A 59,107-nucleotide genomic window follows, 5' to 3' on the forward strand; every position below is an offset into this window, starting at 1 on the left:
ATCACAGGTTTGAGCCGAATTGAGTTGAAATTCTTTTATAAATTTAAATACGGGTTGATTTTTGACCCGACTTACTCGGGTTCAACTCATGGTGAGCCAGATTGGTTCACTAACCTGCAAATGAAGAGTCACACAAGTGTTTTTTGTTAAGTTAGGCTTTGCATTTGGGTCATGTTAGGTTATTTTTTTTAGCCAACACATAGATAATTTATACTTTTGTGATTTTAGTTTGTATTTGGATTGTATTAAAATTTATTTAGATTTTAATTAGAATTAGAATTTAGTTTTGACTGAAAACAAAAATAATATATTTTTTGAATTAAGTGAACCCGTGAGTCAACTCGTTTAACCCATCAGCCAGTCGTAGGTCAGGTCGAGTTCGAATTTTTTTAGCTCGCTAATAAGTGAACCAGATTGGTTGACTCATTAAGTGATCAACTCGTGATGGATCGGGCCGGATTATCCATTTTGACAGCTATAGTAATAACATAAAAAGAAGTATCAAAATTTTGCTTTGTCTAGAGAGTTAAACGGAGAAAAAAATAAGTTATATATTGTAGTGTTGAAATATTTTAAGTAACAAATATAATCCTTATCAATATTTTAAATTTAGGCTTGATTAAATACTTAAAAAAAACTATAATACAATAAAAAGCAAAGGCATTTTAGTTTATATATAAGTTAATTTTGAAAGGTTAAAGTGTAAGAGATAACGAGACAACGAGTGAGAAAGACGTTTCTGATAGGAACAACTCTATTGGGCCAAGAAAAAAAAAATCTCCATTTTCTATATTTAACAACCCACAAGTGTGTTATTACATCTTTAAAATGTTTGTTTTGAAAAAAGAAATCCTCAACGCGGAGCATGCCAAGTGGCTCTTTTCTCATCCATTTGTTTTTCAAAATGAGTGAATTTCTTGTATCCATAGCGTGAAACGACAACATGAAAGTCGTAAAAGATATTAATTTCTTTTGTTTTTTAGACAAAGAACTTTCGTGGCCCCCAAAAACCATGCCAGTAAGACCTTAAAGTCTTGAACGAATAAAGTTCATTAATGTGTTAAGAAAATAACAGGAACTTGACTTTTGTGAAGGATCAAATTAGCACACGCAAATGCCTCTTCCTGAGACTAATTAATAGTAATTAGATATTGTATTTATGAAATCCACGTTATGAGGACCGTAATTATACAAATAAGCCGCAGTGAAAGGACCACACAACATTAAACAATTTGAGGTTCACACATTCAACTATGTTATATATAATATTCCCAAATTAATTAACACCCACGAGTTGTGAAAGCAATGAAGGAGTGTGAAGAGAGACACATTCCTGTTGAATTGTGCGAAGCACAGATGTGCATGCCTTTTAGAGACAGGCTCGTACTATATATAATTAAGAGGGGAAAATCATATTCATCATGCCACTTAATAAAAAAAAACACTTAACATATTATATATTCAAGGACAGTTGTGTTTACAATAATTTAGGCTCATTAAAGAAAAACACATTTATATGAAAAAAAAATGTATAAAGAAAGTTTACATTTTTAAGGGTAAGACAAGAAGGAAGACGTAAGATAGATGTTTTTGGATTGAAGTGTGGAAGATTCATTCCTATTTTGTGTTTGGAAGAAGTTGATTCCTTTCCTTGTTCTAGAAAAGGAAAAGGATAAACAATATTTTATGATGTGATTCATTAGAAAAAAAAAAAAAAAAAAAAGAAAAGAAAAGAGCGTGGCATTGGGATTCCAAAGGGACAACATTTGGAAGGCACCAGATATGTCCCACGCGGCGTTATCGGAGTGCAAACCACCTTCTATGGGGTACCTATTTATTACGATAATCTATAATTATCATAAATAAATAAATAAAAAAAATTGGATTATGACATCAATTTATTTGCTTCCCACATTATGTACCATCACATCATTTAACTGCTGCCACTTAATTCATGCCTTGCAATTTGGGGACTAAAATGCCATCTCAAATTTTTCGATCATTTCGCGCCTATTTTTAATTATCACTTAAATCATTTAGTCTAATTAAGTTCGTATTAAAGTTGTGCGGTCGAATAACTATTAAAAATACTGAATTACATCAAAATATTTTTTTATCTACTTTGTTTGATGTGATACAGATTCTCTTTTGGACTCTCTTATATTGGGTTCGCTTAATTTTAGCAAGTTAAAAAAAGTAATATATATTAAAAATATCAAAATCAATATATTTTGAAATTATAGACGATAAAAAATTAATAAAAAAATAAGGATTTTTTCTAATATATAATTGCTTAATATATTATTAAATACTATCTTCTATTGTTTTTTTTAGCAATAAAAAATATACAAATAAAGAAATATTTAGGGTGTTACAATTTTTTACACATAAAAAAAATACAAATAAAGAAATATTTAGGGTGTATCTCATTTTGAATAACATGAATTATGTATTTGAGGTTATCTTACATGATATTTGAGTCAAGTCAAATCATTGTAAGTTTATTAGATCGCTAAACAAGTATTTACTCCCAACGTGTAATTGAAAAAAAAAAAGATCATTTATTTAATTATAAAAACAAATAGTTAATGTGATCCTCGCGATAGAGAGAGAAACAGGAATGCATTATACTAACTATTTTATTTTTGCTTTTTGTTGCTTTTTTATTCTTTAAGTTTATATGAAACTGTTATGTTGTTTTGTATAAATTAAGCATGTAAATTATTAGCTTGTAATAAAACTCTTAAGTGGAATTTTTGCACAGAATTAATAGTTTAACATCGGACGATCAATATGGGGCCACCGACCTCTTTTCTTATTCTACATCATAGGTTGGAAAAAACTAAATATATCTATCAAAATGTACTATGAATGAAAATTGACTCTTCAGGAAAAGTCCTTTCAAATTATTATTTTTGGCAATTTTTTGAACTCTTAAATTGCAAACTCTCCTAGGAAAGAAAAAAGAAATAACTTTTCAAAAAAGAAGTACTCACTCTGGTCACTCGGACACAGCCTACATTCTCAATTTAACAAATAAACTTTAGAGAGAAAAAAAAAACAGGGAAGAACCAAGCTTTTGAGTCTAAAATACACAATTGTGTAAAACTCTAACTAAAATATAGAAGATTTTTTTTTTCTAAAATATTGATGTTCTGTAAAAGCATATATAATTTCATATCATATGAAAAAGAATGCGATAGATATATACCAATAAATAATGAAAAAATAGGTGAGTTTCTTAGCCATCTAATTATGATGAGTTTGAATTTTATATCGAGAGAACTAAGAACATTGATTAATATAGATTTATAAACTTATTATTATAAGATTTTTGGTTAATAGTGTATCTAATGTCTTGTCTAAATTATTCACTCTTTGTTTATACCAAGTCCCTTTCTAAAAAAAAAAAGAAGAATAACAAATTAGAAATGCCTTCACATTAAATTTAGTATTTCTTCACCAAAAGAAAAAAAAAATAGTGTACTTATATTAATTTTAATTTTTGTTGAAGATCCGTAAATTCATTGTCTTAAGATTTTGAGTTATGTGTGAATTGAACTTATGTTTCATTTTTGTATCTTCCTATTACTATTCTCTAAAAAAAAACTCGTCACTAGTATGCGAAAGTCTGACGAGACGCAAATGTGTCCCGTTGGCGATGCAAATAGGAGTTATCAGCAAGAAATTGTTGAAATCCAAGTATGAATTTAAGGATAAAAACTTATAAATTCATTGTCTTAATGATCTTTCAAGCCGTTTAGTAGGTATAAATATTTTTAGAGTTAATAGCGTTATTTCAAGAAGTTTCAAAAAGACTGGTATTTTTTAATTTAATTTTTCTGGAATCCAATTTCGTTTATTTTTTTCTATAATTTTTATTCTAATGTAAAGGTCTTACAAGACTAATACTCTCAATGATATTTTATTTAATTGTTGGATTCATATATTATATATATTTCGAAAACAAAAAAATATTTTTTATTCATATAAAGGTCTTGTTCTTTTATATCATGTTAACCTACTTTAATAGAAAAGTCTTACAAAATTAGATCATTAATTTTATGACCAAATTATGGTCCTGCAACAAAAATGCTTTACCAATCTTTGTTCTCGTACATTCATTTCTTAAGATTATTGATTGTAAATGGTTTATTCAAAGTACTATATTTTTATATATAATAATCTCGGAATAAAATTTAGACTGTTCTTTTCAAAAGCACACCGCCCGAAAAGAAAAGAATTATAAAAAAAAAAAGTGCGTTAAATAGGCATAAATACTCGTCAAGTCATATTTTGTTTGTTTCATTGGAAATTCTTTAGTTTGAACAAGAACAAATGTAAATTATTCTTTAGTTATGTTTGGCTTTAGAAATTTCAACGAATGTGTTTGTGTAATGTGAATGTGAAATCGTGGCTTGTAAATGATTCAGAAGGCTGAAAGTAAAAAAGGTTGTGTGACATTTTTGGCGCAAATTGAAACAAAGGTTCCGTTATCCAACTCCAAATATGAAAGCACTTTAAAGAAAGTGGAAACGGGAAATTAGAGATGAAAAGAACGCAACAATAGTTGAAGCTTCGTTCTCATTTTTGTATCATCAACTTTATTCCCATTCCATCCACGGTGTGGGTAGGCTGTGACCAAAAAGGAAAAAAATAGAAAAAGAAAAAAAAAATGTAAAAGTGAATGGAATATTAGTAAAACATTCTTTGCTCCTTAGGTTGGAAAATGACAGGTTCATAAATAGGTTGAATTAGCAACGTATTCGATTTTTGAGCAGTGAGTGGTTGACAAAGACGATACATGCCACTGTACCTGTTCTTCAAACTTCAAAGTACCATCATCCACAAAATTAAGTACAACATCATCATTAATGATATTATTGGATTCCTAGATTGCAAAATTATCATTAAAAATGTTTTAACATGCCTAAATTATGTAATTCTATTTAATTGAGTAGATATTAGAGCATGTGGATTTTATTTATTGTTTTGAATATTTTCAGGAAATGTCCCTTTTATGCATTATTACAATTGTGATTGATAGGCAATCGGGCAGGCCCAGTAGGCTTGGTCCTGTATTACATGCAACAACCGCTACAGCTGTTATTATCATTCTTGCAAAAAAAATAAAATAAAAAATAAAACTTATGATTATCAGATATATCTTTTTAGTAGGTCCATAAAAAAAATTTCCACTCATCCATAAACAATTCAAGACAACACTATAGTTATAACAACACGTAAGAGTGACGTTAAATATTTTGTTAATGTGTGCATGCTTTATGAAAAGAGGATACTTTACGAATATATAGAACTATTTTTTTCAAAACTATATATAAGTGTTTTTTAATAAAGATTAATGATTTATTTGGTTAGTAAGAAATTATATTCCAGATATTTATGCCTTCTTCTGGGTTTTGTTTCCATACCAAGCAATTCACGAATCACGGGCCGGGCAGACAACATTCAAAACTTCACGTGACATTCACGTGTGCTTCTATAACTCCCAAATACTGGGACTCCTATCTATATTTATACTTTTAACATCATCAAGCTTTTGAAACTTTTAAACAATTCACACCCGCAAAAAAAAAAAAAAAAACCAGAAAAATTAACCTCGTTTTTTTAATACTATGTGTCTCCAAAATTAAACTAACGGTTATGTCAATCCTTCATTTAATTATTTTATATGTAGCGTTTGTTTGAGAGTAAAGTAATAAAAGTGTGATATTTTGGTTTTTATATTTGAAATGGTTATTAAACGTTTGTGATGATCCTCTCCGTTTACTTTTCTAGGAAAATGGTGGAGAAGGACAATTATTTTGGGCCACTGAACTGCACAGCGTACGAATATATGAGAACCGCAAAGAAACTGCAATAGCATGATATGATGAGGTTTTTTCTAGCTACACTGTGCCTCCGTGCATCATATCTATCATTAAAAAAAAAAAAAAAGCCTTACCATGATTTGTGTTCACAAAGCAAGTGCTAACTGGGATTTGTTTTTGTTTGCATCAAAGATATTATAACATAATATTTAAGTTTTTAATTAATAATATTAATCTGACTAAAAAGTGTCGTACATGTGACGTACGTACCAACATTGTAGATTTGTTTATTTGAGGAAGGCGTGGAATTTTATTATTTTTTTGAAGGGTGTTAAAATGTTTTAGGAATTTACATTATGGGATTTGAAAAGTGTAGTAATGTATAATGGATGGAATTTGGAAAAGGAATATACGGAGAACTAGAAAAGGAAAAAGGATAGCGGAGTAAGTGTCAATCAGATTCAACAAGGAAGAATATGTCTCGAGACGAGATGAGAAATGAGAGAGACGAGAGAGATGAAAGAGATAGGAGATGTGATGGGGAAATTGATATGATATGGTTAATATTATCATGTCATGTGTGGGTAGCATGGCACTCTCATTCTCATCTTTATTTATGAGACAGAGTGAGTATAAAGAGAAGCAATGACACCAATTCTGATTCCCCCTCACTTTTGGCTTCTAAGTGATTGCTGACTCCTTATTTTCCCCTCTTCTTTCCTTTTTCTGCCTAATATTATTATTCTCTCTTCTCTCTTCTCTTTTCTGTGTTCATGGAACCTCAACACCAACAATCCCCAACCAAGTCTCGCTTCAGACGCATCTGCGTTTACTGTGGTAGCAGCCCTGGCAGAAGCCCCAGCTACCAACTCGCTGCGGTTCAACTCGGAAAACAACTGGCAAGTATATATTATAATTAATATCATTATCTTTTGTGTTTTGTTTGTATGAGAAAGGTGTGAATGAAATGTATGATATGTATACTGTGTAGGTGGAGAGGAAGATTGATTTGGTGTATGGAGGAGGAAGCATAGGGTTGATGGGTCTAATCTCACAAGTTGTATACGATGGTGGACGCCACGTGTTAGGGTAACTCACCGTTCCCTTCTTCTCTCTCTTTCTTCTTCATCTTTTTTTTTTTTTTTATATATATCCGATTCCTCATCAATCTTCTCCCTCTGCTACTGCTACAGGATCATTCCAAACACACTTAATGCAAGAGAGGTACACTTCTATCCACAACTTGCATATTTTTTTTTTTCTTTTCACAATTCATTCATTCATTCAAGAACTGATAGCAGTGGTTAAACGATGTGTTCAGATCACCGGCGAGAGTGTAGGAGAAGTGAGAGCTGTATCGGGCATGCACCAACGCAAAGCAGAGATGGCCCGACAAGCCGATGCATTCATTGCACTCCCAGGTTTCTCTTCTTCTTTTTCTTCTTTCACCCTCTTTCTCTTTTTTTCAAAATTCTCTTTTCTTCCACTTATGTGGAAATATAGCCAGATATTATTATTATTATTTAATTGTTTTTCAAACAGTAACATTCTTAACTAACGTACTGTCACCTCACCTCTCAAATTATTATTTCACCCCTTTCAATGATTTTTATTATACCAATAATTTTATGAACTAAAGAATTTTTTTTTTAATGTTTGCTTGTGAATATATATAAATAACAAATACGCCCGTCTTAATAATTTGTCATCGTTTCCCAAGATAACTGTTTCTGTAACTGTCAACCGTATGGGTTGTATGTATGATCGAATTGTTTTGGCGGTGATTCCTATGAAATTCCTAGTATTGGCAGTAATAATAATTCCTTGCAAATTTATGTTCCGACAGGTGGATATGGCACCCTCGAAGAACTACTGGAAATTATCACCTGGGCTCAGTTAGGTATCCATGATAAACCGGTAAGATTTCCAAAATTAACCAAAAAAACAAAAACAAGTTCTTTTCCACTCTTTCATCTAAGATAATAGTATGTATTAAAGCAGTATTTTTTTAATTTTTTTAATTTTTTTTGGGTGTTGACGTCACTTAATACATCAGGAAATTTATTTAGCGAAATGACTGGGTTATTAATTAGTAATAAATAGGCATTATTTGGGGAAGTCAAAGAAAAAGACAGAATGATGGTGTTTACCGTTCAAACAAGAGAAGTAATTGATTGATGATTATTTTTGGAAGCTGAATGGTGACTCATGATGAATTAAGATTGATTAAGTAACAATTTAATTTAATAATGAAAAAAAAAAGGGGGGAAGAAAAGTGATGGGAGTGAATTGGTTACAGGTGGGGTTGTTGAACGTGGATGGGTACTACAACTCGCTGCTGGCATTCATGGACAAAGCTGTGGACGAAGGTTTCGTAACACCTGCTGCCCGTCACATTATTGTTTCTGCCCAGACTGCCCAAGACCTCATGTGCAAACTTGAGGTACATAATAATATTTATTTAATAATATGTTATATGTAGAGAGAGCCTATGATATATGCACACGTGGGAGAACGTGGTGGGTGGAATCCGATTTATCTGAACCGTTGATTTCCCACTTTGAACAGGAATATGTCCCCGAGCACTGTGGCGTGGCCCCCAAGCTAAGTTGGGAGATGGAGCAACAGTTAGTTAACACTGCAAAGTCAGATATTTCCCGTTGACTAAAAAACAGAACAACAACGACAACAACAACACTAATGCATCAGCAAGGAGGAGCCTAGGTTAATCTTAAAATTTAGTGTATAAGTATAACCTCAGATGAAATGTTCCACAGAATAGGTTTTTAGTTCACCTGTGGATTTGTAATTTATTTGCCTTATAAGCTTATATATTCACTCTGCAATTTTCTTTCTTCATTGTTAGAGCACTGTGTATTTTGATTTCTTAGCTACCAACTAATTGTGCATTAGAATTTGACTTCGATGCTCCAAGAACATATATGAATACAGAGTTATATATATATGCATATCGTGTCGGTGATTGATTTGTAATATTGGTGTAAGTTTCGTATATAAATATAATTAAGCAGTTGTTGAATACAGGTCTTAAGAGAAAGATTGTTGTGGATGGAGAACAATGATGACACGTTGAAATTATAGAGAAAAGAAGTTATAAAATAAAATAAAATAAAATAAAAAAATGGTTGGAATGTTGACGTGAATCACATGATGAGGTTCCATTCCATGATGTGATGAGGGTTCGGGGACGGGACCCTATTCTTTTTTTTTCTTAGCCAACTACTCGTTCAGAAAAAAAGACACACTTTCTGAGTCTTATTCTAACCAACGCTATGGTCCCTCAGGGATGGACCCACTCATGAATGAATGAATGAATGAATGAAGAGAAATAATAATGTGAATAAAATTTATATTACTAAGACTTATCACTTCCTACCTTCTCAAAAGGGAGATCCTATTATTAGCTATAAGGGGAATGGGAAATAGGCACCAGTATATTCAAGAGGGGACAACCCTGGCTCCTTCCCCAAATATCTTTATACTTTCTTCATTTCTTTATACATCATTATTTTTGTCAACATAGTATCTGGAACATTTTGGAGACTTTAGCTTCATAATTGAAGCAGCCATTTTGGAGCATAGATGAAGTTATTGTGGATGAATAATTGAAGCGCTGAAAGGAAACCTATTCTTGGCCGTACTCAATGGACAACTTCCAAGGTGCCTCGTGTACAAAACAGAAGTTTTGAAGAAAAATCTCACAATTTTGCTATATACTAAAATTCAGGCTGTGGAGGAAAACCATGTCTTCAACTTACGTGTTTACATCAAAGAAAACTTATAAGGTTTACGTAACTTTAGAATTTGAGACGAAGAAGCAGCGCTTGGTGTTTATTCATTGGATGCTCTCTAACTACTGATCTTGTCGGTGCCATAATGTGATATCTCCCAACCTATGTGTCTCTGTTGTTGTGGACTGAGTTCTTCACAGGTGTTAAGGTGGGATGAACCTACCAAGTCGATCGTTAATATTAAATTGCTTAGATAGAAACAATCCACCATTTTTGAAACACTAAATCTGAAAGACAAAGGTATCGAGCATAATGATAGGAGAGGATGCAATAATTAATGTTGAGCAAGGAACCAGAAGGAATGCATGAGCACGTGAAGGTGGTATTTGGGAACTACAATCAATGGGAACTCTTCACGTTGCGATTCTTTCATTATTGGAGAAAAGGAAGGTGATGAGTATGGAAAGGAAATAATAAAAAAAGAAAAAAAAAAAACCTTTTGGCCTACCTTTTCCATTACTTTTTCTTTTCCCTTTTTTTGAGCATTGGATAAGCATCACCTTCGTTCATAAAATTTACAGTGCCGGTGAGAATCACGTCTTCGTAGTCTTTATTTGCGTGCAGTGATTCGTCTTTCCTCTTCCCTTCTTATTTTATGGTGGTCAAAAAGATTAAAGAGGAACCAAAAGAAAGTGATTATAATGTTCTTAATGAAGTCTTGTTTAAGCTAGCTTATGGTGACGTAATGAATTTATTTGAGGCCCCACCAAAAGAATCAGCGTTTAGCTTTTTTCGTTACTTTTCACTAATTAATGTGTATCCGTTTTGGTGTGTTCCTTTTGCTATTTTCACACAAGTTTTACCGTCAAAGAGGGTCGACATTCGGAATATGAAGAAAGCATGTTTGAATATGTACGTAGCCTCTGAATTCAGTGAAAAGAAAGAACAAAATGATTAGCGTTTTGAATGTTTGGCGACCATCACGAACTTAAGCTTGGACTTGTTGCCTAAAACAACAAACTTTCTGGCACAGCAATTCCTGTTGAACCCAAAAGTAAACATTCTCGTCTGCTTCTCCCTTTATTCATTCAAATCAGAAGCTACTAGCTTAGTTTTTTGTTTCCTTCTGTTGCCATCCATCATTTTAAAACCTCCGCCATTGTCTTCTTCATCATTTCTTTACTTTGAAAAACCACATCCATCCATCTTTTTTCCATTCTGTAAGATTGACTATTGACTATGTAAGCAGAAGCAGCGTTCGTATGTTAATTAAAGTTATTGAAAACTTTAAGAATTACGACTGTGACTTGTTAAAATGAGAGGTTTCATATTTGAGATTTTAATAATAAATAGTTTGTTTGGGATAGTATATATTAAAGAATGTTTTTTTTATTTATTTCACTTGAATATATAATTATAATGTCATAACATTCGTTTGTTTGTGTATATGAATTATTGAATCACAAATTCTTCTCATGCTTTCATCAATACTTTTTTTTTTTTCATTTAGCTACGAGGTTATCTTTATTTAACATATATTCTTAATTGAGGTGTGTATTATTGTTTATTTCAAAATGATGAAGATGGATCCTGCCTGGCAGAGACAAATGGAATTTTCGTCAAAATTCTCTAAAATGAGAATGTCAACAATCTACGATAAAAGTTCATATAATTTATTTAATTTTAAAATATTCTCTCTTATTTTAGTTAGGATTGTGATTTTGTTAATTAAAAATGCTAACATGGTAGGATCTAATTCCATTTCAGTAGCTTGATTTTCATTGATTCTTTTGGCTATATAAATATGTTAGATCTTTGGAGGAGAATTCAACGGAAAAAGGTCAATACTGATGAACATATTATTATGACATCAGCCCAATGGAAAAACATAAGGATTCTTAAGTCTCTTCTACATTGATAACTCAAAATGTTAGTATTTTATTTTATTTTTTATTTTTTTGACTTTATATACTTATACATTTTTATTCTATTATTAAAGTGAATTATCAAGTATTTATTTTTCTTCGGTGTTACAATACAATAGGACATCCTAGTCATATAATCCAAGAACCTTGTACAAACCACTCCCCATATAATTGTATAGATTTCATCACTAGTTACAGTTTATCCAATTTCAGTTTTAACATGAGGTGATGTGTACCATGGTACTGTGAAGTAAGGTAGTAGTATTATTTTCTTCTTATTAGGTTGTTGCTCTTCCCTTAATGAAGGAAAAGAGTACAATCATATATCCTTTCCTCCTAATCTTCTTTGAACAACAAGGATCACTGCATGTAGGCAAGTGATAATGTACAACGTTAGGACTAGGTAGTCGTAGATGCCAACAAAATGTACCATGTCGGGCGTTGGTTGTGTCAAACAAAGTGCTCGTACTACAGAATGAAACAAAAGATCAATAATATGATCAAAGTCTAATGATAAGAATAATGGGAGAAGTAATACTAATAATAACAATAGTAATGATAAATTTTGAAAATGTGTTCCACGAACAACTACAACTAAATAGCTCCACACCTGCTGAGCTAATAATGCCAAAGCAAACTACACCCGTACATATACACGATAAACCTATCAAACCTCATGATTTACACTCATACAATCAAGCACATCATTGCAATATTATGTCTCATGCTTTTAACAACACTTTCCATTTGTCAGGATAGGGAAATGAATAAAGCTACAAAAAACACAAACCTATGTCAACAAGTGCAACTGAGGAGCTTAGGTAAAGGATTGAACAACAGAAGACGTGGTGACTAAACTTGATAGGAGACCGACTATGACAGCACTATTGTACGTGCTTGGTTCTGTTTGCATGGTATTGTTCCTGGAATCAATGAAAGTCTCATTCTTGAAGGGTCCACCAACAAGGGCTCCAGTAGCAACATTGGGATTTGGATCAGATGATTCAAGCCACTGGAATCCATCCTTGCAGCTAGCTTTTGCATCGGCAGGAATTGAAGCACCCCTATGATGCACGAATTGCGGGAATTTATCGCCGTAACCCACCAGAAAACTCGTATCCATAGGATTCTTGCCCAACACGTAATCAGCCTAAAAGTATTACATAAATTTTATATCTGAGCATGGATCACTCCAAACAGATATTGTGTGCAAATAATAATGCATGCATACCTGAGATTTGGCAAAGTCTCGAAGATCTGATGCAGTAAAGGAATCTGAATCACAATGTAGTTTTGGTGTCTGCGATGTTCGCATATAGTCACTGTAAATAACAGCTAAGAATGCAGATGCAACAGGATGTTGCAAAGAGTCCCATTCGCTCACCCATACAAGACCATCTGTAATATAGAAGAAAAGTAACAATTTATTTGCAGAACATAAGGCATAGAAATATTAAATCTAAAAATCAAATTTCAAACGTTTACATTTCAAAAGTACTTTATCCAGGAGCAATGACTATCGTATGATAGACCAAGTCTATTCAAGCAGTTATAATTCTGTACTTATCGGTAGTAATTTTGTATGTTTTGAAAGAGGAAACTCCTTATTACAGGAAAACCCTGCCCTCTTTACCTGTATGTGTTGGGGGGAAACCTTGAGTTCGTACTAAAATCTGGCCTAAAAAACTGATTGTTTCTATCTTCATTCAGAAATCAAGGTTTTTGTTTCTTGAGAACAATAACTTTGGAGCAGAATCGTCGGAAAAGCATGTACAGAAAATGAGTCTCAAGGAGATACTAAGCCAATTCTCACCACAATAATTATGGCAAAAAATGGCGGATGAAATTCAAGACATCCATATATTTTATAGAAATGAAGGAAGGAAATTCTAGCCTGGTCAGAACTAGTGAATGATCAAGAGCTTTTCAACACTCCCTCATAGAGCTTTCTAGATAGGGATTCAAGATCTTTTAATTAAAAATGCAGTACAAGTATGAGTACCCACTTTCGAAGGGCGAGATTCAACTGGATGGCTGGTCAGCATGTAAAAGTGTTCTGAAATTCAAAAGACTAAACCAAAGGTCAAGGAGTCCACGGCCTTCATTTGCACAGAAAGGGCAACTACACACTGGTTAAGTCACCATAAATGGGACCGAACAATGCACATTAAGGAAGAAGACAAATTCTTTGGCAAAAAACATCAAAGAAGTAAACCACCCACATTGACTCCGGAGCAAGAACAGTTATTTGATTTAGAGGTGTAAGGATCCCTGAAGATAATACTGAGGTGGTAAGTGTTGTTCAGAATTTACCCATTGCATTGAGAAAGGGAAAAAGATAATATGTTAAACATCATATTTCTCAATATGCTTGCACTGACAATCTCTTCAATAAACATTGAAGTTGTATTGATATGCCACATAAATTCCTACCTCAGTCCAATAAGCCATGAAAACTAAACATTGGACTCGAGCCATGGGAGAAAAGATGAATGCATTACAAAAAAACTGAACATGGGAGATGGTTAACAAACCAAGGCAAATGGAATATAGGGTACAGAAGAATATTTATAGTGAGATATAATGCAAACGAAACGATAAACAGACATAAAGCTAAACTGGTTACACAGGGATATACGCAAACTTATGGAATTGACTACAAGAAGTTGCTCTGGTAGCAAACATGAATGCTTTTCAAATTCTTCTTGCTTTGGCAGCTCATTTTTGTTGGGACTAACATCAGTTGGATGTGAAGAATGTCTTTCTTCAAGGAACTTTAGAAGAATTTTACATGAAAATTCCTCTAGAATTTGAAACCCGGCGAAAGAAATAAGGTATGTCTCCTAAAAAAGACCTTACATGGTGTTAAGTGATTTCCAAAAGCATGGGTGATTTACGAAAACAATAGTTTCCTTAGGATACAAACACAGTTAAGGAAATCATACCTTATTCATAAAGTACTTTGTTACTGGTAAACTCACTTTATTCATAAATCATACTTTATTCATAAAGTGTGGATGATAAGATTGTGATAGGAGATGATGAAATAGAAAAATCAGTTTTACACGAAAATTTGGTGGTCCAATTTGAAATAAAGGACCAAGAAAAACTCAAATAATTTCTTGGAAAAGAGATTTCTTATTCCAAAATGGTGAGCTTCATCTCAAAGAAAATATGTACTTAATATCCTCAAAGAAACAAGATTTTGATGTAGAACCTCATAAGTTCTAATTAAATAAAATCATAAAATTAACACCAAAGAGAGTCCTCTTGCAGGAAAGACCCACTATTAGAGAATGGTAAAAATGCTTATTTATCTATCACACACAAGACCAGACATTGTTTATGTAAAATGCGGTATGTTAGTTTATGCATGATCCAAGGGACACATGCAAGTCATTCACAAAATTCTTCAATACTTACAGTCAGCCCAAAAGAGGGATCATCGTTAAGGAAAAAAGACATTGACCCTGAAGATAGATATACTAATGCAGATTTTATTAGCGACAGGAAATCCATCTTTGAGTTGTACGTTTCTTGGAGGAAGTCCAGTAATTCAGGAATGCAAAATACAGGATAGAGTATTTCATTCTAGTACAGAAGCTGAATTTTGAGCCATTGCTCAAGATGTGTGAAGGACTCTAGACGAAAATTATAATGTAAATAACCCTAAAACAAAGCTCGACATTCCTATGCAATTGTACTATGATGACAAGTCATCCATATAGATTGCCCATAATCTAGTACAACACGATAGAACCAAACATGTTAGAATTGACAGATACTTCATCAAGGATAATTTTGACAAATTTCCCTATAAAAATTCAGATGATGGACATTTCCACTAGTGTTTTCCTTATGGCAGATTCTAGAATCTTGTAGGCAAGTTGGAAAAAATCAATATTCACTTACCAACTTGAAGGGAGGTGTTATAAATAGGAAATTATTAGGATGAAAATATTCTCAATATATGCATAGCGATTTGGAGAAAATATTTTTAGAATCTTCTAGTTCATTTCAACATATTTTTATATTCTTATTTTAAAGGGATTGATTGATACAAATATCGGAGATGAGAATGTTATTGGTATGAGTGTTGTCAATAAAATACTTTCTAATTTCCTTACATGGTTCAAGTGTGTTTGCTTGCGGTAAATATTGTTTAAAAATTGTGGAATAGCTTTTACCTTATCAAAAGAAAGTTAAAAGGAGGGGAAAAGGTCATTTTCCATGTAGCCAACCATTTGGACCACTTCACTGAAGTCTTGAAAGGAAGTTACATGTGATAACCTAGGGGAAGATGATGATGTGGAAGAACAAGAAGAATCCAAAAGGCTTGAATTGATGAAACCAAATTGAAATGTTGATCAGCAACAAAAAGTTTCCCTATTTCAGCCCCGAGGACAGGACTGATATTATACTGGGAAGCATTCAAAGGTTAAGATTTAAAGTAGTTTGATATTGAGAAGTTATTTTTATAATAATTTTAGGTTATGTAATTACAGATTATGATGCAACAGTTAATATGATATAAAGTTGGTTTGTAGACTGGTAAAAGGGAACTAAGGCGTAAAATTGTTATTTCATGTGTTTCTAGTAGGAAACCCCTTGCAAGGAGGAAACGGTTGGTTAGGGGACAACCCTAGGTGTGTTAGGGAAAGCCTATGTCTGTACTCAAATCAGGCCTAAAAAACAAATTATTTCTATCTATATTCAGAATTCAGTGTGTTTATGTCTTGACTCCCAAAATCACAGGCAACAAAAATTAGCCTACATGTCCATTATTAGAAATCTGCCTATAATTCAATTTAGTAAGTTAATCAAAAACTCTCAATTTTCCTAATAATGAATCTTGGGGGAAGCGGTAGTGTTGCATCTTAAAAACCATGATGCAATCTAAGTTCTAATATTGCAAACAGACTGGTGCTGATGGTGTAAGATTGAAAACATTTGACCCTTTCTAGATCCCTCAAGTAGAAGGCTTGAGCATTGGGCACCGGGCATTTAACCAATAAAGATGTCATGATGTGAAAAATGATACGTGGCTGTGAGAGAGAAAACGTATGATTATAGCCATACGTATCCAATCATATAGCAATCAAGGAGAATATTACCATCTGTTCTGCTTTGTGTGGCTGTTGGAGAATCCGGAAGAAGGCTACACATTACAGCCTCAGCTGTTTTCCTGTAACTTTGGAGCCCAGAGCCATACGAATTTGAAATGTCCTTTGCTTTGAAAAAGCTTAATCTAGCCAACAAAACCTGCACAAACAAGGTTGAATTATTAAAGAAAATATATGCGAATAGAAAAAAGTCAGCTTTGTACAGTTATAATTAGAATTATTCTAGCTAGAATCTTGATCCTGAACACATGAATGCCACAAGACTCTTGATTTAGCTCAATTCTGTTCATAAGACAGAAATATAAGCCGTCATTGTGTCTTTTCTGCATGATGTCTAGGTACGTAGGTTGCAATAAAATCAGAAAAGCCATTCTCTATAGCAACACTCGCTAATAGTTGTCTTTCCCATTTAATCAAATCACAAATTGGAAACTGGAGAAAAATATGGAGCTTTTTCTAGTGAGTTCTATTGATCTGTATGACGATTCTTTTTGTGAAAATTGACATGTTCAAACAGTGTTGGTTGAATAACAAGTTATGAAAAAACAGAGGGAGCTTCATAGAAATCACTCGAGGAGTGTGTTATTCAGTTTTTTGGCAAACACAATTTTTACTATCTATCATTATCTTTTATTTATACCTGAGTTCCAGCAAGCTTGTTATCCCAACAGAACCAGGTTGGGCTTCCCCATTCAGCATAGTCTTCTCCATCTTGGCCAGTCACAAACTCAAGGTAAGAGTCATCACCCGTAGCATGATAGAGCCAGCTAGCAGCCCATAAAAGCTCATCACCATAGCCAGTTGAGTTATAATATGTCTGAACTTCAGGTATACTCTCACTATAATATCCCCTATTTTTGTCAGCAAAAGTGAACAACTCTTTTGCATGCTTGAGGAGTGTGCTTGAATACGAAGAATCAGACTTTTTAAAGACCAAAGATGCTGAGGCCATGGCAGCTGCAGTTTCAGCTGCAACGTCTGATCCAGGATAAGATGCATTCACTTGTATGAGCGGTCGAGCTCCAGTCATGTCTTCTGGTCTTTCCCAACACTTGTGATCTGCAACAGGATCACCCACCTGCCGTGGTGGTTTTAATACATCAAACAAGTTAGAAAAGGTTAACCTAAGAATAGGTTGTTAAAGGCTTGATAGTCCTAATTCACAAAACAAAAATGAAGTGGCTGAACATGAAAAGGAAAAGGAGTAATGAGAGTTATTCAATCGTCATACGCACATACAACAAGGAAAGGGAGTTCCAAAATCTAAAATTGATACCCTGCCCTGTGCAAAATCCCTTATCTAATTTCATGCCTGTCATAGGATTAATAGCACAAGCATACCAATAACCTTACCAATAGAAAACAACAATATAGATTTTTTAAATTCAATAACTGTGAATGCAGCAGTTTTTCTCTGTAAGGAAACAACATGTTGCATCACCATCAGAACTAATAAATATTTGACACTTCTAGTTATAATTTCAAATCGTTTCTCAAACAGACGACAAAGCATAGGTAACTTATTGTGTGAATCTCCAGCACTGAATAGATCAAAGTCAAATCTTTTAGTCAGGTCAGGATATATATATTAAAATATAAAAAAAAGTCCCATAGTTTTACCACGTAGAACACTCAAAGAATAATGGAGAGTACCCACACAGAAAAGACGATAAATTTATGCATTCCCATATGTAGACTAACTATCGTGAACAGCAAGGTGGCACAAAACCAAAGTTGTAAAAGACATAAACCTGAATGTAAAGAACATCAGCAGAAGGGTGAGCATTGATGAGATAATCAGTGATCCACTTGAGCGAATCTTGAGCCGAATCTAACTGGCCAACGTGATCCATTTGATCTCCATATTCCAGAATGGCCCACGACAACACCGTCGCCGTAAATGCCAACGGAAAACCAAATTTTATGTGATCCCCAGCATCATACATTCCTTTTGTGAGATCCAGCTTCGCTTGGCTCCCATCCTTAAGACCCGAATCCCCTCTCCAAGGTATTTTGTTGTTGACTAACTTCCCAGCTGCATGACACGAGGAAACACCATTGTTAACCGACACCAACAACACCTATAGAATAATCGCTAATAGAAACTAAAGAGTCGAATAAATTAATAATCTGGCATTAGCATACCATTTATGGCTTAATTAATATACATTAAGAACCACATTGTGAAATATTGAAATAAAAAAACAAAAAAAAAACGTAAAAGAGGTGATAGAATGAAATACATTTTTGAATATCGAAAAATTGCAGTGAGGTTTTTAGTGCAGTGGCATATTTTTGATCAACGGCGCCAGGGGGACCGGGAGCTTTATCAGAACCGGAGTGACCGAATTTCTTCATGACCGTAAAAACAATAGCGCCGACGACGATGGCCAGAATGACAAATGCGATGAACCAACCGCAACACCCTCCTTTGGACTTTGATTTTTCTCCCATTTTATATCATTAATATTATTGAAATTGCAAAATGCGCTTCACCACACAGTTCAGGGCCTCGATCTGCGTTATATAATCAAACCCTAACGCGACGCATTGTTGTGGCTGACGGTGTCAGTTTCTAAAACGCAATGCCTTCTTCTTCTGACAATGACAACCGCTATCTTTGGAATGAGGTTCGGTTTCGGACAGAACAACGCCAACAACCTGGTTTACTGTTTCCGTGTGTGGAGCCGTATCCTCAAATCTGTTGACCCGACCCGATACGGTGAGGGTTAAGAAAATGGTAGCGACGGCGAAGAGTGTTGTTCTCGCGGGAGGAAGCATTTGGCAGCGGATTGGGTGGTAGGTTAGGTACCGTTGGCTGTGTGTGACTTTTGTCTTTTTTGTTTGGTAAATGACGAGAATGCCCATGTGAAGAGAAGGGTGTGTCGGTGGGAGTGAGGGTATAAAGGTAAAAAGAGAGAGTCAACATGTGAGTGATGTGATGCCAGCTGCGTCGGTGGGCTGTTGTTGTTAGTTATTGAATTGAACGGAGGGACGTAGTTTGGTGTAGCGTGAGAGGGACCCTCCATCTTATGCAACCACCTTCAACCATTCGTTTTGCTTCAACTTTAATCAATCATGAATGCCTAGCTAAGCAACGGCCACGATTTCACCCTTTCTCAATTTTAGTTTCATTTCACATATTTTTGCAATAGAAAATAGAACATGTTATTATTATTTTGTAAATGATTTTCTAGTTAATATTTGAAGGAACATATTTGTTGGATATAAAGTCCTATCAAAAGGGAGGATGGTAAACACTCCTTCATTTATGATGTCATGTATATACGAAATCAAATAAACTTGTTAATTCTAGAACAATTATTAGACAGGATCCTGTAATTAACATGGGGATGATATGACTAAGTTGTTTGACAAAAATAAAATGTTGGTTCTTAAGACTCACTTGTCTAAGTTGATGTAATAAGGTATTGTTTGAATACTATAGTGTGGGCCAGAGGATTTGATTTGAGTTAACTGTGAAAATTTATTTTGAATTGAAAAAATAGTTTAGTTTAAATTGAACTCATTTACAAAACAATAAAAATTAATCAAACTGGACTATATTAAGCTTGTTAAACTGTTTTGAATCATTTAAAACTAAATTATTGAAAAGATAATTTGAAGCTCTTGAGTAAAAAAAGGTTTTTACATAAAGTGGATCAAATATCATGTGAGTAGTAATACCATAATAAACTAACCGAGGTATAAAAGTTAAATTAATTTAAGAACGATCAACAATTAAAAAATTATCTTTTCTTTACTTGTGAGGAGGTTTACTTTAGATACTTTTTTTTGTCTCTAGACTTTTTTTGAAAGAAGCAAGTAAGTATGTTCTCATCTTTTTTACTTTCTTTTGTTAAGAAGTCTTTTATGCAACATCCTTATTATCTTTATTTTTCTATTACGAGTGTTTGATGCTAAATTAACACTTTTAGTCTTCTTTCATTGCTACCTTCTTTCACAATGAGAAATAAGTTAATTCAATATCCATTTATCTTTTTGAGTACTATAACTCACCTTGATATGTCCAAAGTGTGTACAAGAGAAAATCAAAACCAGGTGCACAAACAAGTCATCAGAACTCTAAATTTAGTGTTTTTAGTTTTGACCATTAATGGAAGATTTTTAAGATTCAATGTCAATCTGAACTCCCACATTAGTTAAAAATGAGCAAGAATGTTTCTATATAAGTAAAAAGGACTGTAAAACCTACTGAGGGAGAGATTATGTTAAGTCTAAAGCCCTAGATCATGTAAAAATTTGAGAAAAATGATTAGTATATAAGTAGAAAATCCCATAAACCTATTTAAGGGGGATTGTTATGATTAAATGTGAGTATAAAGTCACACATTCGCTAAAAATAAATAAAATGACTAGTACGAAGTTTCACATCAATTAAAAATGAATAATATAAGTGGATTGTAGAGATATAGGGTAATGGCTAAGACTAGGGTTATGATTAAGACAAGAGTTAAGGTTGATATAAAATAATTTTTTATTAACCATTTCAAATAATTTTACTTTTCCAACGTAGTATTAATAATTTTTTAAAAATATTTTAAATATTTAGTGAAAAAATAATTATCGTCATAAATAATTACAAAAGTTATTAAATTATTAATATATATATATATATAACATTGTGATATTTATTTTATTTAAATCACTCTATTTATTTTATTTTTCATAATTTCAAAATTAAAATTAATATTTATTATTAATTTGAGTTTTTAATTTTATACTTTTTTTCTTTTTTTTAAATATTAAAAAAAAAACAAAATTAGCCTGCATTCGAATTCTAAATAATTTTATTAATATTACACATGTTAAACTAGTTTTTTCCCTCTTCAAACCCGATAACCCTTTGTAGTTATTTTCATACTCTTATATATATTAGGGGTGGCAATGTGGGCCGATCTAGTGCGGTTCGCACTTGGTCCATATAATGCGGATTGGACTGTCTTGTTTCGCATTTTCAACGCGGGCTAAAAAGCCTGACATGTTTTGCATAAGTGCGGACCCATCAGCTAGCCTGTCTTTCTTTTTAAATTCTTATCACGAAGCTTTTAATGTTCAACAAATTGAAATTTTTTAACAAGTTCACAAAATAAGCTCACAAGATTAAGCAGCAACTTTGAACAATTGGATGATAAATTGATAATTCAACGTTTTCATCATATTTATATTTGTACTTTGACATACACGATGTATCCTTTAAATTTTAGCACATTCAAAAATACATAATACTTTTATTTTTCACTCATACATGAATTTGGAACGTTCATATAGAAGTCCAAAAAAAAAGTTACCGATATACACAAGTATAATTTTTTTTACGGGTCAGCGGGCCAGCCAATGCGGCCCGTGAACTTTTGCAAGCCAGACTTATGCAGGCCAGCAAACTCAATATTCTGACACACCCTGCATTTTTCTGGTGGGACTGCGGACTAGACCAAGTCCACATTGCCACCATAGAGAAAAGGATTAAAATCCCTACATACGAAAAGACGTGTAATTAATTCCTACATTAAAATAGTTGCCAAATTTTTTTTTTAATTTTGCAATTTAATATTGATGAAATAATAAAGTTAAATTATTTTAAATTTTTTAATATTATAAAAATATTAAATCAAAAAATTCCTACATTTGATGCTATTTAATATGTAAGAAAAGTAAACGAAAGTTTTTAGATGAGTTATAACCATTGTAAGTAATTTATTTGTACAAACCTAAGTAACTAATATTCTAGAGGATGTTTTCGCAATATATATTGTGACTATTGCACCCTAATTTTTTTTCTTTTGCACCCCCATATTGTATTAGTTAGTAGTGCTAATTTTATTTTTTTTACATAAAATACTGCGAAATTATTTCTATAGTACTAGATACAAGTATACTCCCTAATTTGTTGAATTTAAAATAGATTAAGATTTAATTTTTCTATTTTCATAAAGAAAAAAAACTAAATTTAATTTACATTAGCAAGTTAAAGTAATTAAATCTATACCTATGTATAAATAAAGAGAATTTCTCTCTTTGTTCCATTTTTTTTTCTATTTTTACTCTTCAAGTTAAAGTTTTATTTAAATTTAACTAATTTTTGAAATTTAATCTCTTTTTTTCTAAATTTATTTTTTTTCTAATTTTTTTTAATTAAACAAAAAATATTTATAAAATAAATAAAAATTATTCATAATTAAAAATTATTTTATTTATTTTTGTAAATATATTTTTATTACTTTTTATTATAAAAAAATAACGTTCATATATATATATATATATATACTTTTTTTTCTCTAGTTTAATAACAAAAAAAAAAGAATTAAATTTGAAAAATTTTAAAATGTTAAAAAAATCTCATGGGTTGTAATTACAAATTATTATGTAATAAGAAAAAAAAACAGGTACGAAAATTCAGTTAATAGATCGTGGTGAAAATAAAAGTCTTATCCTCTTAAACAAGTGTCCAAAATTGTAATGTAAAATATTTTTACTTTTTATAGATATAATCATATTTGTTTTTAGAAAAAGTAGATATTGTTATTGGTTTAAGTTGTTCTTTATATTTTGTACGTATAAAAAATAAATAAAGTTCTATACATAATAAAATTTCATAAACAAGTGACTAAAAGGTGTTCATTTATTTTGAAAAATTAAAACTAAATTTCCCTTACAGGGTTTCACATTTAACTCATGAGGTCAAATATACTTTCATGTTGCAATATTAGTGTTACCTTTGACCCTTGTAGTGGTTGACAAAAAGAAGCACCATGGATGGATAGATAACGAAGAGAAAGCACTTACCCGTAATGGGACCGTGAGTGGATGCTCCGTTATCAACTTCTGTAACTATCACAATCATGAGTAATTAGAAGTTACCATTCATAGACTCTATCAATTCATCCAATTACTTATATTTTTACGAGTCATGCGTATGAAGAGTTTAATTTATATGTACTATTAGTAAAATTAACGTCATAGTTTAATCAGTGTTATTTATTAAAAGAAATATTATTCCTTATTTAACCTAATGAAAGTATTAATTATTCCTTCCGATAACTAATTAGTTATGACTTCAATCTCAATATCGTTTGTGTAAATGAAAACATATCTCGCTTTAATGTTTCACCATATTTTGGGAAATTGGTTTATGAACCATTAAACGAAAAGATATTTGAAGAAAAAAAATATATCATTGTATATTTATCAATTATGTTAATTAAATTTTAATTTAACCTTTTCACATTTCTTTACATAATGCATTTAACTATTAATTTATCACTAATTTATGATGAAAGTAGAAAGAGTATTGAAGGCCACACTGAACCCAAATCCATGGTTGGGTTGGGTTGGGTTAAGTTAGAGCGTAGAGTAGAAAAGAGTATCTGCCGTATGTATACGTAGATGTATATATTCATGAACTGGTATCGAAGCAATTACAAATTAAACACAAAATCAAACGGCTCCATTTCTCAACTTCTCTTCCTCTTTCTCCACTTTTCCTCACATTCTCTCATTTCTCTCTATAAACTCATTTTATTTTTGGATTATACACGATTTTTCTTTCTTTCTCTCACACCAGACAGGTATTACACTTTTCTCACTTCATTTATTTTCCCAACTGTAAATTAAATTCAACGAGGTTCTCTGTGTCGTTGTTGTTGGCGTCTGTTTTCTTGAGTTCCATGTTGCAAACCGATCTTTATTTTACTTCGCCCTAATTCGAATTGTGTGTTGTTTGGAGTCAACGACGCAAAAGAAACGCGTGTTTCTCAGCTTCCACGTGTGTTTGCAATTTCAATCTAAATCAGCACGCAACCGATTATTGTTTACTACATGGACCTCGTTTGGCTTTCGTTTCAATTTGCGTTGCACAAAGTGATGTTTCCATTGAGAAGCCTAGGGTTATGTGAATATACGGCTTTAATTTGTGTTGAACCTAGTTTTATTATGCTTAGTCCTCTTTGAAATGACAATCGTTGTAACTAAATTTGTGCGTTTTCTCTCATATTAAAGCAAGTTTAATTACTGATGGGTATATCTTTTAGACTTACAATTCTTCTTCAGTTTCAGTCTCTGGGAAGTCTTGGAAGCTATCTTGTTTGACTTAACCAGTTATCTTCTTCTTTTTTGTTCCATGGCAGGGATACACAATGATAGGATCTTTTATTACGAGGGTACTTGTGTATGTTCATGCTGTACTAAATCTCTGATCGTTTTTGTATGATGGGGGTTTTCTTTAATTTTCAAGATTTATTGAATTTGTATATTTCCATCTACTTGTTGATAGGATGGTTTTTGGCTATGCCTTCCCAGCCTATGAGTGCTATAAGGCAGTTGAAAAGAATAGACCAGAAATTGAACAGCTTCGCTTTTGGTGCCAGTACTGGTAGATTGCACATCCACCATGGCGTAAAACTTGTACAGAGCTATTGGTAAATGCAATATTGAATTCTTTTTGTACCCCTTGTGTTGCAGGATTTTGGTAGCTGTTTTGACAATATGTGAGCGGATTGGTGATACTTTTATTTCTTGGTAATGGATAGTATCTCTGAATGGATGCAGAGAATGCTATGTCTTTTCTGTAATTATAAAAGGAAAAAGTTTATTGTGCTATCTTATTAAATAAGCAGCTTATTTTTCTTGAAGGGTCCCAATGTACAGTGAAGCTAAGTTGGCATTTTTCATATACTTGTGGTACCCGAAAACTAAGGTATGAAATTAACTACTATGGTGGAGTCTGGTATTGCTCCATTAGTTGTTTCTCTTCAACTTGACGGTTGAATTTAATATCATTAACTGTTTTAGGGAACAACATATGTGTACGATTCTTTCTTTAGACCGTATGTTGCAAAACATGAACCAGAAATTGATCGCAGCTTATCGGAACTAAGGACAAGGGCAGGAGACATCGCAGTTTTGTATTGGCAAAAAGCTGCAAGCTATGGCCAGACTAGAGTATTTGACATTTTGCAGTATGTTGCTGCCCAATCAACAACTTCTACACGCCCTACTCAGGTAGTTGTTGAGCATATCTTGGCTTGTCTACTGTTATAATCGACGTGTGGCTAGCTATACTGAAATTTCTATGCACATAAATTTGAGCTTTTTCTATATCATCAGACTTGGTATCTGCTTGATTCTGCATATTCTGGAGAAAGCATTAGATAGTATTTTTGTCAACTTAAGAGAATTTTTCGGAAAAAAGTTACCTGAGAAATAAGCTTTCCAAATCGCAAACTTGATTTGCTATGCTTGCCCTTCATTCTGTTGTTGAATTCCAGGATGCACACACATATATTAACATGTGTTAGTACATAACTATATATAGATGTGCATGCCAGCACCAAATTCATCTAATGGAAGTTAATACGGTTATTATAGGAGGGAGATATAGTTTGCATGTGTCTTATTGATCAATTATCTCTAATTTGTGGAGTGTTATTTGATATTTGATTGATTAGCTCATATAAGAAAAAATAATCTCGCATATTATTTGAAAGCTTTTTTCAAAAAATAAGGGGTGAGAAAAGTGATTATTTTTCAAAAATAAGTTAATTATAGTTTTTCTTTGCTGTATCAAATGCCATCTCCATGGCCTTTCTCCCATTAAAATCTCTTCAATTTCACAGCAACCATCAACTGCGAGGGTGCGTCAACCCCCATCTAGTAATAGCCAACCAGCGGCTTCAACAGAACCACGAGCTGAAGATCCATCTTCTGCTTCTTACACATCAAGTCAGCTCCAGAAAGAAGTAACAGAGGAACCACAAGTGCCTAAAGCACCCTCCTCTACTGTAGCTGCAGGTTTAAAGAGTCAGAAGTCCAATTCTATGCCTGAAAATACCAACCAATCCGTACCTGCCGAGGAAGAGTCAATGGCACCTTCATCCTCTTCTGCAAATGAAGATGAGAACCCTCCCTTGGAAGATACCATAATGGAAGAAAGTATTAGGGTTACACGAGCTAGACTAAGAAAAAATCGATCAGCTGGAATCCGTTAGGACATCAATAGTTTCAACTTTTAGCCTCAAAAACAATGGTGGGTGTCCAATTGTACAATTTTATGTAAATCACTTGCCTCAGCTTCATTCCATCTATTGGTTTTTTTTTTTTTTTTCTTTCTTACGAATAATTTTAATTTTTTTTACCAGATCTTATCATTCTTAACTCCTTGTTAGACCAAAAAAAGTATAAGTGCTCATTTTATTTCTCTAACATACTGACTATTTTTTTCCACTTTATATTCTATTTGTAAATATTAAAAACATAAAAAAGGTGATTTTAAATATATATTTATAAGAATATTCTTTTTATTTTTTAAATATCAAGAATAATATTTAGGAATGACATGGATCGAGTTATCTATGGATAATGCGTATCCAAAACTTGATTCGTAACAAAAGATTTACTCGTTATCTATCAAATACTTTTCTTAAAAATATTTACAGATATTTTAAAATTCGTGAATACTCATATATATTTATGAATATTTAAAAAATATATTTTATAAATTTTAAAATAAAATTTAAATAAAATTATAAAAAATATAAAATATGAATTAAATTTTAATTTAATTAAAATTTTACTTAAAAAACCATAAATTAAATTTTAATTTTAATCTTTTGTAGGTAATGGATATCTGTCCGCACAAATAATACAATACTTACTCGATTTATTTATAAACAAAAATTAAAATATTCACTATCTCCTGATACCAATTATATGTTACAAATTTTATCTGTGAATATTCACAAACATAGATATTTTTGTCATTCTTAATTTTATCTAAAGAAATAAACGTATAGTTTTATTAAAGATAAATTGTCTTATTTATAAATTTGATCACCAATTCGATTATTAAAAGAGTTGCAGCTATTGAGAACTGTAATAAAATTTATGAAATCAAAACTAACTTACTATCATTGCGCAAAGTATAGTGTGTGTACATTGACTATGTTGCATGTGATCCTTCCATATCGCACTTAGTGTTGTGAATTTCTATGCAATAATCAGCGAAAGAATCGTCAAATTTTTGGCGTGCCCCCAACGATGTGCCAACAATGGGCTCTTTCCAACGATGAATGTTCTAGTAAGGATATTTTTGTTGTTAATGTACTTAGGATTTCATGTATTGTTTCCAACATGATAGTGTAGTCCTTTCGTTAGGGACTGAGGATATTAGGTCTTTTGTTTTGGTGTCACATTCATTTTGTACAGCAATGATAAGATTTTAGAAATAGAATCACACTACAGTAGTCGGTAAAAGCCAAGGTTAACGAAGCATGTGTGATTTTTTTTTTTAAAATACGAAATAACCAATAAATACTTAAATTAATTTGTGAAAGATGAACGTGTAGTACAAGTTTTTTTGTTAAATGTTTTATGTAAATTAGTATTAAAATATGAATAAAAATAGTTGGTTGATAACAACTGAATTATTTACAAAAAAACTTAATTTTGTTTAAATTTCATTGGTGACTAATATGATTCAACATGTCTTAATAATTGTCACAGATATGTTAAAGAGAAAATTAGAGTTAGTATGCAATTAATTTTGAAGAAATCAATAAGAACTCTCTATTTACAAAATAAAAAAATAAAAGGTTAACTACATATTAATGTTAATTTTTCTTTAATAAAGAAATTTAATAATTATATTAAAAACCAAAGATGTATTTAATTTAACATTGATAGAACTCAAACAAAATTAATTTTTTTGTAATAAGATTATAATTTTTTTATTATATTGAAAAAACAGACATTTAGTATAATGAAAAAAACAGAAAAAACAAAAATCAAACAAAAGTATCCATTTTTACATAATTTTTGTGAATTTTTATTTGAGTGAATCAATTCCAAATAAGTTAAATCTAATATAGCAAATGCTAATCCTAACATTAAGTTTCTTATTGCGTTAATGCATAACTTAATGATGAATCGATATGAAAATGACACCATGGTCGTATTCTATTAATCTAAATAGTGAAATTATGTCAAATCTTTCTAATGATACTTTTAATTTAAAGATATTGACATTGAAATAACAAATTTCAATTATTCATTGCATCAATTTACAAAATTATAACCTCATGTTACTAAACTACCTCTCCTTCTCATAAACTCAAATCTGTATAAATTGATAGATAAAAGAAAAACTCATTTTCATTCTTGCGTAAACAATCAAATAGTCAAAACAGAAACAATGTAAAAGGAGTGAAAAAAAGGAAACGAAAAAGTTGAAGTTGACTGATGGAATAAGAAAAAATAGTAAAAATTTGTAGTTGATTTTATTAGTGTAACAGAATAATTTTTTTTTGTATATATTTAAAAAAATTGTAAAATAAATTTATAAAAACATTTTAAAATATAAATTAAAGTTAAAATACTTTCTAAAATACAAAGTAAAGTTAAAATGCTTTTTAAAATATAAATTAAAGTTAAACTAAATTTTAAATTAAATTAAAAAGTATTATAAAATCTTAATAAATAAAAAAAGTATATTTCAAATAAAAATATATTGAACAAATTAATTTAAAAATTTTGAAATTTAAATTAATGTTATTTTATTTAATTATTTTATTATAAAAAACATAAGTATTAATAATAATTATTATGTGTGTAGAGAGAGTATTAATTAGTTTAAACTTTCAATTACATAAGAATATATATTAAATTATAACATTAAAGTGACAACTGAACACATTATTATTTAATTAACAAATCAAGGTTTTAGATACCTAAATTTGAAGCTCTTAACTAAGAATTTTAAAAAGTTTTAACCAGACTGAAAGCCACAAAAGTGTTTTAAGTCAATTATGATATTAAAGCCTAAAGTAACTAGTGATACAAATTCTAGCAAAGTAATTTGATTTAATACAAGTTTTAAGTCAATTATGTATACAAAAAATATATCCAGCAATGTTTGACACCAATTACTTCTGGATTCCAGAGAAATTACTCAATATACCTGTTGCTTGTAGGAAGCAACGGTTAATAACGAGAATCAGGCGATGAAATTGTAATGAAATAGAGTTGCTAAAAAAAATTATGTGAATGAAAAAAAAAAAAAACTTATGAAGGATCACTCGGATGGGTAAATATCCTAAGGATAATTTCAAGAAATCTCTCACTCTTTGCGGTATAAATTTTAGATTTGAATCTATCAACTAATTAATGGAGATATATAATGATATTAGAAAAGAAATTCAACAAGAAATTAAGTCATAATAAAGAGCAACATTAATTGTCCGTCAACTTAGTTCTTTTTTGTGAGATATAAATACTTCTGAAAAAATATGCAATCTGTCCTAAAAAATTTCACAGATGATTTGCAACTTTATATTAGGAGTTAAATTTGAAACACTTGTATTTAGAAGTTATACCTCAACCTTATTCATTCATCAGTTACACGGTAGGAGGTAACAATTACCCTATTCAAAACAAAGAAGAGCCAAAGAAAGAAAGAAAAAGAGAGAGAGAGAGAGAGAGAGAGAGAGAGAGAGAGAGAGAGAGAGAAGAGAGCTGAAATTTACAGTTTGAAATGTACCTTTGTGTCATCTGGAATAATTTATGGTCTATCTCTAACTCATTAATCGTATCTGTTTGTGAAGCTTGGTCTGTAGAAAATCTCACTCCACTTACTGCATTAATAGTCTTGAAACTCATCTATCTGCATCATTGGCTCATTTTCTGAACAGAACAAAAAAAAAACTGAGAATTAGTTGACATGAGCTTTAAAACTGGTCGACTTTCATCCCCATGTAGGGCAAAAATCCAAGAATCAAATTCATATAGTAGGGCTTAGTTAGAAGATATTGGTACCCCACAGTTCTGTTAGCCTTACTCCAGGATCTGACTGAAACCAGTAGTCATCTTCCATCTGCAAATAAACACAATAACATGACATGTTTTTCCAGATTTTGGTATTTTACCACTCAGAGCTTCAAGTTATACATACTTCAAAATCAGTGGGAGTTATTTCTTGAATTCCAGATGCCTGTGATCCATGAAAATTGAAACTTTCAGAAGTATTTTTTTCATCGTCTTGTCTTTCTAATAATCCCACACCTCTATTTCTGCATTGCTCACTCTTCCATGATGGATCCATTAATTTCACCCGTTTGACACTATCATCCTCATACTTGCAGTCGTCCTTGCTTCAAGGGTTAAAAAGTTCAGCAGTAATTAGAAGACTCAAAATACAAAGGAAAAATGACCTTTAAACAAACAAAGCAAAGATTTAACAAAAGCAAACACAGAGAGAACTTAATAAAGAAACTTTTGGATGAAATGTTACAGAAGAGTAGTACCTCAAGAGGTACAAATATATTGGTCCCGTGGCGCTTCTAACAATCATTTTGTACTGCCTTTGCCGGAAAACTGATTCCTGCTCATTTGAGTGAGGAGTCAGAAAAACTCTGATACACCAAACATGTTTCAATACCCAAGTTAGTCGAAAGTAGATACCACCTCATCAGGATCAGGAACCTCGATGAAACTAGCTTTTGGAGCCTTGATTGCAATAATTTCTTGATTCTGTGAAAATAGTAGATAATAAGTAAAGTGGTCATAATGGTAAATTAAATAGATATATCTTCATAAAATGTAAGCGTTTAGAAAAAAAAAAAATGACCTGGAAGCATGGAAGATTAAGAATCTCTTCCTTGGTCAAAAAAAGGTACCTAATGATCAAGCAAGCATACTATCAGGTAAAGAAACCTAGAAATTGCAACTTAAACACAAGAGAAGTTATCAGAAATTCCTACTTCTGGGAGCTTTCACTTTCTTCTAGGTTTCTTAGAAGCTCCTGTTTTCTCCTGAGAAATTAAAATGGTAATTGTTTTAAAAAAATAGATCAACCATATGGAACTTCACACGATATCAGTTGCAAACAGACCTTATACAATCATCAAGTTCACATTCCCTGCCATATAGACTTTCAACTTCAGCCTGTATTGAATCAAATTGTCAGAGTTGGACCGAATCACTAGTACAATGCAGTATTGGCATATTTAGTTCAGGATAGAAGTGGCGAGACCAATACATTCGTTCCATAGTATGGGGTTTATACCCAATCTATATTTAAGTGATGGAATCATGTTACATTCAGATTTTGCCACGTCTAAGAAGCTTATTAAAATGCATCATATCATGTATTGTTTTGTAAGAGACACTAAAGTCATTCAGAAACATGTCACATAAGCTTAAGTTTCTACATAACACAGATACTCACGACAATTGATTCTCTTAGGATGCAATTATGTGACCTGAAAATTTTGCCTTGACCAGTTTAAGTTTAAAATTACTGCAATCAACTTGAATTTTATTTTGATCAATTTCTTCATCCTCTGCTGCTCTTAACCGTACAATTATTTTGATCAAAAGAGGCAAAGTAGGTTTTCATTTTTCACTTATATGATCTTATGTAAAAGCTGACAAAAAAGATGGTCGTGTGTAAAAAATTAAGTCATGTTTACAATTCAAAGCAACCATGCAAGCAGTCTAAAAGCAGGAGAACTGAACCGAGTCAACTAAAAAAATCCAAAACCTTTAGACTGTTAATTTGGTTTTCCAGTTCTCGTGGTCCAAGTCCATCACATCCCCTGCGCGTAAAACACAACATGTATCATATATATCAGAACTCTGATAAAGAAGCTTCAAAGTAACAAACAAATAATAATATTTACTTCCACTGTATATGATTCTTTGAAGTTTTCTCTATCAATCCTACTCCTTCGAGAACATTTGTAATGTCATAAATTCTCCTTTTCTGAACCTGTCAAAATTAGTTAGATATATTATAAAACAATTATAAAACCAGGAAGCAGAAGTGCATGTACTAATAGCACAAATAGGAAAATTTAAGTTAAAAGGACTGAAGCCCAGAATAAGCCTAACAAAGGAGCCCTCTGTGAACAAAACTATGAAAGTCATTTTCTATACCTCCAAGATCTCAGCGGTTTTGTTAAGATCCAGGGTGCCATCCTTAGCATCTTGGATCAAGCTAACAAATTTCTTTGTCAACAGTCCTGTCCAAGGCATATTATAAGCATTACAAAGAGAGTCACCTTAACAATTGAGTTAAAAAGGGCCAGTGGAGTAAGTGGAGTAATACTTTAATATACACATACCTAAGGAACTGTCATAACGACAGTTGTTAACCACAGTTGAATTCGGTGAATCTGAAAAGGAAAATGCACTAAACATAAACTTCAGCAAGATAATAGTTATAATAAAAAAGCAAGGAATGAAGAGTTTAACAGAATCATGATCTAAAAGAGTGTTACCAGCACTAGGTCGGTGAGTCCCAGATTTTGTGTTTCTAGAAAATTTTGATTTACCATTTTGCTTTCCTCTTTCGGTAGGCTGGGTTTGAACTGGAGGGGGGAGATAAACTGTTTTACTCATGTCCGGAGCTACTTCGAGATTACTTGTGTGACTGCTTTCATATCTTTGACTGGACTGCATAGGTAGTTGAATGCGAACATTAAAGTCATACAAAAACTACAAGTTCGAGGAAGCTTTTCAGCATAGTATTCTAATATCTAAAAGTTGAACAAAAACAAAATTCAATTATAGAGACATTTTTTTTTACTGTACACAGAACCTAGTTGAATCCGCAAGTTCAAAAAGTTGTTGGTAGCAAAAGTTAGATCAAGAAACTTATAATAAAACACTGAATTCCCTGAAAGCATTGGCTCATCTATAATAATCCAAAAAACAATTTTATTAAACTGTGTGCCGAAGAAGAAATCATATGACTAGGTGAATGTTAGATGTTGTTATGACTGAGATAAATGCATTGTATGACAAAGAAAACAGCACATAATTTGCATGATGAGATTGTGTTAGTTGGAATCAGCGGCATGATCTATCCATCCGATCATGAACAGAAAATGAAAAAACGGAAAGAAATCGAGAAGAGGAAACTCACAGGGAAATTGGAAAAAAGAGAATGGGGAAGGGGAGAAAAGTGAGAAGGGGAGTGCAATAGGTGGAATTTAAATTGAGATGGATGAGGAGGAGGAGCTTGGGATTGATGATGATCCTGGCCAGAAGTCGACATTAATGGAGAAGAGAAGAAAGGGTTTTGGTGAGAGAGAGAGAGCGGGAGTGAGAGTAACAGTGACACTGTTATATAACAACGGAAAATGGTGAAAAAGGGGTGAAAATGAGATTATGAAATTTGAAAAAAAAAAAAAATGCGTTGTTGAGTGAAGAGTGAGTGATGAGATATTGAGATGAGATGAGACCGAGTGGCCGCCAACGAAAAAAAGCGGTCAGTTGAGTTCGAATGCACACGCCACCCCGCCTTTTGTTTTCCTTCCGCTCCCCTTCTCTCTCCTATTTGGGCCTCTCTCTGTCCTAACTTTCCTTAATGGGCTTTTTCATGTCCATTTGCATCCTCAAGTTCGTCCCAGATCCATTGCACATGAAAAAAAATATTATTATATCAACTCATACTTCATATTTTACATAAACATATAAAAAAATATTGTTCTAATTACAAGAGACATTTTGCGGTAAATTAAAATTAAGTTTATCTCTAATTAGACATATATTTTATATATTTGAATTTCCATTTTTGTTTTTATTATATTTATAATAAGAATATAATACTTTTTAGAAAGTTTTTTCCAAATCGCTATTTTTTATTGTAATAAAAACTTAATTAGTTAAGTTAAATTTAATGAATTAAATCAATGTTCAAAAAATATGACAAAATTTCAAGAATCTTTATTATAAAATCTATTGGAATTTAATAAGTTATTAACTTCAGATATTCACTTCTTAAGATGTTAACATGTGTATTTGCTAGGGTGCACATGTTGAGTGGATGGTGTAAATAGTATATGGGTTTAGTCAATGAATGGTTCGGCTTTGGTTGGTTTGAGAAAAAGAAAAAATTCAACGGACCAACGGAAGAGAAATGGACTTTTATATGTTGGACATACAAATTAAGGATGAATATAGAAAATTAGGAGTATCACTAGGAGATATTATATTCTCAATTTAAAAGTTAAAAACTGCAAAACCTTTCCTCTTCCTTTTTTTAACATTCTTTTTGTAAATTATATTGTATACCCTATATTGAGATTTATCGTAAAATTAATTATTAAATTACAGTAATAAAATTATATAAAGAATAATAAAAGAATGAAAAGAAAATAAATATTGATTTTGAAAAAATAAGATTAGATTTCCGGTTAGAAAGTATAAATCCAAAAATTGGTGCAGGATGTGTTTTGTCACAGCTATCAATCAATTTATAGTGTAATATTTTCTCGTTATTAAATTTACTGTATTTTTTTTTCTTGAGCATTTAGTTTGATTTTTTATTTTATTTCATATATTACTTCTAATTTATAATTTCTTTCTTTCCGATATTAACAATATTTTTATGATAAAATTTAAATTTATTTTAAAATTTTAAAATTTATTTAAAATTATTATTATTATTATTATTATTGAAATTTTCCTTGTAGTTATCTTTGTTAAGAATTGAAATTTCTTTTATAAGTATAAAATTGGAAGAAGGTTTTGTTGATTTTGTGCCTAATAGAACTGATTTGATAAATGCAATTTGAACTAGATTTACTTTTTTTTTATATATTTGAATCTGATCTCTTAATTAAATTCAAAATAATAAATATTAATTACTTTAACTTTTTCAATTTGAAATTAATTTAGTGGTTATTTTTAAAATATCACTATTATTTTTAGAATCACGATGATAACTTTTAGATACACAAAGAAAATCAGTTGGAGTGAATGTGAATATTTATTTTACCGAAAACTATGAATTAGACAAGATTGTTATGACATCAAAAAAAGTATATGTTTTTTATGCAGAAATGACCTCATCTCATCCTAAATCTGTTATTTTTAGGCAAAACAAGTACAAAACACAATGATTAATGTCTCAAGAATTAATCATCATTACCCCAAACCTTCACAATAATCATAAAATTCATCAGACACAATGTTCAACTATTCTCATTCATTCATAATCATCACCACGTTTTACATTCTTTATCCCTCATAAACTAATTATATAATGGAATATTGTTAGTATTATATGTATGTTCATGAACTTAACGATATTCACTGAATTTTTATGCGATATTGATTTCAGAAGATGTAGCAAAATCATACAGCCAAAAAAGCAATTGCCTACTTTTCACCAAATGCAGCTAACTTTCTAGATATTAGAAAAAAAAAATTAATGAAATTTAACAACTGATTATGTGATTAATCAAAAATCATAAAATTAACATACAATGATTTCTTCGCAAAGCTTATAAAAACGGTTTCTTAAATAAACTTGTATAACATACAGTGACACAGGTTAATTTGCCTCAACTCAGAGAATTTAGGTGACTTTATTTGGATCATTATTGACGTAATCGTGGTTATTTTATTCAACTTAAAATGATAATATCCATTGTTTCTCTTTAAACGTGTCAAAAAGAAGGCCAATGATTATATTCTTAGCTTCTAATCTATGCCAATTGGTAAGAAATCATATGTTCTTAGGAATCATATTGATGGATTAATTACTTCAACATAAACGAATATCAATAATACGTGGGATGAGGTCATTATAATGTGCTATTAGTATGATTTGTTGAAGGAAAATCTTAAAGGAAAGAGAAGGTTTTTCTTAAATTTTATTTTTCACAGGGAAAGGAAAAGAAATAATCAGAGAAGTAAAAAAAAAAACTTATTAATTTTAACAAATTCAGAGAGAATGTGTAAAAAAACAAGATTTATAAATATTATTGTCCATTAATTAAACCGCCGAAAAATCAACATTTTATTTTTACTTCACTTACAATTTTTTTATATTTGCAAAAGTTTTATATATATATATATATATATATATATATATATATATATATATATATATATGTGTGTGTGTGTGTGTGTCAATTTGTGTTACCAGTAAGTCGTATTTAATTTACTAATTAATTTTATTCATGGATTTACTAATTAGTTCAAAAGTATATACACAATGAAATTTCATTAATCAACTATATTTTGACGTACAATATGCTTTTCAAAATATAAACAAAGTTTCCAAATAAGATTGCATGTTTATAAATATTCAATAAATTTATTCACAAAACTCAGGAACTATGTTTCAAGCATATTTGTTGCAATTTTTTTTAGCATTCATTCTCAGAAAAAAAAAAAAAAAGTAGATCAATTTTTAAGGCAGGTGCTTCAAATCACGAAACAACTTGAAAAATGATTTAAGTTGGATTGAGATTCAATCTTTCAACTCCAACACTATGATGGTCAAGAGATAAGTTGCAATGAGTTGGCTTCTCAGGTTGATTTTGTTTTTAGATGCTTTGATTGATTGTTTTTTTTTTATGTTATTGGTGGAAAGTATTTGGTGACTGGTTGAAACCTTGATTAAGAAATTAATTTAATTTCACTTGAATTCATAATTTGTTTTTGGGGATGGATTATTTTTATTAACTGCTATTTTATCAGACAAGAATATTGTATATATATATATATATATATATATATATATATAATTAATCTCAATTCTGGTACCATTTGTCAGGTTTTACAGAGGAGATTTTATTGGGGAGATACAACACACCAATGAGATATGAGCCTAACCACATAAGACACTGACACCACTCTCAACCCAAAATCTTAAGACAATGGGTTCATGGACTTTGATTCTTATATGGTGCTCTACTTTTTCAATTCTGGTTAATGTGAGACTTAGACTGATACTTGGATTCTTAACTATTCTTGGTATAATTTGACGGTGAAAGCAGAAACTTTTGCAGGATTGATGAATGTAGGTATAAAAGAAAAATCCAGAAAGAAGGAATTAGGTAAAAATGAGTTGCTTTAACGTTGGACATGTTGGATGGGTTCCACAAATGTTACAAATGATTGTTGTTAGAGATCCGTCAAGGTTTTATATTTGAGGCAGAGTGGACCGATCATCATTCTTCCCCTTTTAAAATAAACTTACCCGCTAAACAACAAATCATCAAATTTTAATCTTACATTCAGATGTTAATCCAACATAATCAACCCAAGAAACCAAATTCAGAGGACATCGAAGGCCACGCAAATCATTTGGCCACATGGTGGGAATCAATATTTTTTTGCCTCACACTATGGAATATAATCTCAACCTTTAAATGCTCAACAAAAACCTTAAAACTATAAGGTGGTGGTGTCATTGTGTGAAAGGGAGAGAAAAATGCAGAAGAACAACGACGTTAGAGGAACAGAGAATTTTGTTGTTATTCAAATAAGAGGAGCAACTGAAGAAGCGTCGTTTGAAGAAACACCTCAACCTCCTCCTCCTCCTCCTCCTCCCAAGTTCAACAACCTCTCTGCGATGAAGCTCTTTCAACGCTTCCGCAAGATCTTCATGCGCCTTGTTTTCTCGCTACCTTCTCGTCGCTCCAACGATTCGAAGCACAAAGTCTCCGACCGGTTCGAACCGCCCAAGACTTCATGCAGTTCCTACTATTCCTCTTACTCGCATTACAACGAGGCCATTGCGGATTGCATCGAGTTTTTCAACAAGTCGGCACAAGATGGCATTTTCGACGGTCGAAAATCTGATGTTGTCTGAGACTCTCATCACACAACCTTTGATTAATGTTCTGTACCTCAGCTATGTCGCCATCACACGTACGATTTTTTTTTTCTTATGCATAGTGATTGATGATGTATATGTATATGAGAGAGCATTATTGCATTTTGCATAATGGAGTTACTTCGATTCCTTGGCTTCTATTTTACTTGTTGATATTTCAATTGTGTTGGGTGGTAATGTTGTTGAATGTTAAGTTGTTCTGGATGAATAATGAAGTGCAAAACAAAATTACTATCTATAAAAATGGATTTGAAGTGGATCTACCCACCCATTTCCCTTACTAACGCAAACGTGAAGAGCAGAATATATTATGAATATCCCATTATCTGTAATCATGAAAATAGGATTACATTAGGCATACAATACAAGTAGCACATTATAATAAGGTCAGCAGCACCTACTTTTCCAGTGTCACCTTATGTTTCTCTCTCCAACTTACTCCTCACACTCAATATTTCATTCTTTGGTTTGAAAAATATAACTACGACAGAGAAGAGTGACAAATTTATAAATATTGTTAATTTGATACTGAAAAACTAATTTTTTAAAGATTTGTAGGAAGACTACACAAAATATTTTGATGCAACGGAGAGATTTAACACCAATGAGACATGAGTCCAATCATATAACGCATTAATATCACTCTCAATCCAACATTTTAAGACAATGGATTTATGGACCTTGATTTTTATATGATATTCAACTTTCTCATTTTTACTCCATGTGAGACTTAGACTCATACTTGAATCCCTTAAGATATTATCTTTTTTGGACGGACTTTGGATCAGTACTTTTATGAAAGGAGAATAAAAATAAATAAATGACTTTTAAAGTTAAAACTAATCTTTTATCTACTCAAATTATACATAAATTCTTATTTTTGGGAATGCTTATGGTTTTTTTTTATATAAAACAACGTTGTTTAACATAAATTAATTATGTTGTTATGTTTTTAAAAATAGAAAGGAGTTTTTTTAGAGTAAAAAAGGAGCTTTTTCTTGAAAGTACATTGATCATCCTACACGGGAAATCCAACAATAATCCAAACATAGTTTTATTTATTCGATAAATTATTTTTTGCAGATAACTCGTGGATTTGTTTTCTTTTCATTAAGTATGAAAGACTAAGAATAAAATCTACCGAAAAATAATCACATATTTAAATTGATATTAGAACACCTTTGTGTTTGTATTATCAAAAGGAATTATATAAACTCATTGATGTTTTTAATGATTTTATCCTCGGTTGAAACATGGTCTAATTATTAAAAATTTACTATATATCTACAAACCTAAATCAAACAAAATCCAATCAAATTGGAATAGTTTCTAAATACATAAGTATAATTTGAATTTAAGTAATTTCGGATATCTTCATTATAAGCTTTATCTTATTTAGTATATGAGAATCATATAATGTCTCACTATAATATTTTATGTAACTTTTTTTCTAATACGTATTAAACTTATATTTGAATATAGTTTAATTTTAATTTTAATTTTAAATATTTTAAATATTTTAAAAATATATATTTTTAGTTTAAAGATAACAAATCTTATCTTAAATTTTATGTCATAATAATAGTACACTCAAATGAATTATATTATAACATTTATCTCTTAAAGTATATTATGATAAAAGGTGTATGAAGAAACTGATACGGTACATCAAGTAATTGTCCTTGGAGAAACTCTTATTGATCCTTTTTGTGTAATTTTTTTTTTAAACAATTTTTTTATCTTCTATGTTACATTAAACCGATAAGAAAGAATGCCCAAAAGTGTATATTAAGAATTATCGATATTAGTTATAATTATTATATTATTATAAAATATATTATTTTAATAATAATATATCATTACAATTAATTTATTATTATCATTATTTATAGTAATTATTATTATTATTATTTTAAAAAACAATTAATTGATGATTATAATATTTTTTATTATAAAATAATAATATTTTTAATATTATTTTTTATTATAATTCTTATAGACGATAAATAATCAACTTTAAAAATAATATATTTTAAATTTAAATATTTTGAATAAAATGAAAAAGGTAAAAGATAACAAAGATAGAAGGAAAAAAGAAAGAGAAAAAAACAAAGGTAAAGTATCTATTTTCTTGTAACATTTGTGCTATCTTTTAAAGTCTACCCAAATATTTAAAGTTAATTTTTGGTCTTATAGAGGTCTGGGAACAATGAAAAAATTATATATAAAATTATCAGTAAGATTATATATATATATATATATATATAAACAGTATATTTGGTATGTTTCGATCTGTATACATATTAAAAATATTGTTTGAACATATATATACATTAAACAGTTTTAACTTACAAAAAAAAACTACTTGTAATATAAATAGATTATAACGTGTGGCAAGTATATAAACCAAAATTTTATTGTTTGTGCTTTTTTTATTATGTACAGTAACCAATAGTTTACAGATTTTCTCTTCCTCTTTCACTAGAATATCATCAAAATAATTGTTGTGTCAAGTCTTCTCCAATCACATGGTTATAAATAGATTCTTAATTACACATTTAATTTTTTTTTCCAATCAACTAATCATATATTAGACTTTGATGGGTTCATATATCTATAATAATTATCTTAAATTAGCACATTCATTGTCCTTCTATTGATCGGTGAACTACAAAACTCATAAATAGAACGTATGTATTAAGGAAGTTTTAGACTTATGGGCACATACATCATTTAAATTAATTTCTCATTAACACAATTTATTTGTCTTTATCTTTATTTAAAAGATGAAAAGGAGATTGAAATTGTAATTGGCGTTCTTTATTACATTAACAAGATTGTACCATCGATCTGCCATTGAAGTCTGTTAAAGTGCACATGAAAATAAACTTTTCCAGAATAAAAAGAAAAAAAAAAGAAAAACTCTAAACAAAATGCAGTAGGCAATTATTGTGGTAAATTAACATAGTGGTATTTGATTTGGAACTGTGTCATGGAACTTCTTGACTCCCCTTTTTCCTTGAAAAAATGGCTCCAATCAAAGGAATCAACGACTTCTTCTTCTTCCTCAGAGAAGGGTGCCTTTCCAACTTTTCAACCCCTTGTTGTGGTAACATCATATGAGACACCGATGGAGGATTCGCGAACGTCACGTACCTTTTCTTCTGGAACTCCATCTTTTCCTCGTCAAATCTCGAACTTTTCACTCCAAACGTCGTTAAATTCTCCACAAACTTCACATCTTCGATTTCAGATTCCACCGGGTGTTTCTCGGTTTCCCGTTGCTTCAGTTGTTGAAGCTCTTCCTTCGTGCGTTCAAGCTCTTCCTGCAGAGAAGACAGACAATGCGCCATCACCATGCTTTCTTCCTTAGCCCTCTGCAGGTTTTCTCGCGTCTCCTCTAGCTCCGCTTCGACGTTTTCAATTCTCGAATACTCCACGCCATTTTCACTTCTTCCACTCTCCATCTATAACCGCATTCAACATTAAACTAGATTTACAGTTCACACAATATACTATTCTTACGAGAAATTGTTTTTATACAACAAACATAAAATATCGAAACTCGAAAAAAGAGTAATGATGTATAAGGTAAAGTAAAAAGTTATAAAAGAGTAGTTATATATAATATCTCAGTACTTCATATAGAAAGCTTGAAACATACAATGAATAAATTGTAATTAAAGTATCAAAGCGTAAATTAATATTTTTTTTTCAGTGCCTTTATTCTGTGACACGACGAAGAAAGCACATGACACGGTCTGCAACTGAATAAACCATTTGTTGCTTGCACCCTGTTACAAGAAAGGATAAGATTGGAGCTACGAAATGGTTCCCTGAGTGATTTTTCTAGATGCATTTATTTATCGTCTAATCTTCTGAACTCCTCTTGAATGAAATTTGCGACTAAATACTGATAATTTAAACCATCTAAAATGAGATTCTAAAATGTGTAACCAAACATGTCATAAGTGATGTTATTTTTAAGGTGGCATGTAACTTCCACTGGTGATGCATATAGTTGTGTAATTAAGTGATGAAGAAAGAAAGCGATGTGTAGAACCTTTTTGAGTTTGTTTGCAGTTGCATAAACCTCCCCAGCTAAGACTTTCTCGCCGAACAATGAGACGGCTTCTTTGACGGAGCGGAATGGTGCCCTTGTGTCTATCTCTGCCTTTCTGACAAGCATGACGCCATCTTTCATGTTCATGTTGGTGTTGCTTCCACTGTGAAGCAGAGAAAATGAAATGGTGTGTGAGAGAGAAAGAATAAGAGGGGATTGTTTAGAAGTGTAGGATTGGAGAAAGGAGAAGGTTGAGTTGAGATATATGTTATGAAGATTGGAAGCTTCGTTTCTTCGCGTCCACTTCACTAGAATTCTGTTTCTTATGTTTGTTACTGTAGCTGCTGTTGAATAACAAAAATGGCCCAGAGTTTAAATATATATATATATATATATATATATATATATATATATATATATTTTGAGCACAACTAAAGAGAAGGACTCTTCACCCATACCCAACTTTCCTCTGGTTCCCCACCACAGAAGCGTGTGGAAAGGTACATGCTTCCTAAATAAAATATAGGCATCAAAAAGGAGAAAATAGAGAGAAAAAGAAAATATGATTCTAGGATATGGTTTTTCTGTACCTCTCAGATAGATAAAAAGAAAAGAAATTGAAGTTATTGATGATGATGATGATGCATTTTGAAGGAAATAGAGACAGTGACAGTAAAATATATAATAAATTCAAAAGTGAGAATGGAATATCACATGAGAAGAATGAGAAATATTTGTGCTCATTCAAAGTATAGATACACACGGAGATGTATACAAAGTTTACAAGAAGGTAAGAAAGAAAGTAGCTAAGCTTTTTAATGTTAGAGATATAAGTACAAGTTCAAAGTAATATGTTCACTAGAAATAAAAAATAAATAAAATTGAGTAGTATAGAAAAAATGACAGTCACAAACATTAAGTTTTGATATTTTTATTATAATTGGTGTCAAATTTTAAGTATAGGTAATTTGTACTTATGTTTGTTTCTAAAAATTTACTAGTTAAGAGAACTAGAATGGATGAAATCTGTTTACTTAAAAAAAAAATTAAAGGATGATTTTTGCAGATGGATTTGAGTGAAAATGAAATATCCTAATCCTTCCATAGATAAAAAGATGAGAAGAAAAAAAGCTTAGCACATTATTTACCTAAATATCTATCAATTTTTTTCAATTCCAACTTAATGTACTTTCAATCAATATTAAAACATAAAAACGATTATAAACAGCAAAGAATTAAATCTGCTAAGAAATAATTAAATTTTGAAAAAATAATATTAATTTTGATAGGAAAATAAGTATCAATGATAAAGATATAAAAACATACGTATGATTGCATTTTAATAAATAGAAGTATTAAAAATATATTCTGATTGCATTATTCGGATAAAAGACAGAAGTGCATATTTAAGGATTCCAAAAACGTCGCAAAGCTAAATGTTACTATAATAGATTTCAAAAATTAATTTTTGGTTTCAAATTATTTTGAGCTTTAAAAATAGATTTTTATTTTATTAATTTCAGTTTAAAACTTTCCTATCATGTTAATTTTTATTTAAGTTTATTGGTGATATGTTAACCACATCAACCGTTTTAATATTAGTAGTGATCTTCTTAGTAGCTGTCTAAATAGTGATGAGAACAATATATTATGGATCAATGTTGTGAAATCTACCAAAAATGTAAAGATTGCTTCATATGTAAATGTTATAATCATAAAGACATTACAATTTTTATCATCTATGATCTTATTAAATATTTTTCATCCATTAGTCGGGCAGTAATATTACTTGTTAGTGAAGATATCATAACAAATTGTTTCGTAGAAGAATATATAAATGAAACAGGTAAAATATATACAAAAAAAAAAGTTAAAATAATAAAAGAAGATAATTCAGCCTAAATTTATACAGACCAAGTATTTTCTTTTATCCCTTAAAAAGCCTTTAAACAACCGAAAACTTTGAAATACACTGATAAACAAGGCATTTACTTGATGACAAGAACAGGGCAATGAATGCCAGATTTAGCTAAATATTTACTGTGTTCCCCCTGATTTTACCAAAGAGTTAATCAAAGTGTCACATGGATTACCGTGACAGGCGTAACAGTAGCACAAAAGACCAGCGCATGCACAAAGACAAGAATGAAACAGTAGTATATTTCTATGCCTTATCTGTTTTTTTGTGTTCAATTTCAGAGCGCTCATGACATAACTATTGTTGCGTAATCAATCTACCTTTACTTTCTTCACATACAGAAGAGGCAAGATGAATGTCTTGTCCATTTGCCCGGGATATTGATGAAGCGAGGGTGAAGAGGTGTTGTTGGTCAGAGATTGAAGAGATCTTGGATCCAAGTGCTTCAAAGGATGCAGTGGAATGGGGAAGACAAGGACTCGCTACAGAAGAGTCGTGTCCACCACTTTGCCAATTAGGATATTGGGCCCTCACAATGCTGCAATTTACAGAAGAGCCACCTTGAGATGCAAGCTGCACCGCCCAAAAACTTTGGTGCTGTTGTTTATAGGAAAGTGTCGAACTATAATGAGCTCCACGTAATGGGGTACCATAATAATGAGGCTGCTGCTGCTGCAACCGGACCTGTAGTCAATTAAAGCATCACGGAACTGAGCTTAATATGATAATAAGACAAAGGGAAAGAGTGTTGGTATGTTAAGGATATAAATTGCATGGCTTCTCTTTCAACTCCATTCGGGTGGGGCAGGTTATTCCAAGTTAAGACAATAAATTTTAGCCGCTCCATTAACATCATGTTGAACAATATAATCACTTTAAGCCATTTTTCTTAGACTTGACCCAGGACTTTTTTAGTTCATTAATGTATAAGATTGATAGGAGTCTAGAAAGTAAAAACCTGTGGTCCTACAACAGGAAGATGATCAAGGAAATTTGAGGCATAAGGACTTTGAAAAGGCATGAGGCCATGCTGCTGTTGTAGTGATTGAAAATAAGGCACTTGCGATTTTGAATATGGTTCCAACTTACTTTCACCTTTATTAAAACTTTCGTTGACCTTTAACTCGCTACCACCAGTTGACAAGGACAAGAAGTTGAAACCCTGCAGAAAATTAATAGTCATCAAATCAGGCACGAAGAAGAGGGGACACAGGGAGCTATACTATAATCAGATTTATCCATAGCTTACCTGTTTTTTAGGACCATGCAACCCAGATGTTGAAGGCGCCCGAGAAATATCGTGATAAAGGCCATGGTGAAGGATACCATTCTTAGTTTCACGTGAATTACTTATAGCAGCAGAATGAACTGTTCCGGCGGCATTACTATTTCCACTTTTCGTCCAATTCAAGTTGTGTGCTTCCATTATAACCCCACAGTTTGACCCTTCGGGTAATCTTGCTTGATGACTTTCATAAAGCTCATGTCCTTTGCCCGCCAGTCGTCTTGACACTTCTAAGCTACGGATGATATGACTGATGTGAACGTGAGATGCACACCTCTTCCTTGATTTTTTTTCTTGAATAACAATTTCGGAAATCTGCATCGGTAATAAATATCAGACACAACAAATAGGCGTTTGAGCGAAGTGCCTGGACCAGGATGAAAAACTTTTGACATTATTTAGGTAAATCATGCAAAACAGTTCTATAAGCATAGATTACCTTCTCACCAGAAGAACAGGTTTCCATCAAATCCTGTTTCGAGGTACCAATTGCAGTATTCAGCCAATCTAGAGTTTTAGCAGCAGAAGACCTTCAGAAGAAAAACCCATCAAATCATGATAAAGAGGGGAGAATGGGGGGTAGATTTAGCCTCTAAAAAGGACAAAATGAAGTGAATTAAAGAAATTTACGGCAAATGAGAAGCAACAATTCCAGGTGAAGCAGTGGGAGACAGACTTGGCCACCATGTTGGACTTTCTGGTAAGACAATAAAAAATGGTCAGCCAACTGATGAAATTTTTAGCCTATACTTATAATCACAGGGGGGGCAAATATCATTGCTTGTAACAAGCACATTTAGTCCACGAGCATACCAGTTTCTTTTTGGTACTTGACCATATGTTGTTCTTGCTTGCGATCAATGCTTCCAACCTGAAATGTAAGCCAACAACACCAATAGTACTGGCACTAGCTTATAGTAGAATTTAGGCACAAATTGTAAAAGTTGAAATTACTACCGTCTGATATTCCACGTTTGATTTCCTCCCAATATGTGAAATCTGTGGTTGAATGGGTACGTTTAATCTGTAATAAGATGAGAAAAAAAATGTAGTTTAAATATTACAAATTTGAAAAGGAAAGGATAGACCAGAGGGATTTCAGAATGCAACTGAAAAACTACCCACCCCATGTCCAGAGACAGTTCAGAGTCATGCAATGCAACTCTGCCGCCATTTTCACTCTTAACCATTGACACAGCCTGCAGATTTACTTTTGGAACAGTGCTTTGAGTAGCAGCCACCAAGAAGTTGGCACTATCAGGAAAATCAGTAAAATCAGTCTGTTCGTGACCAATGGTTTCACTCAAAGAACCGAGTTTTTTACAGCCCTTGGGTGATCTTTTTCCATCATCCGTAGTGGCTCCCGAGGCTAGAACACATGACACACAAAAAGCAAAAGATAAAATTAAAAACTTGTAATAAATTAATAAAATATATAAATATCTTATAAAAGTGCCGTGACGGAGAGAGAAACCTTCAACAGTAACATTGGCACTCTGACTCTCCTCTTGGTCCTGGAAAACCCTGGAGTTTTCTGGTAGAGATTCACTGTCCGGTTCACTCTTAGTATTAGAGTCATTATCAGGTAGCATTCCAGCCAAGGCATAGAGAGTCTCCGCGACCTCTTCCTCATCTTTCGTTATGGGCCCGGGCAAAACTTGCCTCGTGGACCAGCACGGGCTTCTTTGTTTCTACGAAAAGCAAAAGCTCGAGTAAAGGTGAAATTGAAATGGCTAGAAAACGAAGCAAAAGGTTAAGTTTTGAACCATAAAGAGGTGCCGCAACACTCACTTTGGATTTCTTTATGCCATCTTTTTGGGGAGATTTCATTCCATCCATCTTATGGTTCACCTTTTCTGAATCCCCAGAGATAGATTCGCGACCCCGTTTCTTCACAGCTGTAATTTCAATTTCAACAGAGACAAAATCCCCACCTAAATAAAAGTATATAATAAAGAATATTTGATATTATAGGAAAATGGAAAAAGAACAACCAATCAATTCCACTGTAGAAACATTTCCCAATAATAATTTATTAAAAAAATACCATTATTCCTTCCAGAATTCAGAAAGTACCACACACGGTTGAATCATTACACTGTAGCCCTTTAATTTATAGCAGAATAGAGGGAAATGTGAGTCCCCTCGTTGTTGTTCAACCCTTATACAAAAGTTGAATAACAGAATTTGGACGGAAAGGGAAGTGTGGAAAGAAGATGAATATTTATTCGAAGATAAACACGACATCTTTCAACGGGAATCCAAAAATAGCCCACCTGAACGTATCTTCCGCGGAACAGAGGCATGATCGACGCCATTGCCGACCTTCGTAAACTGCCAAATCATTAAATATTGAAAACAACAGAGGAATTGAAAAAAACACACACACACACACAATGACCAGAAGCAGTACTGGTACTAGAAGCAGTACCTTTCTGGGAAACTTAAATTTCTTGGTTGGTTTTGGAGAGTGAGAGACCCGGCAACCCATGGATAACGCTTTTGCAACGGCACTCAAGCTTCTCACCTTCTCCTTCTTTGATTTCTCCGAATACTCGCTACTCCCATTGAAACCTATATTTCGAACACATAGAGTTAGTGATTGATTTGTTTGATTTGGAGTGATGATGAGAAGGATAGGAGATGGGAAAGCGAGTATAAAAAGGAAAATGAGTGGTGAAAGAATTACCAGTACTGAGAGGAGTGAGGTTGCGTCTCCAAGAAGAAGCAGATTGAGACTGAGATTGTTGTTTGTTAATGTGTCCTTTGGCGTTTGAAAATCCAGACATCGGCGGCGTTGCGTCTCCACCTTTGTCCATATCTTCTCCTCTCACTTCACTTTCTCTGACTTGGTCGATTCATCACCGCCTTTGACTGCCGGGCGGACCAAAATCATAATCACAATCACAACCAAATACTGATGAATAATGTTTAAGGTTCAGAGGCAGTAAAAGTAGATTCGGAAAAAAGCTACACAGCAATGAGAATGAGACTGTGCCTCTGAACTATCTCTACAAAAACAAAATAAAGAAGAAGGAGAAAAGTAATTCGTGCCTCGTGTTCAGAGAATCAGGTTCTTTGTGAGATAAAGTAACAGATTAAGTTGAGGCAAAGAAGGAAAAGAGTATATATAGAGAGAGAGTGAGCGAAGGGTAAATAAATAGCAGTGTGGTACTCACAAGAAAAGAAAGGCAAAGGAAAGAAAAAGAAAAAGGATGCCTCTCAAATGTTATGTCCGTGATTATTGTTTTTCTATGGAAGGATTTGGAAGGGTAATAATTACTATTTTGTTAGACAGTTATTGTCACTCAAAATTAAATTTTCATCTCTTAACCAAATTAAAATTAAAATTATTGGGTTTTGTAAATTAATAAAAAAAAAAGTTGAATTTAGTTAGAGAATGAATTGTTGCAGAGGAGATAGGCTTGCATGTATGTCAGATGGCATCTCTCCGCGCAGTGCGGCATGGGAAGCTTGCTCTCATTGCATGTTTCTATGTTTCTTCCTCGCATTTAACTCTTTTCTCTACTCTTGTTTTTATTTTAATTAATTAACATTATAATATTATTATTATTTAATTAATTAACATTATAATATTATTATTTAACTAATTTCATGCAATGTAGGTCCTGTACCGTGAGAAGCACGTGGCGTTTGAGAAGGGTCAGGTGGATGTAATGAGAAGACACGAGTTTGATACACGTGCGGAAGGAAGGGAGTGTGTGAGAAATTGGAGATTGAAATGAAATTCAAAGTTGAAACTCCATTTATGATTATTTGATTCTACGCGGCAGGGATCATGCTTCCTACGTGAAAACCACATCTGTTTTCTCTTCTAAGTTCTCCTCCTTCATTTATCGCTAATTACTGCATCCATTGTGTGTCCTTCACCTACTGAATTCTTGCATCATAGGAAGGGTTTATTTTGAAAGTTTGAGTGTTGAGGTTGTTTTTGTTGCACCAAAACTCCTTTGATATTGTAGTCTTTAGAAAAGTTTTCTTAATTAGTGTTTTTAGAAAAGTACACACATTAGTTCACCTCAACCTAATATCTTTAAAAAACTGACATATTCCATAATTAACATCTAACATACCAGCAAATAAATATATATAACTGTCATTTCTTTTTATCATAAAACTTTCAATAAGGTCATAAAATTTAAGTAAATACTTCAATAGTAGAGTTGAATAATAAATTAATAATTCAACATTTTCTTTGTATCTATATTCATACTTTAATATATGATATATTTTTCAAATTTTATTATATTCAAAAATATATAATATTTGTATTTTTCATTTATATAAGAATTTGGAACGTTTATACATAAATCTAGAAATAAAATGATAAATATATATAAGTGAAAGGTTTTTTTTTATGCAGATTACGAATTATGCTAGTCAGACTTTTGCAAATCAGGAGGTTTAATATCTCAGTCGTTCCTGCGTTAGGTGGGACAACCCGCTGGGCAAAACACACATTGTCATTCCTAACTAAGGTTATCTTTGGATTTAAAAATTTTGGAAAGTGAATTTGAATGAATATAAAAAGAAAGGGATATCAATATGAGATTGTTTGAACTAAGATTGATGATATAATTTGAGTGATAGAATGTAGAAGGAATTTTTAAATAACTACATATTATTACTATTATTATTATTATTATTATTATTATTTTATAAACATAATAAGGCATATAATGGTATATTAATATTTAAGACATATTTATTCAATTTTAAAATAAATAATAGAATATACTTTAATATGAGATATTTAAGTTTTGTATTTACGAATTAAGTTAAGTTTGTATCATATCAAAATTAATATACTGTATTAAAAAGTTAAATTAGATTAATTTTGTCTCCTTTATTTTAAATCTTGCGATACCATGATATTTTAGTTTAAAATAAATTATACAATGTATATTTTAAATTTAAGTCAAATAAATCTTAATGTCATTTTCGAGTTATTTAAGTCGGTTATAATGAAAATAAAAACTTTAGTATTGAGCATTTAATAAAGTTTTTAGTGGAGAAATTAAGAAGAATTTAATAAACTTTTATGAAGCTTTATGTTATTGGAGGTGAATTAAATGGATATTATGTAGGTATGTCAAGTTGTATTTATTTTGGATTTTGAGAAATCAGAATTTCTATTATGATTTTTTATTTTGTTCAAAGATCTTACTTATGTCCGTTATCCTTTTTACTAACAAACATTTAAAATTTTACCACTAATTTTACTTACTTTCACCTATTAAATCCTTTAAAAATAACAATATAAATTTCAACTTCTAATCCATTACCCCTCTTCCAAATTAATCTTCACAAGTTGATACATCTTTAAGAAAATTTGTCCCTCCTTGTCATATACATATGTTTTATTTTTATATTTCAAAGATACATACATATGATATAAATAGTATCTATTATTTCTTTAATTTAATTTCCTATAAAAATTAATTTTTATTTATTTAATTAAATCCCTTCTAAAATATAATTTTTTTACATTGAATTAAAATTACAAACCCAAATGTGAATTTTTATATAAAAGATATTGTTTCGACACGAGAAAACATAAAATATCATTCAACTAAAGTTACAATGTCTAACTTTCAAATTCCTATTTATAATCCAAATAAAAGTTTTCACTTCAATTATTTTCTTCAACGCCCAAACCATTTAAAAAACAAAAACAAGTACACACATGTAATGTAATACAGAGAGAGAAAAAACGTTCAAACTTAAATAAAACCAAACACTTCTCAAACATAATGTCATTCAATTCAATTCTAATAATGTAACGCGAATATCAATTCAAATATATATAATCTTCACAAATCAATACACTCAATTTTCTCTTTAACTCAATCTAATAATATATTTAAATCCTATGATATTTCAAAATTTCTCATATACTACGAAGATATATAGATTATAGTAGAGTTTATAGATCAACATATTTATTCATTACATTTTAATAAGTAAACAACCTCATAACCTATTTGTTTCCGATGACGGAAACACAAATAATAGTGATTTGTAAAGAAAGTACGAAACATACATGAAAAAACAATCTAGATAATCTTAATTTTTATTTTTTAAAATTTATCATCTGAAGAGGTAAAAAAGCATAACAGAGTATAATATACAAGATAATTGACTATGCATACATATTTTATTATATTTAATTAATACTCAAAGTTTAAATTGCCTTTAAAAAAACTCAATTTAATAAACAAAACATGATAACGTTGCGTTAATGCTATTACTTTTTTAGTACAACTTCAGTATTGTCGAGTTGGGCATGGATAGTGCTTACCCGCAACCCGACCCGCCAAAAAAAATGCACCTGTTATCTGTCCGTTTATTTGTCGGGTATCCGCTTAAAAAATATCTGTGGATATTTTTAAAATTCGCGGGTACCCGTGGATACCCGATACTCGCAAATATTTTAAAAATTATATATTTTATAAATTTTTTAATATAAAATTATAAAATTAAAATTAAAATTAAAATAAATTTTAATTATAATTAAATTTGACATAATAAAATATATTGTTAATTTTAATTTTAGTTAAATTTAACTTAACAAAATATAAATTAAATTTTAATTTTAATTTTTTGCGGGTAACGACTATCCGTGGGTACGGATAGTATGATACTCATACCCGACCCGTTTATAGGCGGGTATTAAAATACCCGTTACCCGCTACCTGCGGGTAATAAATACCCGTGGATAGTAACTATCCGCCGCAGATTTTATCCGTAGATATCCGCAGACACGAATATTTTTGTCATTCCTAATTGTGCGCAGATAGTAAAATTAACCCAAATCATCTTTCGACAAACTAATCTTAACAATACCGGAGAATAAATTATTAAGTAATGTTTTTTTCGTAATTATTGGTAAGAGAATTTTAAAGAATACAAACAACACCAAAGCATTAAGAAAAATACATTTCAAGTTACGTAGTTCTGAAAATATTTCTAGATGGATTACACATCCCAAAATGTATTTCTAAAAGTTATTTCTCTCTTTTTCTTTAAACATAAATTTCATTTAAGTAAATTTAAAATTGTACAATTCAGATTCAGAATGTATTTTCAGATCTTAAAATACATTTTGGATTGGACAATTAAAAGATATATATCACTTTTAATGAGGAACAAATTTGGGTTATCATCTTTTTATAGGGGTGCAGAAGATATTGTCCACTATTGGGCTTCGTATTATTCAGCCCACTCAAGAATCATTAGGAGTAGGCTCAAATTCACTACTAGAATGGACTGACGAAACATCCTCCCTGGCAAGTAAAAAGGTTAATATTTTGTTCGATAATTACTGTTAGTTTTAGTTATTAGGAAATTGTTTGACAAAACATTTTAAATTATTTTTTCTGATATTTGAAAGCTTATATGCCGATAGTAATGTGTTCTTTATTAAACAAGTTGATTTTAGTAGATTGCGGTACTTCTTTTATAGTTTTTAAGATTCTTATTATTTATTTATTTTTAAACATTTATAATTCTTTTTGCTCATTTTCATGAGAGGAATAGGTTTCTTGTTCTATTTGTTTTTAAAATATGAAGATTCATTTTTTTACACTTTATGTTACACTGTTCATTTAAATATTGATTGTTTACAGTATATGCTCAAAAACCTTCTAAATTTTTTAGTCTAATTATTTTGAGAAAAAACATATTGCTATACTCAGTTATGATTTTAACACCATTCTTCAAGAAATGAATAATACTATATGATAGGTTTATTTTATGTTATTTTTTATCAAGTACTTCTTATATTACTTAATACAAATATGATGACAATAAGGTATGCTATTTTTATTTTATTTTGAACTTGATTGAGAATATTTAAAATATGAAATAAGATGAATTGTAGATGTACAAAATGAAAAAAAGTGTATATACTGGATGACAATGGAAATAATTCAAATAATTTTCTACAAATTAATTTTTAAATAGTTGAAAATTAATTAACAAATTAAACAGTAAATGTTCCAAAATAGATTTGTATCAATGATTTAAAATTAAAAATTTATCCATAAAGTCTAACCCAATATGTTAAGTGAATAGCTTTAAGCTTTTAAGCCTTTAGCTAGTTAACTAGCTTTTAGTTCTCTTAGTAAACTTTTCATCTACATTTGCTAAAAACAGTCAGTGATAAAAATAATGATTACGAAAAATTAAAACATATTGAGTTTTTAACTTAAGTTTTGATTTGTATTATTAAATTTGATTAACAGATGTTTCTGTTTAAGAATTGATATTGAACAGTGTAGAAGGAAGGCTCACCCAAAATAGCAATAACAGAAAGCGCTCTTCTTTATATAAGTTTGAGGATACAATACAACAGCAGAGACAGAAAAGGCACAACACTCACAAACTGTGGCAACGCAAGGATTGAACACGCGTTGAATAAGCACGCTTTATTTGTGCACGCAACACACAACACACAACACACCAAAGCAAGGACATATATATCGTGTATGTCTTATATATAAATAGAAACGTGCATTGCATGGCTTCATCACGCTTAGGGGCACTTGCGTCTGCCACCGTGGGTGGTGAGACTGGCATAGCAGGGACACACTTCTTGGTTACCGGCAGTTCCCGGTGGTACGCAGTTGCAGCGTCTGCAGCAGGTTCCACACGCTCTGTGACACATGCGCTGACGAGATGCTAAACGGCACCTCGCACCACATGCAGCGTTACAATCTGCAAAATCAACGAAAATTCTAAATCCTGTTCAATCAAATCAAATCAAAAATAGCTACATCAAATTACGTATACTAGATCTTCCTGAATTTCATTACAATACCTATCTGCTGAACAAGAGAACCCTGGGTCTGTGCCTGCACCTGCGGTTTCCCAAGAACACGATAAATCAGTTAGCTATGAAAACAGTGCAGAAGGAGTATTTGAGTAAACAAATAAACGAAGAAGCGACATCTTTATAATTTTAATCACCGTTTGATCAGCTTGGAGTAGATGGAAGAGGAGAAAGGATAGCAGAAGGGATGCGATAAGAAGCTTAGAGAGAGGCATGGTTAGATTTGAAGAGGTGTTTTACTTGAAAATGAAAAGTGCATGGCATGTGAAGTTGGACCCTTTATTTATAGTTGAAACATAAACAGTTTACGACACTCCACTCTAACAATTATAAGTATAAAAACGTAAATCAATTCATGTATTGGCATAGCAATAACATGGATTGAGAACAGTATTCCATATATATCTACAAAAATGGGAGTGGGATACTCTTTGTTGTGATGCGACGCGGAAGAGACATGAAATTGAAAGTGTTTATAAGTGAGTGATGAGGACATTTGGTGGTGAAAGAAAAGAGCTTTCGGAAGCATAAAAAAACAGGCGACAAAGTGCTTTTGCTTCGTCACTAACTGTTCACGTGGCTCCTTCATTAAGCCAAAAACGCGATTTTTGTCTGAATACTTGTTCTACATGATGACTCTCATAGACTTGTTAAACATACTATTAACATGGGAAGCTTTCGGAAGGATAACGCAATGCAACAAAGCTAACGCAAACGGTATGAGAGAAGAGTGGGAAATGCAATTTGATTACGCACTATAGAGTGCATTATTGGGTGGGAGATATATTATATGATACGGAATTGAATGTTATGAAGGAAAAGTACAGGTGCTGGATTATTATTATAACAGCCAAGAAATTTGTTAAGTGGCTCGCCGCCAACTATGGCTTTGGGAGATTGTGATGTGTGAATCTGGGAGTGTGAGATGGGAAGAGAAAGTAGGAAATAAATAAAGTAAGCTGAAATATAGGAAAAGGGTTATTACAGAACACAACGCAATCCTTACAGCTGTATATGCTTTGCCACCACAGCTGTTACTTGATCATATATCAGATTATCTTTTTCTCTATTTTCTTCGAATCATAGATGAAAAATAAATATAACCGAGTACATAAAGATTTTTGCATGTGTAGTGAAAGAGGTAGTTTACAGTGTTGGGAAAAAACATTCTACTTATCGCAAGTTTATGCACCATATCATTACCGTCGTGTAAGAGATTATAGTAATGACGGTGCTAAGAACTGAAATATGTGTATTAAAAAGCAATGAAATATTAAAATATATGAAAACAAATTCTTATAAAAAAAATGTACAATAATGATTGACTAATATTTTAATTGAATCCTTTTTGTTTTTAATTTAAAATGCTAATATATATTATTATGTTATTAAAACAGTTGCAAGGTGAGTGTAATTTTAGTGGATGAGTGTCAAACTCCTCTTTTTCTTAATACTAAGTTGAAGAACTGTGATGAAAACAAAAGATAAACTAAAATTTCAGAAAGTTACATGTGTAGTACATTCTCAACTCAAATTCACTCGGTGACGCGTATACATAACCTATCAAACTCCTCTAGCTGCTATATCTATTCTGACTTTCTAAGTGCCACAAGCCAAAGGATTTCTCAACTTGAGGAATCTGAGAAGGAATGTGAAAATTACACCACTCCTGCAGGAAGCCGAACAACAAGTTGTCCTCCGACAAGACTGCAGTCAAGGAAGAATGAAAAGCGTTAGAAAGTTGACAAAAGAGCATATTAAGATATTGCATATTCTTTGAATTTTACTATCCACCTTTTGACGTAGTAATAGCAAAAATCTGCCAGGATGAAAGTTTGAACAATTTCTGATAGAAGAACAAATGAAGGCCACAATCCGTAACCCAATGCAGTTAGTAGACGTCCATGAGTATCTATTACCTGAGGGAGACAAAGCAGTCATTTTCTTCATCACACAATCAGTTAAAATGAACTAAACTAGTACTCACAGGAAAAGAAGAAAAAATTGATTCAAGGAGGTAAATGATTTCAATTTCTTGCATGAGTTAACGTTCATTTATTCACTTCAACTTTATCAAAAGCTCATTCATCTAACTTGTTTATAGTCACCTATTATCAACATGATAGAGGTTAACTACATGGTTGAGAAGATCAAAAGATATAACTGTCAAACAAAAGGTCTCGATGCCAAAACTCTTACGCAACAACTCTCTTAGAAACATTCAAGCAAATGCTTCTAATAAAGTATGCATAATTCAAGGTTCTAAATATGAAATTTCTCCAACCACAAATCTACATGTTATTATTATATGTATTTCAAAGAATTAGTTGATAAAAAAACTTGGAGAAGTTCAAAATCTGACAAACCTGGAGAACCCAATGTGCACAACTCAAGAACCTTGCAACTCCCAGGGCAAAAACATAGTGTGCTGTGAATGGTTCAACGATCTGAAACATGAATTTAAGAATTAAATCCAACGTTATTTAGAAAGACTAAGAGGCAAAATTGGGTGATCAGATCACTGTATTTAGGATGACTAACGGGCAAAGGAAATAATTACATCAGTAGCAGCAGCAGCATTTCAAACAAATAATAGATAATAAGGAAAAGGTATAGGCAGAAAAGTATATCTCTGAGACCTTAGTGTTCTGCATAACCCGCAGTTGAGGGAGAACAGAGACAGCTTCAAGATAAACACAAAATGCCCAGAGAATCCTATTAACTGTATGATGCCGGGTTGTTGGATGAATAAACAAGGACAGCACAGCACAAGGTATCACCTACATTTTGGTAAAAGAAAATCAGAACACCACATACTCAAAGGAAGAGGAACTGAATCATCCATTCATTCAGTCATCAATGAAGATTTTTAAAACAAAAAATTGAATTAAGCACATGTCATATATCAACTTCCTCAAAGTCAGACATTAATAACTCTGTTTCTGAACAGGTAATCCAGCCAAATAAACTAGCAGGAATAACAGAACACATTGAAACGATCTCCTTCCCTTCTCCTTTTTCTTGAAATCCATACTCCTCTTAAGGAGGAGAAAGTACACAAGGAATCAACAATATCTATTGGAAACTAAACTTCAAGTAGAATTGTAGTACACAGGCAGGAAAAAAAGGAAATCCATCTAACAATAAACATAAAGATAACATAACATAATAATTTTACAAATTTGAGAAGCTCCTAAACTGTTTTCAACACAACCCTAATCCAATTAGAAACCTCAAATTTGACCAACTGCAGTTTTTTGTATTTAACGCCTAACCGGACAAAAAAAAGTTTCTTATGCAAGAGTTCCTCAGGCATTAGTCCGTAGATAAAAATTACATACGAAATTGTGAGATGCTTAAGAGCAAGGCAGAACGAAAGCAACATTGCAAACTGAAAAGAAAAGAAGTGCACGGTATATTGTTCACTTACAAAAGGAAACATACTCTATAGTCTATACATAAAAAAATAGATGACTTACCACATAGTATATTGCAAGGTTATCCTTATCATCCATATAACTAGATTTGAGTTTGAAGCGTATCATATAGATAACCCAGATGGTCGTTCCCAATGTTGCCATATCGAGTAGGGTGTGTATATCATATTCCATCACAAAACTGCAGTAAAGTCTTACGCCTAGGAATATTGCCGTCAGCTCCTGCGATTTCAGCGAAAGCCCTGCGAATATTTAAATCGCCCGTTACATTCAAACAAAAAACATGCAACATTAATTTCTGCTAATACCGTAACAGGATAGAAAAACACTGCGAAAACCACATCAACCCAAAGGTCCAATTTAACACAACCCTACCCTGAAATGTCAACGGTAATTTTTATCTTTTTTGGGGGGAAAAAGGCGTTGAAGGTAAAATTGCAATGAAAATGAAGGGATTTGTACCGGCACAGGTTTTTTCCTTGGTGAGTTTGTAAATGAGGACGGAGATTCCTAATGCATGGACAAACTCCGCGGCAACGAAAAGGCTATCGTGGTCATGAACAACGATTCTGAGGAAGAGCAAGGCGGCCAGGCCGATTAGCACCGCAAGAAAGACCTTCATCTTGGGCGGTTGCCGCCGAAACCATGTCGTGACGGTGTGGATCGGCCTCTTGCTTCCCTTCATTCTTCTTCTTTTTTTCTTTTCCCAACAGATTATTTGTTTGTCACTTTGTCTGGTCTTGTGTTTTCTAACTTGTTCCGAAAGAAGCTAAAAATACAATCCAATCTAATGTAATCTGTGTTCTCAGTTGACGATGATTTAGAACGACACGTGTGACATTAGTTTGGATGTTTTTGTTTACTAGTTTTATATGCGACGGGTGGGTTGCTCAACCACTCTTCTTCCCACTTCATCTCGTCCCTGCATCTTTCGTTTATGAAGGTGGGTGGGTGCGTACACGACACGGCCCACTCACGAATTTGGTAATGGCCCATTAATGCAAATGCTAAAGGAGAGGGTAAAATTATTTTACCAATTTTCTGGGGACTTTTTTACAAATAATATTTAAAGACAGACAAAAACTAAAATTAAAGTCAACTTCCGTTCATTACGCAACAAATACTTGAATAACCGATCATTATCAAGAGAATAAATGCTGGTTTAATATGGACAGAAAGAAATTTTTTTCTTAAATAATCAGTGGTATAAATAACGAAAGAATTAGGATAAAGAAAGAAACTTAACCTAATAAAATTAATGTTAAGAAAA

General features: G+C 31.7%; 9 protein-coding genes across 19 annotated transcripts; 3 read left to right on the plus strand and 6 right to left on the minus strand.

Moving 5' to 3' along the window:
* Positions 1–6,400: 6,400 nt before the first annotated feature.
* Positions 6,401–8,690, plus strand: LOC114196304 (putative cytokinin riboside 5'-monophosphate phosphoribohydrolase LOGL10). Its single transcript, XM_028086906.2, has 7 exons — positions 6,401–6,730; positions 6,823–6,920; positions 7,025–7,055; positions 7,153–7,252; positions 7,678–7,748; positions 8,131–8,274; positions 8,400–8,690. The coding sequence occupies exons 1-7, from the start codon at positions 6,605–6,607 to the stop codon at positions 8,493–8,495; spliced, it is 666 nt and encodes a 221-aa protein (XP_027942707.1). The 5' UTR covers positions 6,401–6,604; the 3' UTR covers positions 8,496–8,690.
* Positions 8,691–12,040: 3,350 nt separating this feature from the next.
* Positions 12,041–19,432, minus strand: LOC114164063 (endoglucanase 10-like). The gene is made up of 6 exons (XM_028048542.2): positions 18,875–19,432; positions 18,383–18,666; positions 17,272–17,709; positions 16,623–16,770; positions 12,740–12,906; positions 12,041–12,658 (listed from the first exon to the last, which is right to left on the minus strand). Exons 1-6 carry the CDS (start codon positions 19,083–19,085, stop codon positions 12,326–12,328), a joined length of 1,581 nt encoding a protein of 526 aa, XP_027904343.1. The 5' UTR covers positions 19,086–19,432; the 3' UTR covers positions 12,041–12,325.
* A 4,622-nt stretch (positions 19,433–24,054) lies between these two features.
* Positions 24,055–26,787, plus strand: LOC114196225 (putative HVA22-like protein g). Of its 10 annotated transcripts, none has more exons than XM_028086795.2 (7): positions 24,055–24,220; positions 24,779–24,819; positions 24,925–25,023; positions 25,113–25,169; positions 25,284–25,347; positions 25,443–25,652; positions 26,267–26,787. In XM_028086795.2, the coding sequence occupies exons 2-7, from the start codon at positions 24,788–24,790 to the stop codon at positions 26,636–26,638; spliced, it is 834 nt and encodes a 277-aa protein (XP_027942596.1). In that variant the 5' UTR covers positions 24,055–24,220; positions 24,779–24,787; the 3' UTR covers positions 26,639–26,787. The 10 variants fall into 10 exon arrangements, with proteins under 10 accessions (XP_027942596.1, XP_027942601.1, XP_085522342.1 ...); XM_085666214.1 differs by having other exon boundaries at positions 24,074–24,220; positions 24,779–24,811; XM_028086796.2 differs by lacking the exon at positions 24,055–24,220 and adding an exon at positions 24,234–24,669.
* A 3,191-nt stretch (positions 26,788–29,978) lies between these two features.
* Positions 29,979–33,900, minus strand: LOC114162719 (transcription factor E2FC). The gene is made up of 14 exons (XM_028046680.2): positions 33,571–33,900; positions 32,924–33,098; positions 32,768–32,818; positions 32,580–32,665; positions 32,324–32,412; positions 32,185–32,239; positions 31,534–31,586; positions 31,403–31,453; positions 31,270–31,318; positions 31,107–31,172; positions 30,947–31,023; positions 30,595–30,793; positions 30,459–30,516; positions 29,979–30,326 (listed from the first exon to the last, which is right to left on the minus strand). The coding sequence occupies exons 1-14, from the start codon at positions 33,700–33,702 to the stop codon at positions 30,283–30,285; spliced, it is 1,185 nt and encodes a 394-aa protein (XP_027902481.1). The 5' UTR covers positions 33,703–33,900; the 3' UTR covers positions 29,979–30,282.
* Positions 33,901–37,843: 3,943 nt separating this feature from the next.
* Positions 37,844–38,490, plus strand: LOC114195969 (uncharacterized). Its single transcript, XM_028086424.2, has one exon. The coding sequence runs from the start codon at positions 37,876–37,878 to the stop codon at positions 38,254–38,256; it is 381 nt and encodes a 126-aa protein (XP_027942225.1). The 5' UTR covers positions 37,844–37,875; the 3' UTR covers positions 38,257–38,490.
* A 2,588-nt stretch (positions 38,491–41,078) lies between these two features.
* LOC114164253 (WEB family protein (DUF827)) lies at positions 41,079–42,662 on the minus strand. The gene is made up of 2 exons (XM_028048849.2): positions 42,344–42,662; positions 41,079–41,747 (listed from the first exon to the last, which is right to left on the minus strand). The coding sequence occupies exons 1-2, from the start codon at positions 42,488–42,490 to the stop codon at positions 41,271–41,273; spliced, it is 624 nt and encodes a 207-aa protein (XP_027904650.1). The 5' UTR covers positions 42,491–42,662; the 3' UTR covers positions 41,079–41,270.
* A 1,654-nt stretch (positions 42,663–44,316) lies between these two features.
* Positions 44,317–48,753, minus strand: LOC114195913 (uncharacterized). Of its 2 annotated transcripts, none has more exons than XM_028086359.2 (14): positions 48,601–48,753; positions 48,236–48,420; positions 47,978–48,120; positions 47,823–47,880; positions 47,338–47,444; positions 47,021–47,237; positions 46,672–46,915; positions 46,504–46,570; positions 46,360–46,417; positions 46,177–46,243; positions 45,986–46,076; positions 45,511–45,861; positions 45,220–45,423; positions 44,317–44,945 (listed from the first exon to the last, which is right to left on the minus strand). In XM_028086359.2, the coding sequence occupies exons 2-14, from the start codon at positions 48,363–48,365 to the stop codon at positions 44,559–44,561; spliced, it is 2,124 nt and encodes a 707-aa protein (XP_027942160.1). In that variant the 5' UTR covers positions 48,366–48,420; positions 48,601–48,753; the 3' UTR covers positions 44,317–44,558. The 2 variants fall into 2 exon arrangements, with proteins under 2 accessions (XP_027942160.1, XP_027942159.1); XM_028086358.2 differs by having other exon boundaries at positions 47,338–47,480.
* A 5,115-nt stretch (positions 48,754–53,868) lies between these two features.
* On the minus strand, positions 53,869–54,695 carry LOC114164502 (gibberellin-regulated protein 1-like). Its single transcript, XM_028049200.2, has 3 exons — positions 54,538–54,695; positions 54,389–54,428; positions 53,869–54,285 (listed from the first exon to the last, which is right to left on the minus strand). Exons 1-3 carry the CDS (start codon positions 54,613–54,615, stop codon positions 54,104–54,106), a joined length of 300 nt encoding a protein of 99 aa, XP_027905001.1. The 5' UTR covers positions 54,616–54,695; the 3' UTR covers positions 53,869–54,103.
* A 1,177-nt stretch (positions 54,696–55,872) lies between these two features.
* On the minus strand, positions 55,873–58,765 carry LOC114164153 (uncharacterized). The gene is made up of 6 exons (XM_028048696.2): positions 58,300–58,765; positions 57,880–58,079; positions 57,040–57,180; positions 56,767–56,847; positions 56,195–56,319; positions 55,873–56,107 (listed from the first exon to the last, which is right to left on the minus strand). Exons 1-6 carry the CDS (start codon positions 58,520–58,522, stop codon positions 56,059–56,061), a joined length of 819 nt encoding a protein of 272 aa, XP_027904497.1. The 5' UTR covers positions 58,523–58,765; the 3' UTR covers positions 55,873–56,058.
* Between the last annotated feature and the right edge of the window lie 342 nt (positions 58,766–59,107).

This window comes from Vigna unguiculata, chromosome 9, assembly GCF_037176805.1.
Source record: "Vigna unguiculata cultivar grain cowpea cultivar isolate G323 ecotype 2 chromosome 9, ASM3717680v1, whole genome shotgun sequence".
NCBI classification, from domain to species: Eukaryota; Viridiplantae; Streptophyta; class Magnoliopsida; order Fabales; family Fabaceae; genus Vigna; species Vigna unguiculata.

Bases quoted from the DNA above. Each gene is read 5' to 3' on its own strand.
- LOC114164253 (XM_028048849.2), bottom strand. From the start codon at position 42,490: ATGAACATGAAAGATGGCGTCATGCTTGTCAGAAAGGCAGAGATAGAC. The intron at 41,748-42,343 runs GTTCTACACATC...ATGCGGTTATAG, and splicing joins CTGCAAACAAACTCAAAAAG to ATGGAGAGTGGAAGAAGTGA.
- LOC114195969 (XM_028086424.2), top strand. From the start codon at position 37,876: ATGCAGAAGAACAACGACGTTAGAGGAACAGAGAATTTTGTTGTTATT.
- LOC114196225 (XM_028086795.2), top strand. From the start codon at position 24,788: ATGATAGGATCTTTTATTACGAGGGTACTTGT. The intron at 25,170-25,283 runs GTAATGGATAGT...TTTTTCTTGAAG, and splicing joins GGTGATACTTTTATTTCTTG to GGTCCCAATGTACAGTGAAG. The intron at 25,348-25,442 runs GTATGAAATTAA...TAACTGTTTTAG, and splicing joins TGTGGTACCCGAAAACTAAG to GGAACAACATATGTGTACGA.
- LOC114195913 (XM_028086358.2), bottom strand. From the start codon at position 48,365: ATGGACAAAGGTGGAGACGCAACGCCGCCGATGTCTGGATTTTCAAAC. The intron at 46,418-46,503 runs GTAGTAATTTCA...CTTACATTTCAG, and splicing joins CAAACGTGGAATATCAGACG to GTTGGAAGCATTGATCGCAA. The intron at 45,424-45,510 runs GTAAGCTATGGA...AATTTTCTGCAG, and splicing joins TGCATGGTCCTAAAAAACAG to GGTTTCAACTTCTTGTCCTT.
- LOC114164063 (XM_028048542.2), bottom strand. From the start codon at position 19,085: ATGGGAGAAAAATCAAAGTCCAAAGGAGGGTGTTGCGGTTGGTTCATC. The intron at 16,771-17,271 runs GTATAAATAAAA...TTGTTTGTGCAG, and splicing joins ACAAGCTTGCTGGAACTCAG to GTTTTGTTGGCTAGATTAAG. The intron at 12,907-16,622 runs GTAATATTCTCC...TCTATATTACAG, and splicing joins CACACAAAGCAGAACAGATG to ATGGTCTTGTATGGGTGAGC.
- LOC114196304 (XM_028086906.2), top strand. From the start codon at position 6,605: ATGGAACCTCAACACCAACAATCCCCAACCAAGTCTCGCTTCAGACGC. The intron at 7,056-7,152 runs GTACACTTCTAT...CGATGTGTTCAG, and splicing joins ACACACTTAATGCAAGAGAG to ATCACCGGCGAGAGTGTAGG. The intron at 7,749-8,130 runs GTAAGATTTCCA...AATTGGTTACAG, and splicing joins TAGGTATCCATGATAAACCG to GTGGGGTTGTTGAACGTGGA.
- LOC114164153 (XM_028048696.2), bottom strand. From the start codon at position 58,522: ATGAAGGGAAGCAAGAGGCCGATCCACACCGTCACGACATGGTTTCGG. The intron at 56,848-57,039 runs GTCTCAGAGATA...TTCATGTTTCAG, and splicing joins GGGTTATGCAGAACACTAAG to ATCGTTGAACCATTCACAGC. The intron at 56,320-56,766 runs GTTTGTCAGATT...TGTCTCCCTCAG, and splicing joins GTGCACATTGGGTTCTCCAG to GTAATAGATACTCATGGACG.
- LOC114162719 (XM_028046680.2), bottom strand. From the start codon at position 33,702: ATGTCGACTTCTGGCCAGGATCATCATCAATCCCAAGCTCCTCCTCCT. The intron at 31,454-31,533 runs GTCTGTTTGCAA...TTAATTTCTCAG, and splicing joins GAACTTGATGATTGTATAAG to GAGAAAACAGGAGCTTCTAA. The intron at 30,517-30,594 runs GTATGTATAACT...GTTTATTTGCAG, and splicing joins TAACTCCCACTGATTTTGAA to ATGGAAGATGACTACTGGTT.
- LOC114164502 (XM_028049200.2), bottom strand. From the start codon at position 54,615: ATGCCTCTCTCTAAGCTTCTTATCGCATCCCTTCTGCTATCCTTTCTC. The intron at 54,429-54,537 runs GTGATTAAAATT...GGGAAACCGCAG, and splicing joins TACTCCAAGCTGATCAAACG to GTGCAGGCACAGACCCAGGG. The intron at 54,286-54,388 runs GTATTGTAATGA...TTGATTTTGCAG, and splicing joins TTCTCTTGTTCAGCAGATAG to ATTGTAACGCTGCATGTGGT.